Genomic DNA, 72,089 nt, shown 5'->3' on the forward strand with positions numbered 1-72,089 from the left:
GGTTCACGCCATTCTCCTGCCTCAGCCTCCCGAGTAGCTGGGACTACAGGCGCCCACAACCGCGCCCGGCTAATTTTTTGTATTTTTAGTAGAGACGGGGTTTCACTGTGGTCTCGATCTCCTGACCTTGTGATCCGCCCGCCTCGGCCTCCCAAAGTGCTGGGATTACAGGCTTGAGCCACCGCGCCCGGCCGGCAGGCTGAGGTCTTAATGGGAGTCTCTGGGAAGCACCTACCTCCAAGCTCATTCAGATTATTGGGTGAAGTTAGTTACTTATGACTGTAGAAGTGAGATTCTACTTTCCTTTCTAGCTGTGAAACGGAGCAACTTTTAGCTTCAAGAAGCCACATACCTTCTTGACTCCTAATCCCCTAATCCCCTTACTCCGTATTCAAAACCAGCAATGGCAGGTCAAGTCTCTCCCACGCTTTGAATTTTTCTCACCTTCCTTCTTCATCTTTCTCCTCCGCCTCACTACCTCTCAGACTCAAACTTATGTCTTCCTATTCTGATATTAAGAGCTCATGTGTTTATATTGACTCCACCAAGATAGTCCAGGATAATGTCTCTATTTCAAGGTCAGCTATTATTTTATATTTTTGTTGATTTATTATTTTTATTCTATTTGACTTGATTTTAAGACAAAGTCTCATTCTGTTACCTAGACTGGTGCAGTGGCATGATCACCGCTCACTGCAGCCTCAACCTTCTAGGCTCAGGTGATTTTCCCATGTCAGTCCTTGGAGTAGCTGGTAGCTTTGTGCACCACCATGCCCAGCACCTGTAGTATCACACCACACCCAGTTAATTTTTAATTTTTTTCTTGACACAAAGTTTTGCCATGTTGCCCAAGCTGGTCTCAAACTCCTGAGCTCAAGAGATCCATCTGCCTTGGCATTCCAAAATTCTAGGATTACACAAGCATGGTTACACTAGGCATGAGCCACTGTGCCTGGTCAATGTCAGCTATTTGGCAACCCCAATTTTATCTGCAAAGTTGGTTCACAGCTATACCTAGATTGGTGTTTGACTGAACAATGTAGGGTAGTTGCAAGTGGAGTCATCTGTATAATTCTGGCAACTATAACACTTTACGTCCAAAATATTAACAAAAATTAAGAAGGACTGACAGTAATGTGTTATAACACGGTGCTTCAAAGTGTTTCTGTTAGGAGTACAAATTCTTGCATCTATTTTAAAGAGCATTTAAATATCATGTGTTTTTCATGGATACACACTTCTATAATATGAAAGTTTGCATTAAAAACAAATTTGAAAGAAAGACATTACTCATATAATAATGTGTATTTATAGTGGTTGAGAAAGGAATAATATAAGATAAAATGAAATATAAGAGGAAGAACTGTGGTATGCACTTAAAAGTGTACCCAAAAGTGAGGAGTATATCAAAACAATCACGTGAAGCATAAGGAAATAAATATACCCATTGAGAAACAAAAACAAACCTTCCTAGGAATCCAAAATAAGTAGGAGAAAAATGTAGTGAAATAATAATAGTTTGGTTTTTTTTTTTCAAACTTTCACCAATTGTCCTACCTTTCTCTCTTCCTCTTAGTTCAAATATATATCTAATCCTGCATTCATAGCCCCAGGGAGGCATGAAGCAGATTAAAATAAACAGTATATAGCATGCTGTTTTGTCTTTTGTCCTTCAAAAGCCAAAGTATTTTTTTTTTTCCTCTGAAGTGGGGTGGAATGCAGAATAAGGGATGGGTTACAAAAGAGGTGAAAGTAGGAATCTGTGGGCATAGAAAATAATTTCTAAGAAAGGCATAAAGGGAGAAATATTTGACCTTCATATTCCAGGTCTTTTCATGAGTTGCAAAAGAAAGAAAGGGACCAGAGTGTAGAAATAATTGGGCAGGGATTTCCAAATTGCCTTTTATGGTATCCAAGTAAAAGTACTAAGATCCCAGGTACATCGTGCAACCGACCACATGGGAACACACATAGCACTATAACTAAGTTAGGAAAATAAGAGAGACACCAGTCTTGGGAAAGTCCTTTAGACAAGAACTAGGGCCATCACAAAGGCAAATCATAAGGATTGCTATCAATTAATAATTGGAGCACCTTATCCTCCATGTCTCAAATATGTTGTCATTGCATAAGGTCACAAAAACTACATCACAATTCAAGAGAGTTGGGAACTTTATAAGTAGTAACAGTGGTTGTTACTGTTTTCCCACTGGTATGGGGAAATGAGGTCTAGAAATACATTAAGTAAAGTTGTCATTAATAGGAAGTAAATAAAGTCATATTATTGCACAAAAAAATTTTAAGTTGATATCCATATTCACTGCAAGTGTTTCAAGAGTGATAGTGTGACCAAAATTACCAAAGTGGATAACCATTGAATTTTACAATGAATTCATTGGTGATTTTAATGAAAGCTAAAATGAATTGTAAACTAGGAAGGAGGTAAAATGGAGGTTTGTAATAACCGTTACTTTAATCAAGGTTGTGTCAGAAGCACAATGGAAATATGGGAGTAGAACAAGTGAGGACTGAAGAACTACCAGATCTTATCTACAACTAATGTATGTCAATGTGAAATCCTAAATTTCTTTCAAATCTATTATATACATTTCGCCATTACTCCCACATCAACACCAGCCGAGTCTAAGCTACAGGATTCTCTCTCCTAGAGTATAAACAATATCTCCCTTAGTCTAAAAGAAAATACTAAGAAACTCTGAGTGCAACTCGTAGAGTTGGATGAGAGTCAGTGTGGAGAAGTGAGATGTGAGATGGAAGAAAGACAAAGACTTTTACTCTCCTAAGATACTATTATCTCCCTTATTTACTAACAAATATAAATGCATTGTATCTTATTACACTTACTACACAAATTTGAAGAATATATAATATGTTTTTCTCAAAAAAATTCTAGTTTTGCAGAGTATCACTAAATGTACAATGCTGGGTGGATTAGCCATGGAAAAGAAAATTCAAAGTAAATGGGAAACATGAGGGAAAGCAAAAAGCCCAGAAAGTGAGTGAAATATTCAGAAAGCAACAAAAGATTAGAAACTAGTAGAGCATATATGACAGAGTATCATAGGATGAAGCTGGAAATGAGGTTTTATCATAAATTTTGGATAAACACGTAAGGCATGTTGAGAAATCCGAACCTAATGTAGTTAGAAATAAGGGAGTCTCAAAGGTTATGAAAGGGGTCATAAAAGAATTACACATTGGCAAAATTAAACTTTCATCACCCTGCATAATTATACTGTGGGATGATCACTGAGAAGTTACAGTCAAAACCCAGATATAACTTAATTAGGTATACATTGGGGTGGAAGGATTTAAAGTAGGAGTTGGATTCAAAAAAAAATGTTGAAAAAGACAAAGTAATAAAATCAAAAGAAAAAAATTCAAATAAGTAAAAGAATACATAGGATACAAAATTTGTGCACTTTATGATGACAAATCTGTACTTGATCTGGAAATACAGTGGATACAAGTAAGTAGATTAGATGGTTTATTTAAATACCAATTATCTTTATTAATGATGTCATTTTTTTTTTTTTTTTTTTTTTTTTTTTTTTTTTGAGACGGAGTCTCGCTCTGTCGCCCGGGCTGGAGTGCAGTGGCCGGATCTCAGCTCACTGCAAGCTCCGCCTCCCGGGTTTACGCCATTCTCCCGCCTCAGCCTCCCAAGTAGCTGGGACTACAGGCGCCCGCCACCTCGCCCGGCTAGTTTTTTGTATTTTTTAGTAGAGACGGGGTTTCACCGTGTTAGCCAGGATGGTCTCGATCTCCTGACCTCGTGATCCGCCCGTCTCGGCCTCCCAAAGTGCTGGGATTACAGGCTTGAGCCACCGCGCCCGGCCATTAATGATGTCATTTATGTCTTACATATTAGGTTTTTGTTTGTTTATTTTACCACTGTGTTAGTCATGGCTTGAGAAAGATAAATCAGTCTCTATAATACATCCTATATATTACTCCTAGTATCTCATACAATTTATATTTTATGATTGTTGTTGCTAGGATAATTTGTGTATAAATATTTACACCTCTTATAACTTCATTTTATGAATTAAACCCTTTAGCATTTTGAGGTGCCTACCTTTATTTATTCAATGCCTTGGTATTGATTTCTACTTTGGTAGAATATTATTGTATACATTTTGCTTTTGTCTTTCATATCACACTTTTAACATTTCTTTGAATTAGATTTACTCTTAAATGCAGTTACAGTTGGATTTTGTTTGTGTATTAAATTAAAATCATTTTAAATAAGATTTGAAATCCCCTTAAGTGTCATATATTTGCTTTATGTTCTGTCATTTTAAAAAATCTTTTTATACTTTTTTAAAAGTCTGGTTTCTGTGCTGTTTGTATATGTGTTGTTCAGATATTTGGAAGGGTACTTATTTTGTTGTAATGATTACTCTAATATCTGTAAGAGTTCATAGTCTCATTTAATTTTTAAATTTTCTCTCTAAATCAGTGGTAAAATTAGCACATTTACTTTTCTGTAATTCCCTTCTCTTTTCTCTAACATACCATATTAGCCAATAATATTACATCCTTGTGATAAACATTGGTCTGCTAAACAATGCTAATTATTCTACTTCTTTTGCACCAACTTAATGTTATGCTTTGGCACTCAACTATTACAATGCAATCAAGAAATTTACTCAGATTGGTTTCCTGCTACCTGTCACCTTACCTCCAATTTTGTGTCAGTTGAACTAGTAGCATGCGTACATCCTATTATCCTACTAATTCCCTTATTTTTAAAGATTTCATTCTATTAATTGTTAAATAAAAGTTGTAAGAGATCATTGTTTTGGACTAAGTTTCTATACTAGGCTTCAGTAGATTAAACTAAAAATAAAAATGGAATCACTCATGCTAAAGTTCCATGTCACCAAACTCAAGGTACCTTGTTGTCTGATCTTGAAGAAATCAGCAGAAAGAGATAATAGTCAATTTCCCATCAAGTCAGTTCAATATCTTCAAAGGGCATGACAATGACATTTCCTCTGCCTTAATCCTTATGCAAAGTAAATAGCCTGAGGTAATCTGATGTTAATCTAAGAGTTATTTTTCTATTATTCTGTCTCCCTCTCCCTGCCTTGCAAGAAAAATAACTGAAATGATTAATATATTTTGTGTTCTCTGTCTCAGCTTTTTTCAGCTCTTCTCTCTCTATAATGCCAACCCCCTCCACTCAGCTCATCTGACTACTTTCTATTTTATAGAATGAATTGTTGCCTGATTTTAGAATTGCAATAAAGTCAATCAAAATCTTTAAACTAATTTTTTTTGTAATTCTGTCCTTTCATACATTCCACAATTTATTATTCAATGTTCATGCCATTCATCTTACCTTGATTTCCTTAGGAAAATTTTTATCACCTGGCATTCATTCTTGAAAGTTCTCATTTTTTCCCTGGTTTTTAGTGTGCCCTTTCAGCATAAATGTTTTGGTTTATCAAACAAAAGTGTGGAATCTGAAGATTGTTTGCTTTCTAGAACTAAAAATACGTTTGATTTGTTTTATTTATCCTTACCGTATTTTCAGGATCTGCAGGAGGAGAGAAGAAAAAGGAAATACTGACCAATGTGTCTATGTTTTAGAATATTTTGTTCTAGATTATCTTTCATTTTGACTTTTCCTTTAAATAAACATAAAAATATAATTTGAAGAATTTGAGAAGTAGAAATATGATTATTTTGCTATTTCCAATTAAATGCAGAAAAAAGAGAAAAAGAGTTAATAATGACTGAGATTACAAAGTGAGAAATCATAAAAAGGGGTCATTTTAAACTAAGAAAAACTGTCTTATTTAACAGAATAAGACAGTAACACAGACTAATTCTCACATGTATCAATATATAACCTGAAGGACAAGAGTAGTCCAATGTAATTAGAGCAGATGTTTAATAGAACAGGTTAAGTGTTGGGTAAACAGTAGTTATTTAAACAAGTCTAGAAAGATTTTGCTTTTTTTAAAATAATATTTTACTAATATTTTCTAAGCAGAAAAATAGATATTTATAATTAGGAATGCTGAGGTGCTTGAATTATATTCTTAAGTAAACTATTATTATTGTGTCTTTTTGGATGAATGGCCACAGTTCCCATGAGTGCTGTTGAAATAAAGCATATTCTGAAAGGCTTAATCAAACAGTAACTTCCTTAAACATATGCTGCCAAAAAAGTGATTTTTAAAGTTTTGTAAGCAACTTTTAGCAATTTATTTTTAAATTTGAAAATTGCATAAAAATTAAGAGTTCTTTGTGTTCTCAAATACTAGGTAGAAGAAAAACAAAGCCAACCTATTTTAAATTGAATCTTATTGTTCATGTAGTTTGAAAACTCACACCTTTTGTGGCCTGTTTAACTTATAATTACTTCTAATTATTCATAGTTTTAGAAAATTTTTCAGCTTAACCTCAAGACTTTCTTTTTCATAGACTTTTTAAAAAGTACAAGTTTTACTGTTTTCTATCTAGTACAATAGCTCAGTTCTTTCCAAAGTACATGGATATTTTAACGAAAATATGTGATCCCTACAATACTAAAGTTAAATTACAATTTTCTGTTTTAAAAATATCATAATTATAAAATACAATTTTACTTGATGTTGTTATATCTATATAACTAACACTGAAATAGCTCCATTTTCTGGGGTATATACCCCGGCTCTTGGTTTCAGTGGAGAAAGAATTCAGGACGGGTACACACAGAGGAGTGGGTTCAGGAGCAGAAAGTTTAATGGAGAAAAAAAGACAGAAAAAGCTTCCGCATTTGAGGCGGCGATCAAAGAGGGTCTCTGAACTGCGGGAAATATAAATGGTTTGTACTGAGGCTTGAGGAGGCAATGATTGACTTACATAGGGCTCAGGGGATTGGTTTGACCAGGTGTGCCATTCGCATAGCCTGTGAAAAGACTGGCCCTCCCATCTTCGTCTTTTATTATGCAAATGCAGCCTCCACCTGGTGGTGGCCATGATTCTTGTACACGTGGTTTTATCTGGAGGCTGCCATGACACCTGACACACGTGATGACAAGGAAAAGAGGGTGGGAGATGCCATATTGGGTAGACCTGGCTTTTAGCCGCTGGTATTTGCATATCAATGCTTGCAGGTCTGATTTTTCAAGATGCTTTCTGTTAGAAAAGAAACGTTTTGGAGGTTGCTTTTCGTTAAAAAGAAAAGCCTTACTGAGGAGTCTCATACCCTTACTATCTGCCTAAGTAATTTCTTTTTAACTCCTATATCAACACTTTCCCTTTTCTCTTCTAATATTTAGTTTTCATTGTTTATCTGATGTTGCAATTTGCTCAAGTTGCAATTCTGTTATTTCATATTGATGTATTGCTTTGACCTGAGGAAGATAGGTTTTTCATGAACTGAAGATGGAGAAGTAAAAAGAATATATACATACATATGCCATATATATGATATATAACATTTATATATGATATATGTGTGTGTATGTATATAAAGATTCATAAAACACAGAAGCAAGTGCTGTGGTGGTAGTAGTTTCATGTGGTTTAGGGCCCAGCCACATAAGCTGTGTCTGGGCTGCCTCCTCATTGTATGTTAAGCCAACCCTATAGGGCACAGAGTAAAAGGTGAGAGTTCAGTGAACTGATTGCTGTTAGTGACAAGAGAGAATAAAATCAAGATACTAAGTTGAATAAAGAGGAATTGTTGACTCTTCTTTCTGTCTGTTGATTTTAATCACATTTTTCCTTTGTAGTTATATTCTGACCTTCCTTCCATGGCTTATTAAGAAAATTCTGACTCCACATTTCTAACAGTCACAAGTTAGTAAGCCTTCTTCTCTTCCGACACAGAGTGGATTTCCTGGCGATTCATACATGATATGGCTTTATCACTTCCTCCAGTGGTCTTTAAAAATGTGACCTCCCTCATTCCTAATGTATTTCTTTTGCCTTTTTACTTAATGTATGGGAGCCCATATGGTATAGAGCAGTAGCTATGTTAAGCTCCTCCTAGTTTTTTAATCATACATATGAGTCTCACTAACTATTGCTCCCTGCCCATCAAACAGTGAAGTAAAGGAAGTGAGTGTGTCTATCAGTGACATTACTGAGATTTATATTGCTAAGTAATTCTCTAGTTAATAAGATGGCACAGCAGAGCTGCCAGCTGAAATTAAATTTAAATAACACAGTATACCCATCATGTTTTCCAAATGCCGGCTAGGCCTGGCAAAGGAATTAAATATTATTAAAGGCATCTGTATCCTCTAAGATGACAACATAACTCAGACAGTCTGACTTCAGCTCTGCTTGGCATTTAGCTCATTGTTTTGTTTTTTTGGCTTTGATCCAGGTGAATAGCAACAATGACCTAAAACAAAACAACCAAAAAAAAAAAAAGTTTTGAGTGACAAAGTGACCAAGATTCATGATAAATATTTTGTTTAAATTTATTTATTTATTTATTTATTTATTTTTTAGTTATACATTTATTTTTAGAAACTGGGTTTTGCTGGGTTAACTAGACTGGTCTCACACTCTTGGCCTCAAATGATTCTCTTGCCTTAGTTTCCAGAGTAGCTAGGATTACAGGCATGAGCCACTGGGCCAACCCAGTGAAATTCATTCACTTTAAATTTGGTCATTCATAGCACTAAATTTTATTCCTATATAACTCTTATCAGTTTAAATTATACTGTACTGGCTGGGTGTAGTGGCTCACACCTGTAATCCCAGCACTTTGGGAGACCAAGGCAGGTAGATCATCTGAGGTTGGGAGTTTGAGACCAGACTGGCGAACACAGTGAAAACCCGTCTTTATTAAAAATACGAAAATTAGCCAGGCATGGTAGTGGACACCTGTAATCCCAGCAACTTGGGAGGCTGAGCAGGAGAATTGCTTGAACCTGGGCGGCAGAAGTTGCAGTGAGCTGAGATCATGCCATTGCACTCTAGCGTGAATGACAAAATGAGACCCTGTTTTGGAAAACAAAAATAAAAACAAACAAACAAACAAAAAACAAATTGTACTGTATTGGCAAGAAGGAGAAGAGGACACTACATCTTTTTGTTTCTGAAGAATAAACAAAACATTCTAGTTTCCCCTCTGGTCATATTTTCTCCTTATCAATGAATAAAGCTACATTATTTCATAGGAAAACATAAAATTTTAAAAAGGTTCAAAATTGGTTCCTAAAATACTAGCACCAGCATCTCTAATCAATCTCTTTAAGGGTGTTTAAATGCTATGAGGAGAAACAAAGTCTTGAACTATATTTATCCAACCTCAAAAATTAAATTGGCAAGTTATAAACATTTTTAATCATCTGGGAAACAAAAACCCACACATTTTTATCTTGCTGAAAAGATTATTATAGACATTTTAGAAAATGGAAAATAGTTTATTATCTGTGTATTCAGAGATAAACTGCATAGGACAAAAGCCAAGGTAGTATAGTAGTTTAAATTACCTCAAATCCCCAAAATATTTTCTCTCCTCTTCACTCCTACCTGATAAGCTTGATCCTTGTTTTATTGAAAAAATAGTAGCAAACTGAAAAAGGAGTTCTGCTTATCCCTCCCAACACATCTTTTGACTCCCATATATTTTGCTTTTCAGCTTCATATTATGTTTTTCTAATTTTATGCTTTGATGTAAGACTGACTCCTTCAATTTTACACCGGGACTCATCCACTCCTTTTGATTCTATATTATCATCCCCAGCGTCATCAGTATTTCCCTCTCTACTCATTTTCATCAATATAAACATGTCATCATATCTCACATTTTTAAAATGCCCCTTCAATCCAATAACTACCTTCACCTACTAAACTATATTTCTGCTTTATTTTGAAGCATAAATTTCCAAAATAGTTGCTTCCAATTTCTTTCCTGCCCTTTTCTTTAAAGATGCTCCAAAGAAGCTTTCATTGTGATCATTGTGCTGAAAACACCCTAAGTAACCAATAGTCTCTTTTTTATTTAACTCTATGGATAATTTCTAGTTCTCATTCACTTCTTATTTTTGGCAATAAGCAGCATTTCATACACTTGATTATTCATTTCTTCTTGGAATCCTTTCTTTATTTGGGTTCTGAGACAACACTCTCTTGGTTTGTAACTACCTAACGCATGATCCAGTCCAGCATCATTTACAGATTCCTTGTTTTCCAAATGTGTAAATATTTGAGTGAATCAGGGTTCAATCCCCTGACTTTTTGTATTCTTTTGTTTCTAATCTATACTTTCAGTGATCTCATCTTCAGAGAAGACCTCTATCTGAAACTGTAGACATGTATCACACACCAACTGAACATAGCTACTTGGATATCTAATAGGGTTCACAAAATTAACACTTGTAATTGAACTGATTCCCACCAAGAATCATGTTACTTTTACAATTTTTCTATTCCTGGAACTGACTAAAGTATTTCACAGTTCCTTAGCCAAAATTTCTTGGAGTCATCTTTTACTTTTTTCTTCCTATGACACTCAGTATCCAACAACTCAACTTTATCTACAAAATATATCTGGATTCAAACTAGTTCCTACTGCTACCACAACTAACACATGATTAAAAGCACCAACTTACTGCACCAGGATTTTTGCAATAGTTGGGCTTATTGGTTCTAATTTTGTTTCTTAAATGCTGATACTGGAACCATGGGGAAGCTTGACCACTTCTCTTTTGCAATCTCCCAAAGGCTCCACATTTCACTGAGAGTAAAAGCTGAGTTCTTAAATTGACTCATGACGGTCTACAAGTGCTATATACCCTCTCTTCACTATCATTTTCTTCACTTCCCTTCTTCCAATTGACATTAACAACTTTGCTGTTCTGCAAACTCACCAAGTAGGCATATGTACTAGCTTTACATTTAACATCTGTTTTTTTTTCCCTAGAATGCATATTTTTTTTTTAAATACAGATGTTTCTCAGGTTACATCGTGATAAACCCATTCTAAATTGAACTTTCTATTGAAAAGCTCAAAGATTATTTTTCCCTCAGTCCTGTCTACTCTGCTAATAAACCTATCAAAGACAGTCTTTATTTCTATTGTGGTGTTTTTGATTTCTAGCATTTCTTTTTTATTCTTTCTTAGCATTTCCTTCTTGGTGCTTATATTACTCATCTGTTCTTGCACATTGCATACTTTTTCTGTTAAATCCCTAACAAATTAATGTCATATATATTTATAATTACTGATTTGATAATTCCAACATTTTTGCCATATCTGGGTCTAGTTCTGATATTTGCTCAGTTTCCTCAACCTGTGCTTTTAATCTTTTAGTGAATCTTGTAATTTTTTTTTCTTATAGCTGGACATCATCTACTTGATGAAAGGACCTGGGCTAAATAGGCCTTTCGTAATGTGGTATGTTGTGGGGAGAGGAAAAGCATTCTTTAGTACCATAATTAGGTCTCAGTGTTTTAGTGAGTCTTTGTTCCTGAACTATAAACTTTCCAAGTGATTATCATTCCCCCTCCTCCCCTTGGGTGGTTCACAATAGCTAGAGTGTGACGGGGTTATGCATTTTCCTTCTTCCACGTTGAAAGCTAAAATCAGCTAGACTTAAGTGTTCTCCTTTCCCTAGGTCAGTTAGAATCTAATAAAATCCCATTAGATTAGGCCCAAGTGAAGTAGTTTTTCTTGAGGGCAGGCCTTGTTAAGAAGAGCAGAACGCTTAGATGTATTTCAAAATGGTTATTTTCCCTCCCCATGTATCTATTTTGCTTAGGTTTTCCTCCTTGGTACTGGTTTCTGCTCAGGTGTTTCTGCTCTAAGTTGTGTTTTGCAGTGTCTGCCTGTTTGCCTTTCCAATTTTACGGACAATGGTTTGCCCTGTGAGGTCACTTCTCTGATAGTTCTAAGAATTGTTGATTTTTCTGTTTGTTTAGCTTTTTACTTGTTGTTAGAACAAAGTAATTACTGCCAAGCTCCTTACATGCTGGACTAGAGAATTAATATTCTATATTTATTTTTTAAAGTATATTTTGACCTTTGAAAGTAATCATTCAGTGACATGAGGAACATGTCCATCAACTTTTAAATATCTAGTAGCATACAATGAACATGACCTAAATACTTATTATTATATTTAGAAAAAATATTTAAAGGATTATTCTTATAATAACTACATTTACATCTTCTTTCATGAGATTTTTTCACAGAATAGTTCGCAGATTTAAAAAAAAGAGGCCACCAGCTAGAGGCTAGTTAGCTGAGTATGAGATGAATGCCAAACAATAAACTAAATCTAGACATTGGAAGATAAATTACTTTCTTTTTCTGTGATATCTTTTATAGCAGTTCAGCACCTTGCTCACCATATTACAGTTGGGGCCTTTGTCACCGAGGGTTGAGTAATAATTTGTTGACAGCTGTTGTAACACACAAAGTACCACATTATTTATTTGAGATTTCTTATAATCATTTAAACCACACACATGCGTACACAAACCTGTGTGTGTGCACACATACAGCCAATCAATGCACTCAACCACTGGTCAATTTCAAAGCTTATTTTCAAGAATACAGTGGTGTGATTAACAGTTTCCTTGGCTTATATTTGCATTCTAGGCATAATCAATGTTTTTTTCTGATATTCCATATTGAGGATAATATACAGTTATAATTTCACATTTTCCTCTCAGTTCTTCATTTTTTTTCAAGGAAAATCCTTTTAGCCTATATAATTGTTGAAGGCAAAACAAATTTAAAATAAATTGTTTATTCTACTATTTATATGAATTAATCTGATCTTTGAAATTAGTATGCTCCTTTGGTAAAAATAAATAAATGTATTTTTATTATTAAGCTAAACTATCCCTAATACCTAGCTAATTTGGTTTTCTGTTCCAGAAGAGTGAACCAAAAGTGTGGCTTTTCAAAAAAGACAAAAAATCATTTTATTAATTGGAAATATCAATCTAAATCACAATGTGAAAATGTTTAGTATCATTGATATTCATTTCCAGACTGAGATAATTGTGAACATATGTGAAAGGTCACGTAAAGTAGATATCATCTATATTTGCTAGTGACAGGAGCCATACAAATGCCTAGGCAGATAGGGGCACATATCTGGTGAAACCCCTTCTTCAAGCCAAAAACAGCCTGAAGGCTGAAAGACACTACTACTGATTCTGGATGAAAACCGTGACCCAGAGTGAGAACTTCTGTTCTTGTTTGCCTGCCCTTTCCATATTGATTCTTTCTGAATAAATAATTTTTAGCCCGTCAAATGTTGCCTTTTCCTATACTACCAACGGCCTGCCCCTCCCCTATCCTGCACCTATAAAAACCCCAGGCTCAGCCACACTGTGGGGAGATGACTTGACTTCAGATGGGAGGTCACCTTTCTGTCCCTTCTCCACTGAGAGCTGTTTCATTGCTTAATAAAATTCTCCACCCTCATCACCCTTCAATTGTCAGCATGACCTCATTCTTCTTGAATGCAGGACAAAAATTCAGGACCTACCAAACGCGGGTACTCAGAAAGCTATAATACTGTTGCTCTCTGCATCTGCCAGTGGAGGGCAGCCACCCCACACTACAGGGAACAATAACAGACTTGACCCAGTCCCAGAGCTACAGGCTAGAGTGGGGCTGAACCAAGCTATTAACATGCATCTGTCTGTTGGGCTGCAGAGGCAAGAACAAAAAGCTAACTAGCATGTTGTAACACCCCTTCTGGGGCTTTGGAGTCATGAGCATCCCTGCCTGGGCACCACCATGTTCCCCTCAGTGAGGCACACCTAGTCAAGTTGCAAGCCCTGCATGGAGCCACCCTTGTACCGGCATTTGGAATAGCCGGTCAGACCCTGCACTTGCTTGCTCACACACACCCTCCTGCCAGGTGCTGAGTGAGCAGTCACAGTACCTGCAGGAGCCGCAGGCTGGAGTGCAAGCCATATGCATCCTGGCAGTGCAAGTAGACAGGGTGTCTCCTGCTGCAAGCCAGGCAAAGGGACTGAGCGAAATCCTGCATCATATTTTTGTAGAAAATAAAATTTGTTTAGTATAGTGTTTGGCAAGATTGCCAAGTAATTCTAACTATATGCCATTTATAAGCAAAGAGCATTTGAATATAATAATTTAATGCTCTTTCTTATATGTATAAATTTAGGGTGGCTTAATGTTCTAAAATCTAGTGACTGACTGTCATAAAAGCTTAATGGCTTGAGGCAAATCCAATTGAGTTGCTACATTCCTAAAGTTGATTCATTCCTTCTAACCTAGTGTTTTCATTGTCAATGATGTGTCTCTCTGCAAGACAGAATGTTCCAATTGCTTCTTGATTAGAAAAGCAATACTGATTTTGGCGCCAAACAAATTTGTTCAGAATTGACAGAAAGACCAGGAATGGCTGCCCTGTTGGATTTAGAGAAGTTACAATGTCAACATATAATCCAGCTTCCTCCTTTTTCATGTATGCCACTGCCATTAGGAGGACTTCTCAAGTGCAACTAAACACTACTGAGTGATTCAGAAAGTACTTTTTATGGCCACTTGTCATGCTGATCATCAAATATTAGTAAGATAATAGAAATATTATGAACTTTCAGAAATAATCAAAATTGTTCCCAGAATTATGAATAGTCAGATACAGGAAGAAATGTAGGAAAATACCTTAGGAAGCATGTTACCCATGACCATCATTTTGAAGATGACTGATAAAGAGTGAAGAGAGGTGAATGTGGAACCACACTACGCTGAAATCTGACACCAAGAAACAGTTTTTCTTTACTGTGTAAATTCTGTGATATTAAAAGCTACCCTGCAAAAACAGTTCCTGTAAGCAGAGATTCATGGCATACATTTCCCATTGTTGCTTTCTGAAAAGGACTGATGGATAAAATTATGGGTGAGATAGATTGTATGGTTTTCTTTTCAGTCATTTACCCAGCGTGAAATGGATAATGTGTTGTTTCACATTACTATATTTTAGCTATAAAAAATGTTACATAATCAGGGCTAAATAAATTACTTCAAAATATATTAACAATACCATTAACTAAGAAAATTACTAAAGCTGCTGGAACAGACTTATATGACAGGTTTGGACAGACACTGAGTTTTTACTGGAGAACTAATTTAAAATGCTCAGGTCTTGAACTTGGCATTTTTTTCTTTCACAATTTCTAGTAGTTTTAAAATAAGACACTTTTAAGGAGGTCTTAATTCTGTTGAAACTATATTAAGTCCCCAGATATCAAGTGAATATTTACAGATTATATACCATACACACACATGTGTAAATTTTATTTTTCAGTGCTACTTCTTATACACTTGTTAAATCAGTTTTATTTTATGATCAACTCAGGAGAGATTTAATGTTTGGATTGATGATCCCAATTGCCAGGTTGTTGACAATGGCTTATCATATATTCTTTTTCTGTACAAAAGCATAACTTTGGGCCATAAGACCCAAATAGGGACTTGATAAGCAAAGTTTCACTTAAAGTTATAGTACAGTTAGGATGTTTTGATTGTATTCAAAGAAAGCCTATTCTAAGACCCAGAAAAATAAAGACACATTAGCCTAAAGAGGTAGGATCTACCCTGTAGGATGAGTTGTTTCAGCAGTGGCTCCATCGGATCATCAAGAAGAGAGGTGCTTTACTTATCATGTATCTGCCTTTCATAGATTAGAACGCTGATTTTCCTGTGCATAAGAAGGCTGCCCACAGAATCGGTACTACATTGTTTTGGTTTATTTGGGCTTCTATAACAGAATACCATAGACTTGGTGACTTAAACAGCAAACATTTATTTCTCATTTCTGAAGGCTTTCTCTTGAAGCTCAAGATAAAGGCATCAGTCAACTCAGTGTCTAGAAAGGGTCCACCTTCTGGTTCACATAGAGTTCCTTTTTGCTATTTCTTCACATGGTGAAAAGAAGTGCGATGAGTCCCTGGAGCTTCTTATATGAGGGCACTAATCCCATTCATGAGGGCTCCACCCTCATAACCCAATCACCTCCCAAAGGCTTTGCCTCCTAATATCATCACTTTGGGGATTTGGATTTGAACATACAAATTTGAGTGGACACAGACATTCATTCTATAACACACAGGTTTCCTTTATCATGTGCAATGGAAAGACAGAATCTGACTTCATAATGCCCATTTTAAGAGTGAATAATGGCTTTCTGAGAAGCTATAACTATACCTGTTACAGTATTGGTCGTCTGTATCCCAGGGCCATTTTTAAACTGCTCAGTAGAAAGAAACTGCCTTTAGCCCAATCCAGTTTATTGCATAAACTGAGATCCCTTCTCCAGATAGCATTAGTGCTATTCAATACGTGAGAAATTGAATAGATAACAGGAAGTCACCATTGTTAACTGAAAGTTTATACCCCTCATACAATATCCAGGTCAATATCCTTCCAGCTAGAATATCATCCCAAGAAATCTACAGGGGAGAATAGAATCCTGGAAAAAAAGTTGCAGTTTGAAGGGGTACATCAGTATTCACATCCTCAAAACCACCCCAGTCAACTGTGTAATTAAATAGAAAGAGTGATTTTTACTAAGAAAAAGTAGCTTCATGACAGATTTCCTAATCCCCATAAAGGCAAAGAACTTCCCTTTTTTTTTTTTTTAATAAAAATAGTTTCCCTTTTATAATAAAAACAGTCTCTTTTTATTAGAAACTTGCAGCCACACTTGCCTAAGAAGTGTCACCTTTATTACAGTCCTCTTGTTCCATAAGTTCCCATTACAAAAGGCCCAACTTCGTGTTTTCTGCTTCAAGTATTCCTCCTTATACTCTATTTCCATATCTATTTCAGTCGATGGAATTATGTTTCTAATGTTAAGAAAAGGCATGTTTCTCCTTTCTATAAGTTCATCAAGGCTTTCCATTTACTTCAGGGCAACAGAAAGCTGCACTGTGGTATGGTATACAGTACTGTCACATCAAACTCACACTGGGTTTACTCAAATTTTCCCAATGACCTAAAAAGGGAAAGAAGATAACGCTAATTGGTAATAATGTTCTTTAATACCATAGACTGAAGTCTCACAAAGATAAGTTCAATTAGGTCTGAACAATATACATGTATTGCCACATACTGTGATTTAAAAAAAAAAAAAAAGGAAAGAAAACTTGAACCATATTTTATGTTTGAAGACATCAATGAAGAAGAAAATATCATGTTCATGGAATCAAACAAGTCTCTGACAATGACTTCCTCAAGAGTTTTAAAAGAAGAAATTGAAGAATTAACTAAAAATCTATGAGAACTTAGAATATATTTGCCTACATAAGACAAAAGTGAAGGCAAAAATAGCCAATAAATTGGAATCCTCAGTAATTTGTTTAAATAGTTTAAGGAATAAAACACTTGAAGAATTTAATTTCAACACAGCATTCCTCCATGGAATTGATATCCTCTACATGACTATATTCATTGTACAGGTAAACCTACATATAACTGTTTGTAACTCTATAAAGAAAACAATATTCTATGTATTTTATGATCACTTTGAAGATATTTTGAAGGGATAAACTATTTTCTGCTTTCTCCTTATCTGCTAGCTATCACAACAAACCACCCATTAAAGTAATAACCTCAATATCCAAATTACTTTTATAACTGGTCTTTCTCTGCCTCTTGTCTTTCAAATCTTAAATCTCTCTGTCCTTTTCGGCACAATTTAGTGAAAGAGTACAGTTCTCTAGGCGTAAAAATATCAAAATAACTTGAAAAGTTATTGGAGGTGTATAGTACTACAGTTTGGCTAAGTATTTGTTTCTTTCCAATTTCCTCTAATTAAACAATGTATCTGCTAAAAAATGGACCTAGGAAAAATGGAGGAAGAATAATAAAGCAATAATAATGCAAATTTTTAGAATAGTGATAAATTAGTATTCTTCCCTAGAAAAAAAGCTCTCTGAGTAAAGAGTTAGTATAAATATAAATGAATATAGAAGTGGTTTTCTAAAAATTGATTATGTAGCACTATCATTTTTTAGTATGTGTTCTCTGAAAAAAATAATAAATTAACTAATAAAATATCCATTAGTTATTTATAAAATAAGTATTTTTTAATTAGCACAATTAATAAAATAATTTAATACTTTAAATACTGACTGATTACCTTGTCCTTGACCCCAGATTATGTCAAGCCTACATAATCCTCGCAGACCGTAGAATTATGGAAAACAATTATGGGTAGCTAATTAAAGGACTACATTTTCATGTCCAATTTATTTCTCTGCTCTTTCTCTACACATTCTGGTGCTGCCAATTGATATAACCTCAACATGGTTCTTTAGTTCTATTCCTAAAGGGGGGACCAGTTTAGAAATAGATCTATATAATAACAGAGGAATCTCAATTCTATACTTATCTACCTAATTTAGACTTCCATTTGCAAATATAGCTAAATTACCACGTGCTATAGACTGAATGTCTGTGTCCCTGCATTCTAAATTCATATGTTGAAGCCTGACCCCCATTGTGATGGTATTTGGAAGTAAGACCTCTGGGAGGTAACCAGATGAGGAAGATGGAGCCCTCATGAATGCGATTAGTGCTCTTATGATAAGAGAAACAAAAGAGCTTGCTCTCTCTCTCTTTGCTCTACACCATGTGAAGATACAATAAAACAATGGCCAAATGTAAAAAGGTTTCTCATCAGAAACTGAATCAGTCAGCACCTTCATATAGGACTTTCCAGCCTCCAGAACTGTGAGAAATAATTTTCAGTTGTTTAAGCCACCCAGTCTATGGTAATTGCTTGGATAGCCAGAACTAAGACAGAAATTGGTACCAATAAGTGGGATGCTGCTGTTAACAAATATCTAAATATGTGGAAGCAGCTTTGGAATTGGGGAATGGGTAGAGAGTGAAAAGTTTTGAAGTACACACTAGAAAATGCCAATATTTTCATAAAAGGATTTTGAAAGATTCATGGGGAGGGTTCTAAAAGAAACAAAATCCCAGTAAGAATCAGGTTTCATAATTTCCTTCCTAAATGGTATCTTTTGTAGTAGATGTAGGTTAAAAAAAAAAAAGTCAAAAGATACTGGCACATTACTAGAGTTCCATTTGGCCATTCATAGTTTATCAACATGTCATAAAAACAAAATATCTCTCAGAGCAATGTCTCATAGATTTTCAGGCTGCCATTCAACCTGGTCAGGTTCTTTTTTTCTTTCTTTCTTTTCTTCAACTTTGATTTAAAGTTCAGGGGTACTTGTGCAGGGTGTGCAAGTTTGTTACACAGGCAAATATGCGCTGTGGTGGTTTGTTGCACAGATAAACCCATCACATAGGTATTAAGCCCATATCCATTACCTTTTATTCCTGTTGCTCTCCCTCCCCGACCCAATCACTCTCTGACATGCCTCAATGTGTGTTGTTTCCCCCCATGTGTCCGTGTGTTCTTATAATTCAGCTCCAACATATAAGTGAGAACATGCAGTGTTTGGTTTTCTGTTCCTGCTGGGGATAATGGCTTCCAACTCCACCCATGTCCTTGCAAAGGACATGATCTCATTCCTTTTTATGACCATATAGTATTCCATAGTATATATGTACCACCTTTTCTTTATTCAGTCTATCATTTATGGGCATTTAGGTTGATTCCATTTCTTTGCTGCTGTAAGTGGTGTTGCAATGAACATATGTGTGCCCTCATCTTTATAATAGAATGATTTATAATCCTTTGGGTATGTACCTAGTAATGGGATTGCTGGGTCAAATGGTATTTCTGGTTCTAAGTCTTTGAGGAATCACCACGCTCTCTTCCACAATGGCTGAACTAATTTATCCTCCCACCAACAGTGTAAAAGTGTTTCTTTTTCTTTACAACCTCACCAGTATATGTTGCTTTTTGACTTTTTTATAATCGCCATTCTGACTGGCAGAAGATGGTATCTCATTGTGGTTTTGATTTGCATTTCTTTAATGATCAGTGACATTGAGTTTTTTTTTTTTCATATGTTTTTTTGCCACATGTATGCCTTCTTTTAAGAAGTATCTGTTCATGTTCTTTGCCGACTTTTTAATGGGGTTGTGTATTAGTCTGTTCTCACGCTGCTGAGGAAGACATACCCGAGACTGGGCAACATACAAAAGAAAGAGGTTTAATGGACTCACAGTTCCACGTGGCTGGGGGGTGTTCACAATCATGGTGGAAGGTAAAAGGCACGAATCACATGGTGGCAGACAAGAGAAGAGAATGGAAGCCAACCAGAAGGGGTTTCCCCTTATAAAACCATCAGCTCTTGTGAGACTTTCTACCACAAGAACAGTATGGAGAAAACTGCTCCCATGATTCAATTATCTCCCACTGTGTCTCTTTTGAAATACAAGGGAATTATGGTAGCTACAATTCAAGATGAGATTTGGGTGGAAAGACAGCCAAACCTTATCAGGACTTTTTTTTCCTTGTAAATTTGTTAAAGTTCCTTACAGATTCTGGATATTAGACCTTTGTCAGATAGATAAACTGCAAACATTTTCTCCCATTCTGTAGGTTGTCTGTTCACTCTGATGATAGTTTATTTTGCTGGCAGAAGGTCTTTAGTCAGATCCCACTGGCCAATTGTTGCTTTTGTTGCAACTGCATCTGGTATTTTCATTATGAAATCTTTGCCCATGCCTATGTCCTGAATGGTATTGACTAGGTTTTCTTCTAGGATTTTTATACTTTTGGGTTTTACATTTAAGTCTTTAATTCATCTTGAATTGATTTTTGTGCATAATGTAAGGAAGGGGTCCAGTTTCAAAATTCTGCATATGGCTAGTCAGTTCCCCCAGCACCAATTATTAAATAGAAAATCTTTTCTCTGTTGCTTGTTTTGATCTCTCAAAGATCAGATTGTTGCAGGTGTACAGTCTTATTTCTTCGTTCTTTATTCTGTTCCATTGGTCTATGTGTCTGTTCTTGTCCCAGTACAATGCTATTTTGGTTACTGTAGCACTGTAGTAGAGTTTGAAGTCAGGTGGCATGAAGCCTTCAGCTTTGCTCTTCTTGCTTATGATTTCCAGGGCTATTCTGGCTCTTTGATTCCATATGAATTTAAAAATAGTTTTTTTTTTTTTCTAATTTTATGAAGAATGTCAATGGGAGTTTAATGGGAATAGCATTGAATCTGTAACTTGCTTTGGGTAGTATGTCCATTTTCACAATATTGATTCTTCCTATCAGTAAGCATGGAATGTTCTTCCATTTGTTTGGGTCATTTCTGATTTCTTTGAGTAGTGGTTTCTAGTACTCCTTGAAGAGTTCCTTCACTTCCCTCATTAGCTGTATTCCTAGGCATTTTATTCTTTCTGAAGCAATCATGAATGATAGTTCCCTTCTGATTTGGCTGTCAGCTTGCCTGTTGTTGGTATATAGTAATTTTGTGATTTTTGCATATTAATTTTGTATCCTGAGACATTGCTGAAGTTGCTTGTTAGCTTAAGAAGTTTTGGGGCTAAAATAATAGTGTTTTCTAAATATAGCACCATGTCATCTGCAAACAGTGATAATTTGACTTCCTCTCTTCCTATTTAAATAGGCTTTATTTCTTTCTTTTGCCTGATCGCCCTGGCCAGAACTTCCAATAACACGTTCAATAGGAGTGGTAAGATAATTCACCTTCGTTTTGCGCCTGTTTTCACAGGGAATGCTTCCAGCTTTTGCCCATTCAGTTTGATATTGGCTGTAGTTGTGGGTTTGTCATATATGGCTCTTATTATTGTGAGATATTTTTCTTCAATACCTAGTTAACTGAGAGTTTTTAACATGAAGGGATACCAAATTTTATCTAAGGCCTCTTCTGAATTTATTAAGCTAATCCTGTGATTTTTGTCTTTAGTTCTGTTTATGTGATGAATCACATGTATTGATTTGTGTATATTGAACCAACTTTGCATCCTGAGGTTGAAGTCTCTACTTGATCCTGTTGGATAAGCTTTTTGATGTGTTACAGGATTTGGTTTGCCAGTATTTTGTTGAGGATTTTTGCACTAATGTTTATCAAGGGAATTGCCTAAAGTTTTATTTTGCTGTTGTATCTCTGCCAGGTGTTCGTACCAGGATGATGCTGGCCTCATAAATTGAGTGATGGAAAAATCTCTCCTTTTTAATTTTTTGGAATAGTTTCAGTAGGAACGGACCCAGATTTTCTTTGTACCTCTGGTAGAATTCAACTGTGTTGGTAGGCTATATATTACTGCCTCAATTTCAGAACTCATTATTTGTCTATTCAGGGATTAGGTTTCTTCCTGGTTCAGTCTTGTGATGGTAAATGTGTCCAGGAATGTATCCATTTCTTCTAGATTTCCTAGTTTATGTGCATAGAGGTGTGTATACTATTCTCTGTTGGTTGTTTATATTTCTGTGGGATCAGTGATAATATTTCACTTATTTCTGATTGTATTTATTTGAATCTTCTCTCTTTTCTTCTTTATTAGTCTAGCTAGTTGTCTATTTTATTATTATTATTTTTAAAAAAGCTCCTGGATTCATTGACTTTTTTGAAGGTTTTTTGGTGTGTCAATCTCCTTCAGTTCAGCTCTGACGTTAGTCATTTTTTTGTGTTCTACTAGGCTTGAGGTTTTTTGCTCTTGTTTCTCTAGTTCTTTTAGTTGTGATCTTATGTTGTTCATTTGAGATCTTTCTAGCTTTTTGATGTGGGCATTTAGTTCCGTAAATTTTCCTCTTAGCACTGTTTTAGCTGCATCCCATGATTTTGGTATATGTTATAACTTTGACCTCATTAGTTTCAAAAAACTTCTTGATTTCTGCCTTAATTTCATTATTTACCCAAGAGTTGTTCAGGAGCAGCTTGTCCAATTTCCATGTAGCTTGTGGTTTTTAGAGAATTTATTAATCTTGACTCCTAATTTGATTGCACTGTGGTCCAAGAGACTTTGTTATGATTTCAGGTCTTTTGCAATTGCTGAGGGGTTTTTAATTTTGATACTGTCATCAATTTTGGAATATGTACCATGTGGTGATAAGAATAACGTATATTTTGTTGTTTTGGGGTGGAGAGTTCTACAGATATCTATCAGGTCTTCTTGATCCAAAGCTTACTTCAGGTCCTGAATAACTGTTAATTTTCTGTCTCAATTATCTGTCTACTATTTTCAGTGGGGTGTTAAATCTCCTACGATTATTGTTTGGGAGTCTAAGTATCTTTGAAGGTCTCTAAGAACTTGTTTTATCCATCCAGGTACTCCTGTGTTGGGTGCATATATATTTAGAATAGTTAGTTATTCTTGTGGAATTGAACCCTATACCAATATTTAATACTCTTCTTTGTCTTTTTGGATCTTTGTTGGTTAAAAGTCTACTTTGTCAGTAATTAGAATTGCAACCCTTGCTTTTTTGCTTTTTTTTTTTTCTGTTTTACATTGGCTTGGTAAAGTTTTCTTCATCCTTCATCCTTTGATTTTGAGTCTCTGTGTGTCTTTGCACATGATATGAGTCTGTTGAAGAAAGCATACTGATGGGTCTTGATTCCTTATCCAACTTGCCATCCTGTATCTTTTAATTAGGACATTTTACCCACTTACATTTAAGGTTAGTATTGTTAAGTGTGGATTTGATCTTGTCATCATGATGTTAGCTGGTTATTTTGCAGACTTGTTTATGTGGTTGCTTCATAATGTCACTTGTCTGTGTACTTCAGTGTGTTTTTATAGTGGTTGGTAATGATTTTGCTTTCCATACTTAGTGCTTTCTTAACGAGTTCTTGTAAGAAGATTTGGTGATAACAAATTCCCTCAGAATTTGCTTGTCTTAAGATGTTCTTATTTCTCCTTGACTTATGAAGCTTAATTTGGCCAGATATGAAATTCTTGGTTGTAAATTCTTTTCTTTAACATTGTTGAATGTTGTCCTCCAGTCCGTTCAGACTTGTAGGTTTTCCACTGAGAGGACCATGGTTAGTTTGATGAGTTTCCTATTGTAGGTGGCATGGCTTTTCTTTCTGACTGCTCTTAACAGTTTTTCCTTCATTTTGACCTTGGAAATTTGATGATGAGGTGTCTTGGAGATGATCTTCTCATGGAGTATCTTGCTGAGGTTCTCTGAATTTCCTGAAATTGGATATTGGCCTGTCTTGCTAGGTTGGGAAAGTTTTCCTAGATGGTAACCTGGAATATGCTTTCCAAATTGAATCCATTCTCCCCATCTCTTTCAGATACCCCAGTCAGTTGTAGATTCAGTCTCTTAGCATAATCCCATATTTCTCCGAGGTTTTTTTTCATTTCCTTTTATTCTTTTTTCTCTACCCTTTTCTGCTTGTCTTATTTCAGAAAGATAGTCTTCAAGCTCTGAGATTCTTCCACTTTGTCTATTCTGCTGTTAATACATGAAATTGCATTATGAAGTTCCTGTAGTGTGTTTTTCACCTCTATCAGGTCAGTTATGCTCCTCTGTATACTTGCTATTTTGGCTGTCAGCTTCTACATTTTTAAATTATGATTCTTAGCTTCTTTGCATTGGGTTGCAATATGTTTCTTTAGCTCAGCAAAGTCCTTTTTATGTACATTCTGAATCCCATTTTTGTTATTTCATCATTTCAGCCTCAGTGCAGTTTGGAACCCTTGCTGGAGAAGTGTTATGATCATTTGGAGGAAAGTGGGCACTTTGGCTTTTTGAGTTTTCAGTGTTTTTGAACTGATTTTTTTCTCATGTTTGTGTGCTTATCTGCTTTCTATTTTCAAGATTGATGACCTTTGAATGGGGTTTTTGTGTTATTTTTTGGTTATTGTTTTCTGTTTGTTTCTTTTTCTTTTCTTTTTTTTTTTCCTTTTTTTTTGATGGAGTCTCGCTCTGTCATCAGGCTGGAGTGCAGTGGCATGATTGTGCCTCACTGCAATCTCTGCCTCCCAGGTTCAAGTGATTCTCCTACCTCAGCCTCCTGAGTAGTTTGAACTACAGGTGTGCACCACCACGCCCAGCTAATTTTTTGTATTTTTAGTAGAGACAGAGTTTCACCATGTTGGCCAGAATGGTCTCAATCTCTTGACTTTGTGATCCACCAGCCTTGGCCTCCCAAAATGCTGGGATTACAGGCGTGAGTCACCATGCCAGACCTGTTTCTTTTTCTTTTGACATTCTGTCCACTCTTCTGTAGGAATGCTGCAGTTTCCTGGGGGTCTACTCCAGGTACTTCAGACTCTAGTTGCCTCAGGTTTTCTAGTGCTTTGAGGTATCACCAGTGAGGCCTGTGAAACAGCAAAGATGGCAGCCTGCCCCTTCCTCTGGAAGCTCCATCCAACGGTGGTACTTACCTTTGCCAGCCTGAATGTGCCCATAGGAGGTGTCTGGAGATGCCTGTTGGGAGGTCCCACCCAGTCAGAAAGAATGGGATTGAGGTCGTGCTTAAAGAAGCAGTCTGGCTGCTTTTTAGTAGAGCAGCTGTGCTTTGTTGGGGAGTTCTTCAGCCCCTGATTGGTTTGGGCTCTCACAGGTCTATAGACTGGACTGGCTGAGACTCCCAAACAGCCAAGGTGATGGCCCGCCCTACCCCCTTGCCTCTCCATCCCAGGGAAAAATGAGAAACGTTGGCTATAGAATATGTGCTGTGGTAGCAAGAAGCCCTGACTGAAAGGATCCATCCAGCGAGAGGGAAGGGATCTGAGTCCCACTTAAAGATGCAGTCAGGACATGCCTCAGCAAAACAGCCATGCCATGCTGAGGAACCACCTCTGTCCTGGTCAGCTTGAACTCTCCAAATCTACAAACTAGAACAGCTGCATCATCCAAACAAGCAAGGTGGTGACCCTCCCTTCTGCCAGGTACTCTGTCCCAGGGAGGGATCAGAGTTCTGTCTGTAGAATATGAGTAGGCAGGGATGACTTGAGGCCCTGATCTGAAGGTCCTATGCAGTCAGGAAGAATGGAATAGGGTCCCACTTAGAGAAGTAGTCTGGTCATGTTCTCGTAAAGCAGCTGTGCTGTCCTGGGGGGACCCTTCCTTGTCTGGACCATTTAGACTCCCCAAAGCCCACAGCCTGGAATGACAGAGTGGACCAAACATCAAAGATGGTGGCCTGCCCTCCGCCCCTTGGGGGCTCTGTCCTGTCTCAGGTAGGTTCCACTTGTCGCCAGTGGCTGGCTGGAATTCCAAGACTGTGGGTCTTATCTTATGAGGTGCCATGGATGTGGGGACCTCAGATCTATGTTGATTGGTTCCCTGGATTTGGCACCCATCCTAGAGGTATGTACAGATGTCCCACCTTGCCTGAGTTGCAGTCACTTTTGTCAGGGATCCCAGGAATATGTAAAGCTCCTGGATATCTGTGCATGCCTGAGCAGATGCTCTGCCAAGACTGCACACAGCTCTGTGTATCAGACTCAAGGCCCTGGTGGTGTGGGCTCACAAGTGGACCTCCTGATCTCAGGGTTGGAAAGATCCATGGAAGAAGTGTGATTTCCCAGGGTCGCTCATTTACTTACCACTTTCCTTGGCTGGGAGTGGGTGTTCCCTTGGCTCTGTGTCACTCTTGGGTGGGCTGTCATCCTACCCTGCTTTTCCTCATTCTCTGTAGGTTGAGTTGCTTCCCTGATTAGTCCCAACACAACTACCTGGATATTTTGGTTGAAGGTGCTGTATCCACTCGACCCCTTTGTTCTTTGTGCATGTGATGGACTGCAGCTGCTTCTACTTGGCCATCTTGGTCCCCTCTCTTAAACAAATTGTATAAGCATAATACTCAACGAAATATGTCATAGGCTAAACAGTACACAAATATCATTTTCTCTAGCTACAGGATCTTTATCAACCCAAGCATGCTCTTCTACTCTGCAGCATTAAAAACCAGAGACATTGTGCAATGGTTTAAATGTTTGGCTCCATCAAAACTTACATTGAAACGTAATTCCCAATGTAACAAAATTGGAAAGTGAGCCTTTAAGAGATAATTGGACACTCAGGGCTCATTTCTCATGAATAGATTAATCCATTCATTGATTAATAGATTAATAAGTGACTGAATTAATGGACTGTGATGGGAGTGGGACTAAAACAGGTGGCTGTATAAAAAAAGAGGAAAGACTTAAGCTCTCACCTTTACAGTCCTCACTCTGTGATTCCCTGTGCTGTCCTGGGGTTCCACAGAGAGTCCTCACTAGCAAGAAGGTCCTCACCAGATGCAGCTTCTAGATGCTGGATTTCTCAGCATCCAGAACTTTAAAGATTTTTAGTTTTTTAATAGATTATCCATTCACAGGTATTCAGTTACAGCAACAGAAATGGGCTTACACACATTGCCCTTAAATTAGTCTATCAAAATGTATTTTAATAAAGATTTCATTAATAAATTTTTCTTTCAAAAAAGAAGTTGATGATATTAATTTACGAAACGTTACATTTTTTTACACTCTTCTTTCTTGGTTTTGGTAGTTTCTTCATCTGCCCACCCACCACCACCTTGATTGTCTTATTGGTGACCAGAGGTCTTAGAGGTACTTTCTGTTTTCCTGGCATAATTTATTCCTTTGTGATCAACTTTGAGGCCAGTGGTTAAAGTTTAGACTGATCAAAATCTGAGCTTGTTTTAGCAGCATTCGTCTTAACTATTACACGTAACAGTTACAAAGGGATTTTGTGTTTAACATGTTTCTTATTGTTTTATATTTTCTTATTAATCCAATGAGCCAACTACGTGAAAGCCAGGTCTACCAGCACTTCTAAGTTCAATCAATAATTTTTACTTTTAGTAACTGATTGCAGTGCAGCTACAGTTTTATACCACGGGTGGCTTGGTATTCATCCAGGAACCAACTATTATCTTCTGCCTTTTTATCCTTTCTCTTCCCAAATCACATTTCCTTGATTCAAAGCCAGTCTAGCAAATCATACTTTTGAGACAAACTATTACTATGATCCATTTCTACACACAAAACTTCTTACACCAAATGTGTGGTGGTGTTTCATATTAACGTCCACTATTGGAACTCACTGGAAACCAACTAGACTCAATTCAGTTCTGATGCAAACTACTCAGAGTTCATGTAACAACCCACATGTTAAAGTCTCAGTCTCACAAGACTGCTCCTGCTTCAGATGCCCATTACAAGTCCAGGCCTTCCATACTTTTGACCAATTGGCTACACATCATTAGGGGTTTCATGACACCCTCCCTATGTTTCACAATTTATTACAACAGTTGATAAAAGGCAGAAAAATAATGTGCTTACATTGAATTGTTTAAAATCAAGGATATTATAAAGCATACAGATGAATAGTCAGATGAAGAGGTGGATAGGGAAAGGTCTGGAAAGGTCCTGAGGCAGGAGCTCTGTCCCAGAGAGTTAGGGCCATTCTCCCAGCACATAGATGCTTTCACCAATGTGAAAGCTCCCTAAATCCCTTCATTTAGGGTTTTTATGTAGGCACTATATAATTAGGCATCATTGGTTAAATTATTGGCTTTTGCAGTATTTCTCTTCTCCCTGAAGTCCCCCATGAATGGAGCTGGAATTTCCAACCACCTAATCACATGATTGCTTTTTCTGTCAACCAGCCCCCATCCTGAAGACATCTAGAAACTTCCAGACACCAACTCAGGTGTGATTAAATGGGGCTTGTTATGAATATCAAATTACATTCCTATCAATTTTAACGCTTCTGAGGTTACAAGGATTTTAGAAGCCATGTGCCAAGAACCAGAGAGGAAGAACAAATATATATTTCTTGTTATGTCACCATATCACATTGATTTTTTAAATTAAATTATAGTTAAAGCATATATTAATTGTGTAGATAAACTAATTATACACATGCATGTCAATATCTTGGCTATCATAATTGTTAAATATAATGGACACCAAGTAAAGTTTAGGGGCTGAGAAGATTGAGCAAGAAAGTAGTAAGAGTGGAAATTGTGTCCTTTTGTAGATAATCAAAATTTAGAGTAATGAGTTTACAATGGATAGATAGGAAAAAGGATATTTAAACAAATTTTAGAATTAGAAAGACAAAAAAAAAAACCCTGAAAAACGTATGTAACTAAGAAAATATTTGGAGAGGATTGAAAAAGAAATGTAGACATAAAGTTAATTAAATGAATTATCAAACTTCAAATAGTAGAGTTAATAATTTATAAATTTGGAGTTAATAATTTATAAATTTGGATTGTGGGTTAGAGGTGGGGTTGTCCGTGGTAGAATTGGCTACTGTTATATTATTTTAATTTTCTGAAACCCTTAATATTTTTAAAACTGCATGCTTTTGTTAACTTTGTAATAATTTTTAAATTGAAAATGAAGTGACTCTTAAGCCAAGAACATCGTAGAGGTGCATGAGAGAGGGAGAAAGGATAGATTTCCATTCTGTGTTGCTTCTATTGTTTTGATTTTTTTTAAAAAGGAGACATTATCAAGAAATATTTTCAGCATTTAAATAACGACAATGTCAATTTAAGGACTGACATTTCCTAAGTTACATAGGAAATTACTTAGCTTCAACCATCACTTCGAATATCAAAATATTTCAGTGTCTTCAACTACTACCATATTTGATATTTTATTTTTAAAACAAATATCTGCTCGATAACTTTAAAAAACATAGTGTTTCTGCCACCACTGCACAAGAGAAAGACAATAACATTGCAGGTGTGAAAGAATCTGAAAAAGTTCTACGAGCCATTTAAAACCTACTGTGTGTAATTTTCTAGCATGTGGTCAGTACAAATTCCAACAGTGCTACTCTGTTCTTAGCCTCTTCAATGCTTTTTCTTTCTGTAAGAATTCTACAGTATATAAAATGTGCCCTGTTGGGAAACTGTACATAAAATTTGATCAAGAGTCATTATTGGGACAACTGCCTTCCATTTCATTATTGTGTCAGTGTCACCGGTTTTCTGTCCCAATTTCAGTACAGTAGATCCACCTAATATTTGAAACAATAATACTTTCAGCCTAAAATGATTGATGTAAAAACAGAGGTAAGTCAAAGCTTATGAATTAAATTATGATGACTCTTTGATATCAAATATATTCTATAAAATACTTGATTTAAGAATAATTTTAATTATTTTTGCATGAAAATATTTGAAATAGTGACTATGACCTTTATGACATACACAGGGCCTAGTATTATGAATCATGAGACCATATTAAAGCTTAAACTATGTCATCATCATGCACTGTGATCTCATAGTCTTCACTTCTCTCACTATGCCCAGCAGTTTAGTTTTCTGAAAAAGACAAAATCAATCCAATGTAAATGCATCAGTTTAGAAAAGAATTACATAAAACAGCAAGAAATTGTTTTGTCAGCTCACAATTCTCAATTCTACTCCACCTCTCTAGAGGAAATCATGTTTTAAATTTTCAAGTTTAATTCTTCTCATAATTACTATGATAAAGATAAATAATTAATTTATGTCTCTATTTATGGATGCATCAACTACAGAAACAAGTACTGATAGTCCAGACTGAAAAAGCACAAAATATGGGGCACATACTTGCCTTCTACCTTTTTTTCTCACCTAACCAACTCCCATTTTTTTATTCTATATTTTAATCATTTTAAATTCATTTTTATTGTCATGTTTTTCTCTTCTTTACTCCCATGTCTAAATTACATAATTATGTTTTTATATTCTCATAATTTATAATACTTGCATTAACTTTCATTATTAGAGTACAAATACAGGTCTCTATTTAATTGCATAACATATTCTGTGGTTTCCCAGCCCTATGCGTATCCTTTCAGCCCATCTAGAAATTCTTCTATAGCTTCGGTGGAATTTTTATGTATATGCTGAAGGCTTCCTTACTCAAGGGCCTGCATCTCTGCTTCCCTGCCTGGGAGTCTTCTCCAGATCCATAGAGGCTCCCACAGACCACAAAGAAGAGAATATGGAAGTGCTGAGTTTTCACATCTCCATGGTCAACCCTTAATCAGTAAAGGTAGATGTTACTGGATATATTACCCCAAAATTTTATCCTCAAGGAAACAAGTCTGAAGTGTGTTCTGCACTACTCCTTCAAGGGTCCCCAGTGGAATTAAATTTATATGTGGTCACAAAAGTGACTTTTGCATTAATTCACTCATAATTATAATTTCTCCTTTCACTGACTCTCTTTTCCTACTTCCTTATTTGCTCTTCCTTGGATCAGGTCCCACATAAACAATATCCCACCAAGGGATTGTATCAGGGTCTATTTTTCAAGACACCTAACTAAGAAAAAGTGTTTAAATATTCTGTCACTAAATTAATCCTAAATATTGAACACACACACACACATACACACACACACACAGAGTACAGGACCAAATATTACTTGTTGTCTATTATTAGAATTATAGGTTAGAAAATAAAATCATTTGATTAAAATGAATTTGTTTGGAGAATAATCTTTTAAAATTTAAGTGTTTTTTAACCCCTTTAAAACATGTGTCTTACTTCCCTCAATTTCTAGAGTACATGAATTTATTCATTGCCATATGTCCTCTTTGTAAACAACATACTTAGACATCTTGCTGGTACATGACACAAACAATCCAATAATCCCTTTTATCATATTTTCAAGAAAAGGAAAAAGAGAATCAGAACTCAAAATACTTTCCTACAGTTATGGAAAAAGTAACTGATGAAATCAGGAAGTTCTAATACATATTAGAAATATGTATTACGTATTTCTTGCCCAGGGCTTTCTAATACATATTTTTTCATTTAACTTAATTTGAGTAATGAAGTTACAATAGTTTAGTTTTGTGGAAGAGTTATATGTGATCAGTTATAAAGTTCTTTAAATTCACTATTTAAGTTAAATTTGGGAATAACTTTTAAGGCCAATTCTAAACGAGTTTTATTTTGACTGTATTAGAGACATCTTCCTGACTTAAAGAGAAAGGAGAATAGAAATTAAAATGCAAAATATGACAGAAAACTATGAATATAGTCCTGCTCTTACAATATATGGAGTAGCATAGACTTACATTTTGTCATACTATTTGCTGCAAAAGTAGACAAAAGCAGCAGGTGATGCATAAGGACATTTAGATCTTCTGACCCACTATGCTATGTGTTGGTGCAAGGTGCTTTAATCTGGACAACTTTGCCAGTGGAAAAGGTACTTGGAGCCTTAACTTAACCCTTTCGTTTGTTTCTCCGAGTCAAGGTCAAGTGGCTTAGCTTTTGTGCTTACATGTTTCACAAGACTTTTTTATACAACTGTAAAATGTACTTACAGAAGATTATCGATTTTGTAAAAGAGGAAGGTAATAAATATACTTGCTGCCTTGCGTTCTTTGATAAAGGCATTGAAAAAAACCCTTTAATTTTATTTCCTTTACTTTTTGTGTAAATTATAAGGCAGCAGTAAATATCATTGCCATGTGAACATTACCAGGGCTGGGAGCCCAGTGCACAAACATAGAACATAGGTTGGCTTTGTTTTACATAAGGACAACAATAGTCATACCATGTGGTTTCCTCCTTTGAATAATAGTTTTTGGAATTAAAAATATTTGAATATATAATATATTTTAAAAATAAATAACTTGTGTGCTTGTTTCATACACTTAACAGATTAAGTATTCGAGGGCAGACTTAGGTTAGCTTTTATTTATATGACCCTTGACATAGTTCCCTTAAACATAGTTGGTATTTAGTATTTGTTGACTGGAAAGGAACTTGCTAATTGAGATGATAAACAGTGAAACATTAGAGAGAAATTAAGTCTATACCTAATATTCCATGATGTATATGTATGACATTTTATTTATTCAATCACCAATCAATGGACATGTAGGCTGATTCTATTACTCTGCTGCTGTGAAGAGTGCTGTGTAAATATGTGAGTGCAGGTGTTGTTTTGACACAATGATTTATTTTCCTTTAGGTAGATATCCAGTAGAGGGATTGCTGAATTGAATGGTAGCTCTAGTTTTAGTTCTTTGGGAAATCTCCATACTGTTTTCCATAGAGGTTGTGCTAATTGACATTATCACCAACAGTGTAAAAACATTCCCTTTTCTCTGTGCCTCACCAACATCTGTTGTTTTTTGACTTAATCATAGCCATTCAGGCCAGGATAAGATGGTGTCTTATTGTAGTTTTAATTTGCATTTCTCATGATGATGAGGGATGTGGAGAATTTCCTCATGTTTGTTGGTCACTCTTATGTCTTTTTTGAAAAATGTCTGTTTCTGTCCTTTGCCCACTTTTTAATAGGGTTATTTGTTTTTCTCCCATTCAGTTATTTGGAATTCTTGTGGATTCTAGGTATTAACCCTTTGTTGAATGCATGGTTTGAAAATATTTTCTCCCATTCTGTAGATTGTCTGTTTACCCTGTTGATTATTTCTTTTGCTGTGCAGAAGATTTTTAGTTTAATTAAATCCCATTTGTATATTTTTGTTATTATCACATTTGCTTGTGAGGCAATAGTCATAATTTTATTTGTCTATGTAAATGTCCACAAGTGTTTTTCCTAGGTATTCTCCTAGGATTTGTATAATTTCAGATCTTACATGTAAGTCTATAATCGATCTTGAGTTAATTTTATATATGTGAGTGTTATGGTTAATACTGTCAACTTGATTGGATTGAAGGATGCAAAGTATTCTTCCTGGGTGTGTCTGTGATGGTGTTGCCAAAGGAGATTAACATTTGAGTCAGCGGTCTGCGGAAGGCAGACCCACCCTTAATCTGGTGGGCACAATCTAATCAGCTGCAAGCGAATATAAAGCAGGCAGAAAAACATGAAAAGGCAAGACCGGCCTAGCCTCCCAGTCTGCATTTTTCTACCATGCTGGATGCTTCCTGCCCTCGAAAATTGGACTCCAAGTTCTTCAGCTTTAGAACTCGGACTGGCTCTCCTTGTTCCTCAGACTGCAGATGGCCTAATGTGAGACTTTGTGATTGTGTGAGTTAATACTTAATAAACTCCCCTGAATATGTATATGTATATGATGTATATATATATATAAAATGTGTGTGTATATGTGTATATATATGTATGTATGTGTATATGTGTGTGTGTGTGTGTGTATATATATAATTAGTCTGTCCCTCTGGAGAACCCTGACTAATACAGTGAGAGATAAAGGTCCAGTTTCATTCTTTTGCATATGGCATATGGCTATCCAATTCTCTCAGCACCATTTATTAAATAGGATGTCCATTTCCCATTGCTTATTTTTATTGACTTTGTCAAAAATTAGTTGGTTGTATGTAGGTGGCTTTGCTTATGGATTCTCTAATCTGTTCAGTTTATCTATGTGTCTGCTGTTATACCAGTACCATGCTGCTTTGTTTAGTAAAGACTCGTATTATAATTTGAAGTCAGAGAATGTGATTCCTCCAGGTTTGTTCTTTTTCCTTAGAATGGCTGGTTGAGCTCTTTTTTGATTCCACGTGAATTTTAGAATAATTTTTTAAGTCTGTTTAAAATAATTTTAGTAATTTGATAGAAGTTGCATTGAATCTGTGGATTGCTTTGGGCAGTGTGGTTATTTTAAAGACATTGGTTCTTCTAATCCATGAGCATGAGATGCACTTCCATTTGTTTGTGGCATCTATAATTTCTTTCATCAGTGTCTTTTACTTTTTGTAGAGTTATTTCACCTCCTTGTTTAAATGTATTTCTAGGTATTTTCTTATAGCTATTTCAAATGCGATTGAGTTTTTTATGTATTCCTCAGCCTTATGATTATTGATGTATGGAACTGCTACCGGGCCAAGAGGGCTTACTAGAGGCAGCCAGTGTGCACCATTCTCACAGAGAGAAGAAGAAATGGTGAGTAAATAATAGCTCTTCAACTGGAGCATTCAGGTAGACACATTGGGAGTCATCAAAAAAAAAAAAAAAATTGACCCTTGGATAATGGAGAGAAGAGAGACAGGACAATCACCCACCTGGTAGTGGGATAGAGATGGAACGGCCCCAACACCATGAGGAAATGATGAGTCCCTGAGTACCCACATTTCTGCCACAGACCTTTGCCATCCTGGGCTCAGCAGATATCCTGGAGCATTTAGACTAACAAGGAGGGCTATGGAGGGCACTACATAGTACACACATAGTGTACTTTCAGATGAACACAGAGTCCCAGCAGCCTTGAATTCCCAGACATCCCAGCATGAACAGTTGAATCTCTGGCAATGGGGGAGGTCAGATTCCTTCATATGCCCCCAGGAAAGGGGCTGAATCCATGCATCTTTGTAGCAATGGACTGCAGGCCTTGACTCCACTGCACCTTACAGGATAAATCCCCCTGGCATAGGACTCTAGCATGACCACACCAGCTGCACCTGGGCTCTCGTGCTGGTAGCAGCCTTGCCATTCTCTGGGATGAAGCTCCCTGAGGAAGAGGCAGGCCACCATTTTTGCTGCGTCTTAACCCTCACTGCTGTTGCCCTCAGGCTCTGAAATGTGAGTGGTGACTGGTTCTGATGCAGATCCCGAGCACAGCGCAGCTGCCCCGTGGAAAACTGGTCAGACTGTTTTCCATGCACGTCCTCATTCCCACCTGTCACTAGGTGGACCCTCTTGGCCTAAGACTCCAAGACAACTACCCTGCCTCCAGCTGAACACTTCAGTCAGAGGCAGCTCTGCATTTCTCTGAGGAGGATATCCCAGAGACATCCCACAGCCCCTTTTCCATTGCAACTGCACTGGTATTGCACTAACTACACTTGGGCTAGGGAAGGGATAAAGGGTCTGGACGCTCTACTGGCACCTCCATCTCATTGCAGCCAACATACAAAGAGAAGCCCAGTCTCTCTTCCCTGTGAGCTCCACCCCTACTCTTTGCCAGGAAGGACCCCTGGCTTGGGACTGCAGAATAGTTGCCCCACCCCTAGTGAGCATACTCACTGGTAGTGGCTCTGTGTTTCCCTGGAGAGGGGTTCCCAGAAGCAACCAACAGCCCATCTGCCACAACAACAGCAGTGGTTTTGCCCCTGTTGCCTTCAGTCTGGAGAAGAAACAGAAGAAACAAAGAGTATGAGGGTTTTACTTGTCCTACTAGCACCCCGCAGTCCCCATACGGAGAGGAGCCCAGTGTCTCCTCCTCCCTTTGAGCGCTCAATTCCTAGTTCTTCACCAAGTGGACTCCCTAGCTTGGGCTAGCTGCATAGTGCCCCACAGTTTGGTTGAACATGCTCAATAGCAGTGGCTCCACATTATTTTAAGGTGAAGCACCCAGAGATAACCAAAAGCCCCTCTGTCACTGCCACTGCAGGGTACTGCCCTTTCTGCCCTCAGACTTAGGAAGTAACAAACACCCTAAGTGCTTTAACCACACCTCCAGCAAGCTGTAGCTTCCTTAAGGAGAAGGGCCACTTTGTCTCCCCTATGACTTCCCCAACCCACCTGTTTATCACCAGGCAAGACCCCCCTTGGCTTAAGCCCACAGCACAATCACTCCACCCTGGTTGATTGTACTAATAGTGGTTCTGCATCTCTCTGGGGTGGAACCCCAAGAAACAAGCAAAAAGTCATCTATCACAATCACTGCCAAGGTCCCTTCCCCTGTTGTCTTCAAGCTGGGGTGAGAACATAAAGCCTGAGCTCACCCTAGAGCTGCAGTGTGCAGCCCATGAGTGTCAAGCTGATATATGCAGCCAGCACTCCAGTGGGAGAGGAGTCCATCTCTTCAGAGCACTGAGAGGGGAGCACAGTTGCAATTATGAGGAAATATAGTGGAGCCACATGGCTGAGCAAGAGCCTACCTACTGGTCAGTATGCTCAAGCGCCACCTACTGGATCACAGACCAAAAATATTTGACTGATACACATCCTTGTGAAACCAAAAAAAGAATTCAGCTACAAACAAATACCCTGCACAAAGCCCTGGTCCTCTGAAAACATTCAGAAAAGAAGTCTACCGACTGCACTCAGATTATGCCACAAGTAATGGAACAACAGATGAGAAAGAACTAGTGCAAGAAATCTGGCAACTAAAAAAGCCGGAGTGTCTTCTTTTTTCCATACAACCATACTAGTTCCCCAGCAAGGGTGATTAACCAGGCTAAAATGATGGAAATGACAGAAATAGAACTTGTAATATAGATAGGAACAAAGATTACTGAGATTCAGGAGAAAGTGGAAACCCAATCCAAGGAATCTAAGGATTACAATAAAATGATAATGAAGCTGATAGAGAAAATGGCCATTATAAAAAAGAACCAAACAGATGTGATAGAGCTGAATAACACACTACAAGAATTGTATAACGCAATCACAAGTAATAACAGCAAAATAGACCACACTAAGGAGAAATCTCAGATCTTGAAGACTGGCTCTCGGAACTAAATAAGTCAGATAAAAAACAAAAGAGAATAAACAAAGCTTCTGAGAAATACGGGATTATGCAGAAACCACGCCTGTGATTCATTGGCAATGCTGAAAAAGATGGGAAGAAAACAAGCAACTTGGAAAACATATTTCAGGATGTTGTCTATTAGTACTTTGCTAGAGAGGTCAGCATTCAAGTTCTGGAAATGCAGAGAACCCTTGCAAGATACTGCACAAGAAGGCTATCTCTAAGGCACATAATCCTCAGATTCTCCGAGGTTGAAGTGAAACAAACAAACAAAATACTTTAAAGGCAGCTAGAGAGAAGGGGTAGGTCATCTACAAAGGGAACACCATCAGGTTAACAGTGGACATTTTAGCAGAAACAAGCCGGAAGGGAACGAGGGCCTATTATCAGAGTTCTCAACTCTTAGAAAATAATTTCCAACTAAGAATTTTATATTCAGACAAATTAAGACTCATGAGTGCAGGAGAAATAAGATCCTTTTCAGACAAACTGAGGGAATTTATTAACATTAGACCCGCCTTATAAGAGGTACTGAGAGGAGCATTAACTAGGGAAGGGCAAGACCATTACCAGCCATTCCAAAAACACATTTACGTACACAGACCACTGACACTATAAAGCAACCACAAAAAAAGTCTGCATATTAACCAGCTAACAACATGATGATAGGATCAAATTTGAACACATCACTATTAACCTTGAATATAAACAGGCTAAATGCCCCAATTAAAAGACACAGAGTGACAAGCTGGATAAAACAGCAAGACCCGATGGTATCCTGTCTTCAAGAGATGGATCGCACATGCAGTGATGCCCACAGCTTCAAAATAAAGGGATACAGACAAATCTACCAAGCAAATGGAAAACAGTAAAAAGCAGGGGTTGATATCCTAATTTTTGACAAAACAAACTTTAAACCAACAAAGATTTTTAAAAAGTCAAAGAAGGGCATTATATAATGGTAATGGATTCACTTCAAAAAGAACACCTAACTACCCCAAATATATAAGCACCCAACACGGGAGCACCTAGATTCATAAAGCAAATTCTTAAAGAGCTATGCAGAGACTTAAATTTCCACACAATAACAGTGGGAGATTTCAATGTCCCATGGACAGTATTAGATAGAAAATTAACAAAGATATTGAGGACCTGGACTCAACACTTTACCAAATGAACCTGATAGATAACTATAGGACTCTCTACCCCCAAATGTCAGAATATACATTATTCTCATTTCTATTCAATAAACGGTGCTCGGAAAACTGGCTAGCCATATGCCGAAGATTGAAGCTGGACCCCTTTTTACACCACATACAAAAATCAACTCAAGATGGATTAAATACTGAAATAATGTAAAACCTAAAACTATAAAAACCCTGGAAGATAGCCTAGGAAATACCATTCTGGACATAGGACCCGGCAAATATTTTATGACAAAAACATCAAAAACAATTACAACAAAAACAAAAATTGACAAACTGGGACCTAATTAAACTGAAGAGCTTCTGCACAGCAAAGGAAACTATCAACAGTAAAAAGAACCTAAAGAATGGCAGAAAATGTTTTCAAACTACGCATTTGATGAAGGTCTAAAATACAGAATCTATAAGAAACTTAAACAAATTTACAAGCAAAAAACAACCCATTAAAAAGTGGGTAAAGGGACTGGGCATGGTGGTTCATGCTTGTAATCCCAGCACTTTTGGAGGCCAAGGCAGGTGGATCATGAGGCCAGGAGTTTGAGACCAGTCTGGCCAATACAGTGAACCCTGTATCTACTAAACATACAAAAATTAGCTGGGCGTGGTGGCGGGTACCTGTAATCCCAGTTACTTGGGAGGCTGAGGCAGGAGAATCACTTGAACCTAGGAGAAGGAGGTTGCAGTGACCTGAGATCTTGCCACTGCACTCCAGCCTGGGTGACAGAGCTAGACTCGGTCTCAAAAAAAAAAAAAGAAAAGAAAAAGTGAGCAAAGGACATGGACAGACATAAAAAGAAGACATACACATAGCCAACAAGAATATGAAAAAATTCTCAGTTCACTAATCATTAGAGAAATGCAAATGAAAATCACAATGAGATACCATATCATACCAGTCAGAAGGGCTATTACTAAAAAGTCAAAAATAACATATGCAAATGAGATTTTACAAAAAAGGGAATATTTATACACTAGTGTGTGAATGTAAATGAGTTAAGCCACTGCAGAAAGCAGTGTGGCAATTTCTCAAAGAAGTTAAAACAGAATTACCATTGAGCCTAGCAATCCAATTATTGTGTTTATACCCAAAGAAATATAATTCGTTCACTCATGCATATGTATGTTTATCGCAGCACTATTCTCAATTGCAAAGACATAGAATCAACCTAAATACCCATCAATAGTAGATTAAATAAAGAAAATGTGGTACATATAACCAATGGAATTCTACACAGCCATAAGAAGATGAGGTTACGTCCTTTGCAGCAACATGGATGGATGTAGGTGCCATTTTCCTGAGGAAACTAACACAGGAACAGAAAACCAAATACTGCATGTTCTCTCTTATAAATGGGAGCTAAACAACAAGAACCACATGGACCAAAAGAGGGGAGAAACAGACACTGGGGCCTACTCGAGGGTGAAGGATAGGATAAGGGAGAAAATCAGAAATACTACATATTAGGTGTTATGCTTATTATCTTGGTAACAAAATATTTTGTACACAAAAAACTTATGACGCAATTACCTTTGGAACAAACCAAAGCACTTATCCCTGAACGGAAAGTAAAAGTTTTAAAAAAAGAAATGCTGCTAATTTTTGTACATTAATATTGTATCCTGAAACTTTTCTCAAGTCATTTATTAAATCTAGACTTTTGGTGGAATCTTGAGAGTTTTCTAGGTAGAAGATTATATTATTAGCAAACAGATATTTTGACTTCCTGTTTTCCAATTGGGATGCCTTTTATTTCTTTATCTTGCTTAATCGCTCTAGCTAGGACTTCCAGTACTATGTTGAATAGAAATGAGGGTGGGCTTCTCGGTCTTATTCCAGTTCCTAGGGGAAATGCTTCTAGCCTTTGCCCATTCAGTATGATGCTGGCTGTGGGTTTGTCATAAATGGCTCTTATTTATGAAAGAAATAAGGTATGATCCTTTGATGCCTAGTTTGTTGAAGGTTTTTATCAAAAGTAAATTTTACATTTTATCAAATACTTTTATTTATAAAAATAAACGTGGGTTTTGTTTTAAATTCAGTTTATGTGGTAAGTTACATTGATCCAACATTGCATCCCAGGAAGAAAACCTGTTTGATTATGATGGATTAATTTTTGATATACTGCTGAATACTAGTATTTTGTTGAAGCTTTTTGCATCTATGTTCATCAAAGATATTGGCCTGAAGATTTCTCCTTTTGTTGTTATGCCCTTGCCTGGCTTTGGTTATCAACATGATACTTGTTTTGTAAGTGAGTTAGAGAAGATTCTCTCCTGCTTGATTTTTGGTAACTGTTTCAGTAGGATCGGTCCCAGGTTTTCTTTATACGTACGGTAGAATTCAACTGTGAATCTGTTTGGTACAGGGCTGGTTTGTTTGGCAGAATTTTTATTATTGATTCAGTATCATAACTTATTACTGGTCTGTTCAGGATTTCAAATTTGGGAGGTTGTATAATTCCAAAAATTTATCCACTTCCTTTTAGATTTTCTAGTTTCTATGCATAAAGAAGATCATAACAGTCTCTGATAATCTTGTATTACTATGTTATCAATTGTAATATATCCTTTTTCATTTCTGATTGTTCTTATATTAATCTTTTTTCTTGGTTTATCTGCACAGCAGTCTATTTCTTTTCAGAAGATCAAGTTTTTTTTTTATGGTTCTTTGTATGTTTTTAACTTTCTTTGTCTCAAAAGTATTTACTTTTTCTCTGATCTTTATTGTTTCTTTTGTGTGTGTGTGTTATTTTATTTATTAAATACTGATTGCAAAGAGCAGCAAAAGGAATTAGATTTAAGTGAGGGTTCTCTGCAGGTTGAGAACACTGATTCTTGTGTATTAGCAATTACATTAAATATTATGAAAGAAAAATTTCCAGGCTTAAGAGTAGGCAGTTTCAGAAACAGAGTAGGTGTTTCTTATGCCAGATTTTAAATACATATTTTATAATCCACGGGCATTTCAATTAGCTTTCTTTCTTTACTTTTTCTGTTTTTGAAATAATATGATTGTCCCATGCTGCTATAAAGGTATTATTTCTTTTCTTCTGCTAATATTGTTTTTTGTGCATTGTGTTTTAAAAGTTCCTTGAGGTAGAATGTTATGTTATTAAATGTTATTAATTTGACATCTTTCTTTTTGATGTAAGCCTTTAACACTGTAAAATTCTCTCTTAGCACATACATTAGTTCATTCTTATGCTACCATAAGGACATTCCTGAGATTCAGTAATTTATACGGGGAAATGTCCCGTATAAAACTATCAGATCTCATGAGACTTATTCACTACCATGAGAACAGCACAGGAAAGAGGTGTCCCCATTATTCAATTACCTCCCACCTGGTCCCTCCCATGATACATGGGAATTATGGGAGCTACAATTCAAGATAAGATTTGGGTGGGGACACAGACAAACCATATCAGCACTGCTTTTGCTGTATTATAGAGGTTTTGGTATGCTGTGTCTCTATTTTCATTCATTTCAAGAAAGTCTTAATTTCTGCCCAAGTTTGTCATTTACTCAAAGATCATCAGGGAGCAGGTTGTTTAATTTTCTTGTATTTTCATACTTCTTGGTATTTATTTTTATTGATTTATTCTTGGTATTCATTTCTGGTTTTATTCCACTGTGGTCCAAGAAGATGCTTGTTGTAATTTCTATTTTTTTAAATGTATTGAGACTTGCTTTGTGGCAATGCATATGACCTATTTTGGAGAATCGTCCATGTACAGATACAGAAAAGGCATATTCTTCAGTTGTTGGGTAGAATGTTCTGCAAAGGTCTATTAGGTCCATCTGACCCATCTTACCTACAGAGTTTATATTTGTCTAGTTCTGATGATGATATGTCTAGTTCTGTCAGTGGGGTGTTGAAGTCTCCCAGTACTATTGTACTGTTGTCTATTTATTTTCTTAGGTCTAATAATATATGTTTTATGAATCTAGGTGCCCCAGTGCAGCATGCAAATATATTTAGAATTATTATATTAATATCTTCTTGGTGAATTGCTACCTATATCATTTTATAGTGACTTTCTTTGTCTTTTTAATTGTTGTTAAGTCTGTTTTATCTCATGTAAGTGTAGCTATTCTTCTTATTTTTGGTTTCCACTTGTGAGGAATATCTTTTTCTACTCCCTTACTTTAAGTTTATAAATGTCATTAGCCCCTAAGGGGGTTTCTTATAAGCAACATATCATTAGATCTTTCCTTCTTTCCTCTTCTCTCTTTCTTCTCTTCTTTCTTTCTTTCTTTCTTTCTTTCTTTCTTTCTTTCTTTCTTTCTTTCTTTCTTTCTTTCTTTTTTCTTTCTCTCTTTCCTTCCATCCCTCCTTCCTTCCTTCCTTCCTTCCTTCCTTCCTTCCTTCCTTCCTTCCTTCTTTCCTTCCTTCTCTCTCTCTCTCCCTCTCTTTCTTTCTGTCTATCTGTCTTTCTGGCCTTCCTTCCACTTCTTCCCTCCTTCCCTTCTTCCTTCCCTCCTTTCTTCCTTTCTTTCTTCCTTCCTTCCTTCCTTCCCCCTCCCTCCCTTCCTTCCCTCTCTTCCTTCTCTTTTTCTTTTTCTTTCTTTCTTCTTTCTTTTTTCTTTCTTTCTTTCTCTTTTTTCTTTTTTTCTTTCTTCTTCCTCTCTCTTTCTCTTTCTTTCATTCTCTCTCCCTTCCCCTCCCTTCCCTTCCCTCTTCTTTTTCTTTCTTTCTTTCTGTGTCTTTCTTTCTGTGTCCTTCCTTCCACTTCCTCCCTCCTTCCCTTCTTCCTTCCATCTTTCCTTCCTTCCCCTTCCCTCCCTTCCTTCCCTCTCTCCCTTCTCTTTTTCTTTCTTTCTTTTTCTTCTTGTTTTCTCTCTTTCTTTCATTCTCTCTCCCTTCCCCTCCCTTCCCTTCCCTCTTTTCCTTCCTTCCTTCCTTCCTTCCTTCCTTCCTTCCTTCCTTCCTTCCTTCCTTCCTTTCTTTCTTTCTTCCTTTCTTCTTTCTGTCTTTCTTTCTTTTTCCCTTCCCCTCCTTTCCCTTCCCTCCCTCCCTCCCTTCCTCCCTCCCTCCCTTCTTTCCCTACTTCCTTCCTTCCTTCCCCCTCACTACCTCCCTCCTTTCTTTCTTTCTTCCTTCCTTCCTTTCTTTCTTTCTTTCTTTCTTTCTTTCTTTCTTTCTTTCTTTCTTTCTTGCTTGCTTGCTTGCTTGCTTTCTTGCTTTCTTTCTTGCTTTCCTTCTTGCTTTCTTTCTTGCTTTCTTTCTTGCTTTCTTTCTTGCTTTTCTTTCTTGCTTGCTTTTCTTTCTTGCTTGCTTGCTTTCTTGCTTGCTTTCTCTTTCTTTCTTTCTTTCTTTCTTTCTTTCTTTCTTTCTTTCTTTCTTTCTTTCTTTCTTTCTTTCTTTCTTTCTTTCTTTCTTTCTTTCTTTCTTTCTTTCTTTCTTTCTTTCTTTCTCTTTCTGGCAGATTCTCACTCTGTTGCATAGGCTGGAGCTGCCTCCCAGGATAAACCAATTCTTGTGTTTCAGCCTCCTGAGTAACTGGGACTACAGGCATGTGCCACTCTGCTAAATTTTTCTTTCTTTCTTTCTTTCTTTCTTTCTTTTTTTTTTTTTTTTTTTTGTAGAGATGGGGTTTTGCTATGTTGGTCAGGCTGGTCTGTAATTCCTAGCCTCAAGCAATGCACCTACCTCAGCTTCCAAAATTGCTGGGATTATAGGCATGAGCCACTGAGCCTGGCCGGATCTTTTTAAAAAATTGTAACCCATTCTGCTGGTCCATATCTTTTTAGTATATATTTTATTTATTTATATTCAAGGGTAAAATGGATATTTGAGGTTTTGTTTCTGGTATCATGTTAACTGTTATCTAGTTACTCTGTAGTCTCATTTGTGTAATTGTCTCATAAGATCTTTGAGTTTCATACTTTTGTGTTCTTTTATGATGGCACACATTGCCTTTTGATTAGATGTTTATAACTACTTTGAGAATATCTTGTACAATTGGTCTAGTGGTGACCAATTTTATAGCATTTTCTTATCCAGCAAAGATTTTATTTGATTTTCATTTATGAAGCTTAGTTTAGGAGGAAATAAAATTTGGGGCTTGCAATTTTTTGAATGAACTGAAAATAAAACTCCAATATTTCTGACTTTTAAGGTTTCTGTTGAGGAGTCTGCTATTACTCTGATGGGATTTCATTTATAGGTTATTAGATGCTTCTCTTGTTGCTTTTAGAATTTTTTCTTCAATATTGACTTTGAATAGTCTGATGACAATATGCCTTGATGATGTTCTCCTTGCACATCAATTCATATAGTCATCGGACTCTGCAGACTGTCCATCAGACTGTCTGCAATTGTTCTCTGTGCTTCTTGTATCCAAGTATCTGATTTTCTGCAAAGACCAGGGAGGATTTTTCTAAATTACCTACTTAAGTAGGTTTCCATAGCTTTTACTTTTTTTCTCTCTCAGAAATGCCTATAACTAATAGGTTTGGTCACTTTGCATAATCCCTTAGTTTTTGATGCCTTTGTTTATCTTTTAAAATTCTTTTATCATTTTGTGTGGCTGGATTAACTCAAAAAAACCACCCTTAAAGCTCTCTAATCTTTTTACCTGCTTGTTCTAATCTATCTTAAAACTTTTAGCTATATTTTGTAATTCCTTCAGTAACTTTTTGACTTCCAGTTGTTTCTTCTTTAAAAAATTTCTATTTCTTTAGTAAATTTTTCATTCACATCCTGAATTATTTTTCTGATGTTTTTGTGTTGATGTTCAACTTTCTTTTGAATCTCACTGAGTTTCCTGACAAGTTATTTTTTAAATTTTTTATCTGTCATTTCAGAATTTTCATTTTGGTTGGAATCCATTTCTTGAGAGCTAGTGTGACCTTTTTTTGGGTGGGGAGGGGTCTTAAAAACTCTGTTATTTAATACCACCAGATTTATTACACTGGTGCTTTCTCTTCTTTAGAAAGTGCCATTTCTTATTTTTGAATATGCCTTTGTTTGGATGGGACTTTCTTTAAAATAGTTTTTGCTTCCTTGAGTGTGTGACTGTAATACATGCTCTGTATAGTTATTTGGCTTTGATTCTGGGCACTTTCAGGGGGCCAAGACTCTGTATGAGTTTCTTGTTTATAGATAGCCTTTGTGTGATGGCTCTCTCAAATACCAGTTGTAGTGGCAATGTGCAGAGCATATTATGATAATTATTATTTCCTGCAGAACCAGTGTTAGATCTCAGGTATTTTATCTTGTTCCACAGAACTGTGCACTTCTGTTAGCCTCTTATGTACTGCATTGTGCAGTTCAGCTTCCAGGCCAGTAGAGCATTTGGCTGTGGCAGAAGCTGATGGGCATGTGTTTGATCTTTGTCAACTGGGAGGGGTTTTCTGTGGTCTTGGATGGTAGACTGACCAGTGGAAAGCCTGGTGCTCTGAGTTTGCTCCTAAGTCCCAGTGTTGGGTACACCACTGAGTGGCACTGGACTGCCAAACTTGCCCTTGGGAACCCTGATGACAAGCATAAGCACTACCCCTGATGGAAGTGGCAGGGGGAGCTTGTGGTGAAATGTGCTGAGGTTTCTGTGGGTGGGGTCAGAGGGAAGGAGCTGCACTAGCTTCTTGTCTTAGGCAGGCAAGAATGCAGTCTGTCTCCCTATCACACTCCTGTTCCAAAGCTCATGACTCCTAACTCAGATAGGCACTGTCACTTATCTCTAGGCTGTAATGTAGCTGAGGGACACAGAAAACAACTTTTCCATGACTCTTCCTCCAAATGACCTTGGAGTATAACTGCTTACCTCAGCCCAAAACAGATGGCTTTACCAGTCACCTAATCTCTGCTGCAGGAATGCTGCCATTCTGTGTAGACAGAGGGAAGTGCTGTGCCTACGATGCAAGCCTGGGCCTGGCGGGCACACTGGCAGCTGGGTTGCAACCACCCTAATATTCTGGAATGACCATCCACTGGCACACCTTTGAAAGCACCCCGTGAGAATAGCCACAGTGGCATCCAAAGCAGTGGGGGACAGGGAAGAAATCACCCTTTTCACATCTGTTCCATGCACTGGTGTCACCTCATCTCTGGGGTGGCACCCTATTCCTCACCTATAGAGCCCAGCACCTACCTGCATTTCCGCTTGACAGGGCACAGTCACCAACTTGCAAGCCTGAGAGCTCCATGAAACCAGAGTGTATAACCTAGTTTCCTTTGTAGCAAGGGGTTTGTTGACGTGCTTCACTCTCCTTACTCCTAACAGCAGCCCACCCTGAGGGCTAGATCTCTGGAAATCCCACAGCTCCCCTGTGTACCACCAGCCTTCTTTAGCTGCCGCCATCTGAGTGGGGCTCAGTTACATTGGCAGGGGATCCAGTGATGTAGAAACACAAGGGTTAAGACTTCCTGGACAGAACAGTGGCCCATAATGGGCACACAACAAATATGGTACCTGCTAGCTCAGCTGGAGTCTGTGGGGAGGGTGACAGACAATGCATGAACTGGCTGCCCAGTGTTCTGCCCACAAAAATTTCCCAAATTGCCACCCACACCAGTGCTTGGGCTCGTAAGGGCTGAGGTGCTCTCTGAGAGTTCGGAAACCAGCAGTCTGATGCAGGGATGAGGGAAACCAAAAACATGCCCACTGATACTTTCCATGGGACTCTAAATTCCTCAGGAGTTGAGCTCTGCCAAACTCCTGCTTTCTTCTTGTTCTGTGCCCCAGCTTCTTTCTTCTCTATGTGAATTCTGAACCAATAGGCTCTATCACTCTCCCTTCAGTACTCCACGTGAGCCATGATTATTCACTCTTAATTTTGGCTCTTGTTTCTAAGAAGTACTTCCATTTGATATCTTTAGTCAGCCATCTAAAAAATAAAATCTTCATAGTTTATTGTAATGAACAACCAGAGTTGGAATCATTGATATACATGATTACATAAGATCCACAAAACCCTACTCTATGTCTTATACAATTACAAATTTCATAAAGGATCTAGTTATAAAAGGATTTTTTTAAAAAAATTATTAAATTGACTTTTATTCTCAACTTTTATTGTATACTATTTGCTTCTGAATTTTTTCTCCTCTTTATTACACATAAAATAACTGCTTTTGTTAGGGATTTTGAATGGGAATTTATTGCCCTAAGTAATGGACACTTATTATTCAATTTTAGAGATATGACTTTTCATAATTTATAAGTGTAGTGTTTTATGGCAAATTATTCAAGGCAAATTTGCTAGTAATTTTGTAATCTTTTATTTGGATTTTATTAAGTTTGCCTTCTTCCCTTTGACTGTATATTAGGCATCAATTCCAGAAACATTCCCTAAGCCATTCTGTCACTAATAGTGGAAATTCTTCAGATTGCATTATTCAATTGTGCACTTAATAAGAAAATTGAAATATTTGGTGACCCTCTCCTCTTTAATTTTAGCTACAATATTTATATATTGACAGTTAAATCTGGGACACCTCATTTTGCTCTGAATTATCTCAAGGTTTATTAGAACATAGAAATAAGAAGAAAGTGAAGTACAGAGAGAATAAATGACTTGCCCAAAGTCGTAGAGTTTGTAATTGGCAAAGACAGGATTGAAATTAAGCATGTGTGAGCCTTAAGTCATCTTAATTTTTTATTAAATACTTTAAACATATATACAATATAGATAAATACAATAGTCATATTCTCACTATGCCTTTTAACAAAATCTAGTATTTTTGGCCATGTTTCATTACATTTTCATAAAGAAATGGAATATTATATATCATTAAAGCCATACAGGAAGATTTCCCAGACATCATTCTCATCCCTTTCTTTCTCAGTACCTGATTTTCTAATTGTTGTGTTTGTGTCTTTGGTACATGATTACAATTAAATTTAACTGATAGATGTAAAAGTAAAGATATTTTAATTATATTGTTATTTCTAATCAATTTTCTTCTTTTATCTCACAATAGAATATGATTAGACTCAATGGTTAATCTAGCTGATTTTACTGGAAGTGGTATGTTTTATTTAACTTTTATAGCATTTACAATGTGATATATACTACTTTAAGTGCTTAACAGATATGATGTTAATGATAAACTACACGCTAATCTTCATGACAAAGTTGTGAAAGACTATCATTACACTCGTTCTACAAGTGAGGAGAATAACACAGAAAAAAGTTGGGTAACTTGACTACTATCACTAACGAGTTGCATGTGAGGCCGGGCACCGTGGTGACTCATGCCTGTAATCCCAGCACTTTGGGAGCCCAAGGAGGGCAGATAATGAGGTCAAGAGATGAAGACCATCCTGGCCAACATCGTGAAACTCTGTCTGTTCTAAAATACAAAAATTAGCCTGGCGTGGTGGCATGCACCTGTAGTCCCAGTTACTCAGGAAGCTGAGGCAGGAGAATCAGTTGAATTCTGGAGGCAGAGGTTGCAGTGAGCCAAGATATTGTGCCTCTGCACTCCAGCCTGTTGACAGAGTGAGACTCTGTCTCAAAAAAAAAAAAAAAAAAAAAAAAAAAAAAAGAAAGAAAGAAAAAAATGTTGCATCTGAGATTAGAATGTAGGAATTCTGTTACTTCTCTCAGGTGCTTAATTATTTTACTCTCTTGTTATGTGGGTTTTATTTTAGAAGTTTTCAAAACTCCGTAAGTGGAAGCAAAGACAAAACTTTATGATTATGTTTACTTCTATCACTAATCATTTCTATTTCATTGACTGAGTTTCTGTTTAATTAAATTAGAAACATTACTCAAAAAATTCTTATTTTAAAACATTTTAAAATTACACTCATCCATTCTGAATGAAATGACAAGATAGAATACAAAAGAAAACAAGTTCCGGCCGGGCGCGGTGGCTCAAGCCTGTAATCCCAGCACTTTGGGAGGCCGAGACGGGCGGATCACGAGGTCAGGAGATAGAGACCATCCTGGCGAACACGGTGAAACCCCCGTCTCTAGTAAAAAAATACAAAAAACTAGCCGGGCGAGGTGGCGGGCGCCTGTAGCCCCAGCTACACAGGAGGCTGAGGCAGGAGAATGGCGTAAACCCGGGAGGCGGAGCTTGCAGTGAGCTGAGATCCGGCCACTGCGCTCCAGCCCCGGCGAGACTCCGTCTCAAAAAAAAAAAAAAAAAAAAGAAAACAAGTTCCAGAGTTTATGGTTTATGTGTTGCTTTTATAAGGTTTTTTTGTTTGTTTTGTTTTGTTTTGAGATGGATTCTCACTCTGTCGCCCAGGCTGGAGTGCAGTGGAGTGATCTCAGCTCACTGCAGCCTCTGCCTCCCGAGTTCAAGCGATTCTCCTGCCTTAGCCTCCTGAGTAGCTGGGATTACAGGCACACGCCACCACGCCAGGCTAATTTTTGTATTTTTTTTTAGTACAGATGGGTTTTCACCACATTGGTCAGGCTGGACTAAAACTCCTGACCTTGTGATCCACCCACCTCAGCCTCCCAAAGTGCTGGGATTACAGGCGTGAGCCACCGCACCCAGACTTTTATAAGGTTTAATAAGGTTTCCTGCAAATTCCCTATTCATATTTCCATGCTCTGCAAGGATATGTAACATCAACAAATAAATGTTAAGATACAAAAAGGATAAAAGCAGCACATCATCAACAACAAAATAAAAACAAAAAATCAAAAATTAAACCAGTGTATTGTTAAATAATTGACTAACAACTTTTGTGTCCTTTGGCCGTATCTTTGGTGTACATTATTTATATGTGTGTTCATAAATAAGTGGGAAAGTAATCGTTTCTTTTCTCCTAGTTCTGAGACTTTTCTGTTAATGATGGCACATACTTTGCAGATATCAATATTATTTTTAAAAATCAAAGCTGAAATTTTACCAGAAGAAACTCTTCATCCGATCTTGGTGGTAAGATAATATGTTGGAGTTAGGTGGAGAAGGAATATAAATGCTTGCGAGATGATCTTGCTGTAGGATAAAAATCTCTATGCTGTGCTGCTGATTCTAGTAAGTAATGACATCTCAGAGTATTAGTCTCAGTTGCTAAGGAAAAATTACTTTATTTAAAGATACTTGTATGTATTTATTAAGACATAGGATTTCAAGTTTTAAGAAACAATGATAATAATAACACCATGGCGGTCTCCAGCACTGAGCTAGGTCACGTTATTTTTCTGTTCTTATGTCAGGTTAGCCCAGGAGGCTACCTCCAGCAGCATCAGGAGGCAAATGATCTCGTACACACCTCTAAAAGAAGACACTGGAGACAAGGAAGGCCCAGAGTGTTTTGGCCATGAAGCTAGCATGTAATTGGATGTGGAGGTTGACAATGCTAACGCACTCAATGACAGGTGGTGATGGAGACCCAGCTGTCCTGGCCTGCTGAGAAGATCAAATCAAGGGAACTGCTGGTCCATTTTCTGAGAGTGATTCAGAGCCAAAATTACATTGCTGAAAATTCTGTCCATCTTATCGGAAGATAGAAATAAATCTGTTAGTGTATGAAGAACAATAAATATGTTAAGTATATTATAAAACTGTTTTAATTTGCATATAATTTCAAAATTCATGATTGTTTTGTCAAATAAATACATTCCCTTCCTAAAATATTTGAAATGTACTCATTTATTCACTATAGGCTAATATTTTTCTTATTCAGATTTTCTTTTTTTGTCTTTTTAATAAGACAGTATAAAAACTTACAGTATAAGGCCATAACTATACTGCCTGGACTTATTTTGCTTATATTGGACCTATAGCCTTATAAAATATATTTGCCTTCTTTGTGCCATAGTATCTTTGTCTATAAAATGGGGCTTATAGATATTTTGTATTAAATATTATGTTATTTATATCTTATTAATTGCTTGACAGCCATTCAGATGTATAGTACAAGCTCCACAGATGGATACATACATTGCTATTAGCTTTGTAGTGTTAGGACTAAATATGTAAGACTTGATTTTGTTCTATGTTGCTTTGTGTTGTTTGTTTGAAGCTGGATAAAGAAATAGGTAAGTGGACTCATTATCTTCACACAAATAAGTGGGTCCACTTTCTGGTATCCTGAGTTACTGGGCTTGTCAGGAATGGCTGTCACTGGCTAAGAAACAATGTCAATTCTTCATAGACTCTTCTCTGTGAAATTTCTATTTGTCCGATTGGAGTTATTGCCTTACACACCTCTACGTTATTGAAACGCCCTCATGAATCTTTCCCACTCATTTTTCATTGATACCTACTCTCAGAACATTAAGTCATCCTAAATTAGATATGATTGGTGATCGTTTAAATGTGTCACAGAGTTACTAGACCTTTAAAAAAGTGTATGAAGTATCAAATTGAAAGGATAAAATTGAGAGGATCAAGTCAAGTGCTTGTTATAAAAAGTCACAAATTCTGCAAGGGATAGTACTGCTTTCCCTCCATTGCCTGCTCATGACTGACCTACTGCTATAACTGTACCAACTAATTAGACAGTTTTGTATGAGCAGATTAGAAGCTGCTTCTTTGCTACAGGATATGGGTCTATAGTTAGCTAGCTCTCAAGCAGAATAAAATACACAGTGTAAGAAGAGGTGTTTCTTTTTTCCGTTAACAACAATGTGCTTTGCTAACTCCCTCAGCAATCTGATGAAATATTTGTAATTATAAATGATCTTTTCCTTTTAATCCATTTTCATCATCGTCTTGTGTAATAGTTACTTTGAGAGTTGAAGTTTGCCATTTTCTATATTCTGTTTTCACTCTCATTCTTCAGCACAACTTGAAAACTCCTGCGATTCAGAATATGTCTTTCTACCAAGAATAAGAATTATTCAATAAATAAGAAAGGGTATTTTTGAATCACCTTCCATTTGTTCAGCTGACCCTTGAATACCTTTTATTCTAAGCTTATGCTAGTGTGAGATATCCTCTGGCTCAGGCTGGATGGAAATGATGCCCCATTGATTACTTTTAGTTTCCCAGATCACTCTGCTCTCCTCTTAGAAGACATTAAAAATCCTGGAGTTGTTGTACCCCCAAAATCAGCTATATGAATAAGTGTGGATTTTGTTAACCAATTAGAAACTAAAAAATCAAGGAGAATGTCTTGCACCTAGTTACATTTCAAATAAATGACCTATGGGGCAAAAAAAAAAAAAAAAGACAAAAGAAAGGATTTATCAATTAGCTCACATTTTCAAGTGAGCAAATTGAAGCTCAGACCTTTAACAATAAAATTAAGGGCTCTTTTTAACTTACAGAAAGAACTATTTTGAGAAAAAATGTAAATGAGTAGAATAATGAATAAATACCATTATATTACCTTATCATGTTGCTTCAGGACGCTTGACACAGATCATATCCCTCTTTTTGATTATTGTATCAAAATCAGTGCATTTCTCTTCTCCAAATGAGTTTCATTAGAAATAAATTATCCATGGGACTCATGTGTATATAGTGGCTAAATCTCTTTTTGGTAATTCAGATGACTTCTCAGAGGTCTGATGGTAAAATAATTGGGCCTAATTAGCTTTGCCACAAACTGTTAATTCCTTTACCTGGAGCCAAGAAGAAGACTAGTGATAGTTTGAATGCCTGTGTGAATGGATGGTTTCAACATGAGAATCAGTAGTGGTCCTTGCCACTGAAACATATGAAAATACAAAATTTGGTTTTCTTTATGGCTAAAGAAATCAACCGACTTAGTTACTGAGACAACCAGCCTGGGCTTGATTCCCTGGTACTAATAACAAAGGCATATATAGCAGGGGTTTTTGTGTCATATTCTCCTTTTAAGTGATATTATATAAAGAATAATATGTAGAGTATTTTACCTTCAAGAATAAATTTTGCTGTTTACAATGGTCATTTATAATCTAAAAAGCAATATGGCTTAGCAGTGATATAAATGAGACTATAGTCAATCTGGACACATTCAGTGTAAGGAACTAATCTGTAAAACATGAATTCTAGTTCCATTTGTCAGGAAAAATAACCTTCCCACAAAAGCTGTTGTATTACTTTGCAAGTATTAGCAACTTTACCCAACTAGATTAAATAAAAATAGAAAAGGGCTGTGGATGTGGAATTATTAGAAAGATGATGAGAATCTCAATTGATTGAAATAAAAGAAAGGCTTACTAATCAACCACATGTTATTCATCTTCAGCCATTTCATTTCTCAATAATTTTTTCCACGTTTTGGCTGAGTTAAATCAAATATATATATTGGAAGAATCAACCACAAAAAGTGCAAAGTTGTGATATCTGGGATCCCAGCTATAAAGACTCCCAGACAACATTGGCGGTTTTCATGTAGAGAGCTAACCCCAAGAGAGGTCCATCTCAGCTGCCCTGGTTATTTTTAACAGAGGTAAGAAAGACAACATCCTGAAATAAAATGTAGGCTGGGACAATTATAAATTATTCTAAAGCTCGTTGGTCTCACCATGTTTCCCTCAACTCAAATCTGAACTGAATCTGGATGGCCCGTCACTCTGAAACTTTAATAATGTGCTCCAACACTTTTAAGGAAAATATGACATAAATATTATCACTTTTAGTGTCCATACTATTAAAACTATTGAGGGAACTCACCCCCAATATTTCAACATAGGTTCTTTCTATTTTTCCTAAGTGTCAGCCATCTGAGAAATAAAGAGAGACAGTTCAAAGAGAGGAATTTTACAGCTGGGCTGCCAGGGGTGACATCACATACGGTAGGACCATGATACCTACCTAAGTCTCAGATCAGCAAGTTTTTATTGAGGGTTTCAAAAGGGGAGGGAGTGTAAAAACAGGGAGTAGGTACAAAGATTACATGCTTCCAAGAGCAAAAAGCAGGACACTAACAAGAGTCTAACAAAGATCACATGCTTCTGAGGGAATAGGACAAAGGTCAAAAGCAGAACCACTGATAAAGGTCCAACAAAGATCACAGGGCAAAGGGCAAAAGCGGAACCACTGATAGGGGTCTATGTTCAACGGTGCATGTATTGTCTTGATAAACATCTTAAATAACAGAAAACAGGGTTCAAAAGCAGAGAACCTGTCTGACCACAAATTTACCAGGGCAGAGTTTTCCCAACCCTAGTAAGCCTAAGGGTTTTCAGGAGACCAGGGTTTATCTCAGTCCTTATCTCAACTGCACAAGACAGACATTCCCAGAGTGGCCGTGTATAGACCTCCCCCTAGGAATGAATTCCTTTCCCAGGGTATAAATATTAATATTCCTTGCTAGGAAAAGAATTTAATGATATCTTTCCTACCAGCACGTCCATTTATAGGCTCTCTGCAAAAAGAAAAATATGGCTCCTTTTGCCCAACCCTGCAGGCAGTCAGACCTTACAGTTGTCTTCCCTTGTTCCCTAAAAATCATTGTCATTCTGTTCTTTTTCAAGGTGCACTGATTTCATATTGTTCAAACATACACGTTTTATCATCAATTTTTACAGTTAACACAATTATCACGGTGGCCCAGAGGTGATGTACATCCTCAGCTTACAAAGATAAGGGGATTAAGAGATTAAAGACAGGCATAAAAAATTATAAAAGTATTCTTTGGGTACTGATAAATGTCTATATTAAGACGAAATACTCACAATTTATGTTCCTCTGTCGTGGCTCCAGCCAGTCCCTCCATTCAGGATCCCTGACTTCCCGTAACATAAAGCAAACTAAATATGGCCTGAGATGGACTCCATACTTATATTTTTGAGTCCTTGTGGATGAACTGCAACCTAGTTTAATAGGTAGACAAGATTGGAAGTCTAACTTAGGAGTATTTGCCTGTGACAATAGCTAAGTCTTGGCCAATCCCAGCAGCCATACTTCAACCATTCATACATTGCTGAGTGTTCAAACTGCATTCAAAAAAGGCAAACGCTGAACTGTGACCAATCTGGTCATTCTCTACCTCACCTCTGATTTCTGCATGTCACTTCCCCTTTTTCTATCTATAAATCTTCCAACACGTGACTGTGCTGGAGTCTCCGTGAATCTGCTGTGATGCTGGGGGTGGCCTGATTTGTGAATAGTTCATGACTCAAACTCCTTTAAATTTAATTTGGCTGAAGTTTTTCTTTTATCAATATTTAAATATAATATTATATATTTAGTAACTTTTATAGGTATTGCCACGATGACACAGAAGAATAAATAATCCCTATATTTCAGTAGCTTACAACTATACATAGTTCACTAACAGGTTTGAGAATTTGGTGAGGCTTGAGATCAGATCAGTTCTACATGTTTCTTATTTCAGAACCTAGGCTAAAGGAGGATCCTGGGACATGTTCTTCTCAGGGTGTGTGGTGGAACAAAAGAGGGCAAGACCAATAATTCAAGCCTCTGGTTAGAGGTTCATTGTCTCTGATCACGTTGTATTGGACATAATGAGTATTAGGTACAAACTCGTATTCAGTTGGGTAGTATTATAATTTAAATGTTTATCCCTTCCAAAACTCATGCTAAAATGTAATTGCCATTTTAACAGATTAAGAGGTGGGATTTTTAAAAAGTGATTAGCCAATGAGGGCTCTACTTTCATGGGTGTGTTTGGCACCATTATTAAAGAACAACTTCTGTTCTCTCTCTCTTACTCTCTCACCTTCTGCTATGTGATGATGCAATAAGAAGGCCCTCTGCAGATCCTGCATCCTTGTTATTGGACTTTCAAGCCTCCAGAAATGTGAGCCAATACATTTCTGTCTATTCTAAATTACCCAGTTTCAGGTACTCTATTATAGATGTACAAAACAGCCTAAGATAGACGGGGAAGATTCTATGCCCAAAGTAACTCATGGTAAAAGTGTGAAAGGAAGAAAAATGGTCACAAAATAATAATGTATCGCAATAAAAAAGTAGACTAATTGCAAAACAGATTCACTGCATAATCTAGGCAATACAAATTTGAATGAAATCCTACTCAAAATATATAAAAATTTCAGCTAAAGACATGATTAATAATGAAGAACTGGCTGAAACTTATGAAGTTTATCTATATAAAAGAACACTAAAGAGTATCAAATAATTCATCAGATAATGCCAGCAAAATGTTAGGCAGTTAGTTTTCTTATCAGTCTTCATATAAATGTTTACTCACTTGTGCTTTGGTATCATAGCGTTGGATTGTACTGAGACATCGTTGCCTACTATAAGAACATGTTTATGAATTACTGCAAAGTCCTCATCATTAGAGTGTTTGGAGAAATATAGATATGTTATAATTTCAGCAATAATTGTTTTTCCATGAGTAATTTGTGTTATTTTATTATTAAACATTCCAAAATTCTATTACTTACTGATTTTAACTTCCTATTCAGTTTGCTGCTAAAAATTTAGAGATAAATTAATATTCCACCTCTAGAATGTGAATATGACTTCACTGAAGTTATCTCTTTTTATATAACTATTTATCTCTTGTCTATTGTTGTTCATCTCGTTTACCTGTTCTCTTTTCACTCCTGCTGTGTGTCAGGCATTGTTTTAAACTGCCATAAATCTTTTTTAGATCAACACAGGATATGCATAAACAAATATGATACATTACACAACTTTGAGCAACTTGATTGATCTCTCTAGACTACCTCTTTTATTTTCACCACAAGGAAGGTCAGACAACATTGATTTCTCTAGCTTATTTGAGACTTAATAACTTATTAGGGATAGATTCCAAGGACAATTATTGGGGCCCACAATAAGCTACTGAGATAAGGAGCTATTTTATTAGCAAGCATTTTAGTCAACACATTGGAAGTAGTCAGAATAAAATGAGTCAGCACATAGTGCCTGCTCAGGATGAAGTTAGATTATGATTAGGGAAAAGAAAACACCCAACTAGGAAACTTACAAACAAAAGCAGATTTGGGCAGATAGGTATAATAAAATGAACAACTAGATGACTATTATACTGCCATCTTTTCATGTTGGAAACTGTGACCAGTCACTAGCTGCACTTCAATTAGTTAGGATCCAACCACTCTCCTGGGTTCTTTGTATCATAAAGATCAGCCCTGGTGCAGGATACAGAACAATTCAAAACCCTTTCCTGAGAAACCTCATAAGTATCAAGAGTTCTGCATCAGGGAGTAGGTTAGATGGCTCATCTCTCAAGGGGGATTAGGAGCCAAGGCCCTTCTATTTCTTAACAGTTAGCTCTGCTCTCTGACTATTAGATGTCTTTTTCAATCTATTATAGAAGCAGTCTGTTTAACAGACACACTTCAGAGACCTCAGTCTTAGGAAAGTTGTCATCTTCCTCAGTTCGTGTCAATTTCTGTCAGGAAAAGCTGACAGGGTGCTGCTCATCATATAACTGGGTACAGCAATTCACTGCTGTGAACTTGCCTTTTAAATACACGTCTTTGAGCATCCATCACCCAAACTGTTCTGGGATTCCAGCAAAGAAAAATGTTTCCCCTACATTTCAATACACAGCAGATTAGCTTTTGTCAAATAAATATTGAATGGAGGCTGAAGATCCAAGAAGATCCAACCCTTTTAGCATGCCTAATAATTCATATCTTTTTTTTTTTTTTTTTTTTTTGAGACCAAGTTTCGCTTTCTCACTCAGGCTGGAGTGCAATGGTGCGACCTCAGCTCACTGCAACCTCTGTCTCCTGGGTTCAAGCCATTCCCCTGCCTCAGCCTCCTTAGTAGCTGAGATTACAGGTGCCCATTACCACACAGGGCTAACTTTTGTATTTTTAGTAGAGATGGGTTTCACCGTGATGGCCAGGCTGGTCTCGAACTCCTGACCCCAGGTGATCCGCCCGCCTTGGCCTCCCAAAGTGCTGGGATTAGAGGTGTGAGCTACCGCACGCAGCCCATGTAATTATTTCTTTATACAAATTCTTTTTTTAAAAAATCTTTTTACCTTCTATATATTTTGAAACAAAGTAGTAAGAGTTAAACGTTATAAAACAGTCAAAAGTTGCTTCAAATTTATATACACCTAGCAAAAATGTTTAAGTTGAGCTCCTGGCTGATAGGTACCATCGCCTTTCAAAAGCTTGCTGCTCTAGTCATTCTATGAGAGGTGCCTTGGAAATGACAAAATAGAAAGTGTGAGCATGCCTTATATTTAAGGTCAGCCTTCACTAGAGCATGTGAACACTTGAGTTGCCTTTTTAACCTTTCTTAACTAGCGAAATAGATTTAAAAAAGCCTTAACTTCCACATGGTGGTGATAAAGCAAAACTAGTATTTTCTTTCTTCTGTTTTTGTGAACTTTACTTAAAGAGAACATTATAATATGTCCTGTTAATTTCTGGATGCACACTTAGTACCAAGAATTTTAACCCTTTCAGTATCCATTAACACTTATACTACTTTGTATTAAAAAATACACAAAGAACTTAGGTGAACATCAGTTTTCTCAACTGTTCACATAACTACCCTGTAGTGTAATACAAAAGTTTGGGCTACAAATCTGGGATTCACACTGCTCTGGTTCATATCTGTTTTGTTATATATTGGCTGCATAATTTTAGGGAAATTACATAACCTCTTCTGTTACTCAATTTTTTTATTGGTAAATATGGTGCTGACAATACTAATGGTAGTATTGACTGGTTGGTATCGAGATTAAATAAGTTAATATACAGTTTAACAAGGTAAAAAAACAGTCTAAATATTAACATTAATTTTAAAATTTGCAGTTAAAATTTTAGCCCAAGCGTAAAATTTGAGAGTTTCCTAAAATATGTGTCAAATATTATTTTAATATAGATGAGGATCAATACTTGGTTATACATTTAATTATCTAAAAAGATAACTTGGTAAATTTACTTGAGTGTAGTCATCATTTCACTGTGTATCTGTATATCAAAACATCATGTTTTATTTCTCAAATTTATATAATTGTAAAAAAGAAAAAGAAAGAAATAATCTTTATCCTACACGTTTGCCCCCTTCACTATCTCTGTGTCATCTCGTGAACTCTCCATTATTTAAATCCCAAACTTCAGGGAGCATATACATTTCAGTAGTTATAAAGAAAAAAAACAGTTACAGATTTTTAAAATATGAAATAATATTTTCTCCTGGATTTTATGTGCACAAACTTCTCCTTAATTAGTAAAAATATATAATCTTTGCATTTTGGAGGATTAAAAATATCGAATTTTATGAAATTCAACTCAGCCACACTTCAAAAAATATCTTGATTCTTAGATTTATTTTAGTCGCTGCTGTTCTCATAGGTGAATGAGATATCATACTATTAGATAGTATTGGCTGCCCTCTGCAATAGCTCCTTTTTCTAAAATATCACTACTTCTGGCCTAAAATCTCTAATGTCATGCACATAAGCATAAGATATCTAACAAATAGCTAAGAAATTTTTAATCAAAATTGAAAGCAGAGTATAATAAAGTACCTAAAACAACATTTGGAGATACAGTCATTGGTTTTTCTTTTTATCTTTTTCTTTTTTTTTCCAAAATAAATAGAAGAGAACCACATTGCTGCTTTGCAGTCACAGCTGGATGCTTAAGGTTTGTGTAGGATTTCTTTTGAGAATTTATTGCATAGTTCTCATTGGCAACTTTGGCAAAAAGCGTGAAGCTTATATTTTCTCCTCTTTATTGTTTCTCTGAGGTTAAGAAGCTCTAGTGCCACTCTTTTTCTCCCATGATCTTACTCTTTGTATAAAATACCCTTGTATGACTCATGTATAGATCTTAAACAATTGCTCTCACACATTCTGAAAATAGCAACAATGCTCACCCAGTTTATGGGTCATTTGTCTAGAATACAAATTATCAGACTTTTGAGAAAATAAAGCAAAAGTCAATGACGGAATCACACAACATACGGCGTCTTCATGTTAAAGAAGACTTCGGGGATCTCCTTTTCTTCCATTTAAATGTTCCAACATGCTACGTATGTTAAAATAATTAGGTCGAGAGTTTTAAGTGGATAAAATAAAGGGAGCTGGATCACAGACTAGATTGTAAATTTTAAATGAGCTGCTGCGTAAAAACCTCTAGGAAAAATACTTACAATGAACAATTGTTTAGTAAATATAAGTTGTAAAAACACTGTCAATGAGATTTGGAACAGACAGTTAAGTCATGCCATTTAAATCCAGAGAAAATTACATAAAATTCAGGAACACACTCACTTTGGCTTTATGAAAGAAAAATTAAAACAGATATGACTAGTGTCAAGAGCAATCCTTCCTCTACAAGAACACTGATTATATTGAGAAGAGAAAAAAAGAGCATCACAGGGACTAGCTACTCTATCTCTGAATGTTTCTGAGACTTCTTTTGTTCCTCCTTATCAGTTTATTTGCACAGAGATCTCCTGTTCTAGAGCAACCCCATATTATACAAGAGAAGCACACCAAAGTTAATTCTGAGAGATCAGAACTTCAACATAGCTTGAGAACAATGAAAATATGTGCTAGGCATGTATCTTTCTTCAACAATTTAGAAAGTTTGCTTCCTAGTATTGTCTTTTCTGCCCCAGCAAATCATTTGAAACTTCTTTTTTAGTTATTTACAGGATACTTATTTGGTTAGCGCATAGAGTGTTTGTACATATTTGGTTGGTTTTTTGTTGACTTTTGGTAGAAACAGTTATTTGTTGATTTGCTACTTGTCAAAAATATTTGCAGTGATCAGAGGACAAAGAGAAAGAAAGTAGAAATAATGTTAAATTCAAAAATGCATTTTTTTTTAAAGAAAGGAAATTCCTAAAGTGCATATTGAATTCCACTTAAGTTTTTCAAGAAAATGTAGTACTGGCAATCTAAATTTACTTTAACTCCTTAAACTTTTTACAGTAAGGAAGATAGATAGATAAAAATGTTTGCTTTTTCTTTTTGATTTCTAAGTGAAGGAATATACTCAAAGAAATATGTATAGAGGATAGAAGCAAGGAAATAACACTGAAAAGAAAATATTGCTTTTGAAAGTTGATAATACCTAAGTATGTTTTAAAATGCCCAAATGAATTGACAAGGAAATAAAAGCCTTTTTTGTCTGATACTTTTGCCATTTACAGAGAATATGTGCATGTGTTTATTGTGATAATTCAAGAACACAAAGAAGATTTAGCCTTTTTAAAATTCAGTTAATCAAATTGCAAACACTTATCATGAGGTAGGCAAAAAAGTTTCTGTAAGTATATTAATAAGTGTAGACACAGGTTTTAACCTCTTTACCTGTGTGGCTTGGGGTAAGTTAACTCTCTGATAATCTTATTCCCCATATGGAGAATGATAACATCACAGACCTCACTCAGTTGCTAAATGTCTAATTAGACACCATATGAAGCCTACATGTATTGGAAACAGCAGAAACTGGTCAATTAACGACAGTCACACACATATATACATACTCCACGTTCAAGAAGCTGGAGTATAAGAAATGATTAAACAAAAATGTATTGATAATAATCCAAATGCCATTAAATCTAAAGAAAAAAAAAACTTTACTGGTAACACTTCTCTAACTATATTGACAAAGACTAAACTCATCCTTGATTGTTTTACTTACATGAGCTAACACAATTTACATCTCTCATTTTCTAGTTAGTTTGAAATAAGTTTCTATCATGTCATGTACCAAGTTTAAAACACACAAACACACACACACACACACACACACACACAATAGCAACACACGCATGCAAAATGTGAATAAGGTTTTATTGTGAGTTTTTGTTTGGTTTGGTTTTGTTTTTTGAGACAAGGTCTTGCTCTGTTGCCCAGGCTGGAATTCAGTGGCATGATCATGGCTTACTGAAACTTCTGCCTCCTGGATTCAAGTGCCTCAATCTCCCAAGTAACTGGGATTACAAGCGTGCACCACCATGCCCACTAATTTTTGTATTTTTAGTAGAGGCGGAGTTTCATCATGTTGGCCAGGATGGTCTCAAACTCCTGACCTCCAGTAATCCGCCTGCCTTGACCTATCAAAGTGCTGGGATTAAAGTTGTGAGCCACAACACCCAGGCTATTATGAGGTTTTAATTACACCACTTTATCAGAGAGTAAAAAACAGAATTGGAAAAACACTAATACTAGGTCAAATCCTGATTACTTTAATGCTTCTCTTTTACATTATTTATTGTGTCTATGCTTGAATATTTTCTGTTGGAGATAATTTGATGTCCCACAAAGCAGCATCTTCTATTCATAATAGCTCTGATAATTTTATTTTCATTCCTCATTTATTTCCTGATCGACTTCACAAACATTTTATTTGGTAAATATTTATCAGGCACATCCAGTAAGTCAGGTACTATGCTAGGCTCTAAAATATGTTTTGAACATCACTAATTCAGTCTCTACCTCACCACATCAATAATCTACCAAAGCAAACACACAATTGCATTCCTATTAAATATGCCCTGAGTACTAAAGGACAAGCACTTGTACTTTTCTACAGAGAGTTCATTGAATATTTGAATATATTCATCAGTGTTCCTTGCAAATTTATGGATTCAAGTACTAAATACAGTAAATCTTTTTGTTTACCTAATTTACTTAAGATTGAGATTCATAAGTTTTAGAATTCAGAACAATAGGGAACAGATTAATTTAAATATGCCATTAAAATATATCATTTAAAATTATTTACAGTATCAAAGGCATTGGTGTAGAAGGCATTTTGAAAGTGAGATTTTTCTATTTAAAACTCCTAAAAATCCTTGTATCTCAGAGTTTTTTCCATTAAAGCCACAGCAGGTGTGGTTGTTGTGAACCATAACTTCTTAACATTAGTATAATGATATTTATAACTGATGGTGTTTATAAAGCATCATGTAGTCATAAGTTATGTAGAGTGTGATTTCACAGATAATTTTTATGTAAATCTCCACTGAGTTGCATACAGTTTGTTCAAGACACAGCAATGTGGTTATAAAACATTCATATTCATATTCTTTAGGACGCATATAAAGCCTACAAAATGCAAAATTCTCATTTTGCAAAGACAAATTCTTCTTCCTAAATTATCCAATGACTCTTTTTCCCCTCTTACTTCCTACCAAGAAAACTATAGCTAAGAACCTTTTACCATAAGGATAAATGGAGGGTCACTGGTTTCATTTTTTGTGATCAAATACAGTTACATTGATTTATAACTGATGTAGCTATTTTAATTTTTGTCTTTAGTGGCCAAATATACTAAAAAAGAAGTTTGCTTGATTCTTACCTCATCTGCTTCCCCTTAAAATAAAATAACCTTAAAAAACACAGCTTGAACAAATATTTCACAATTTATTTCCATTATTCTTAAAATGTTATTTAGAATTTTAAGTCACTTTGACTTTAGTTACCACCCTGTTATCTTTCTGTCTATTCAAATTCTTCTAACACTTTAGGTCCACTGTTATTTTGCATGAATACTTTTCAAATTAGGTCATTACACGGTTTTGTTACCATCTTCCACATTTCTAAAATTACTTCTAAATATGCAATTAGTTTAACAATGAATCAATGGCACTAGCTACTTTTTTATTTTTTTGAAATATAGTTTAATCATATAATGTAACCTCACTATACCGTCATTTACACCTCATTTCCCCTACTAGATATAGTGCCTAAGAATAAAGACAAGTCTTTCCCTTTTATGTTTCTCAAACTTACTAGAACAGTGCCAAATGTGTAGCTAGACTTCAAAATTATTGATTAAGACTTCTTTGATTAATAATACTTCTATAAAAATAAATTACTATAGGCAAGGTATCAGGATCACAACAGAAACTACTTGGACTTAGTTTTCTCTTTCATATAATGTAGATTTTTAAATATATTTCATTTAAAGTATCTTTAGCCAGTGGTATTGTATTTTTTATGCATTTTTTTATTAACTCAGGTAGTCAGATAGTTTTTAGGCAAAAGGAAGAGAAAAATCTCCTTCCAGAGCCTGCACAGTTACACAATTAGTCTCAACGAAGTGTGTTTTTAGAAGTGCAATGAAGTTTTAATCAACTCAATATTTGAGTGCCATTATAACGGATATAAATTGTAAAAAACAAAAACAATTAAAACTTAACATTATCTACACTTAAATAGAATTTGTTGATAGAAGGTAAACAAGTTTCTAACCAGTTGTAAAATGTCATTTTGCTTACTATTTGTCAATAATGGTAATAGTGTAGTTTAGATAATTTACATTGTTTTTAAAGCTGTTTTATTTAAAAAGTCTTTATTTCAATGCTATAGACATACCTACACTGGATAATATGGGACATGATGTTATTATACTTCCCCATTCATACTTACCACATTATTGTTTCATACCAGCTAAGAGAAAAAAAAAATTCAAAAATATCACCAGTCATCTTTATTCCCTAGCAGTGTGTTCAATGCTTTGATTTTGCCAATAGAAAGATAAAGTAGCTTAGTCATCGATTTGTAACTTATGTGCTTGTTTAATATTTTTGTACATTATCTCCATATGCCACCATATGGGCTTGCAGACAATACAAATCCATCAAAAGAAAACCTCTAGATATGAAATAGGGCTATGAATCCAGGCAAGCTCTGTCCACTTGTGTACTTGAGTCTGATTACAAATATGAGTAGTAGAGCCTGTGTAGAAACAGCGGGGCAATGTTTTACAAAATGGCATTCTCTGAACCTTCTTAATTTAACAAAGAGGCAATCTGTCATCTTCTCTTGAGAACATATTTATACATGGGGATTTAACTTACGTAACTGGCAGGCAATAATGGTAATTGCCGCCTCTTACTCAGATGGGTTGTTTTTTAAATAGCTATATACTGTTTTAAGCCTCAGTGTGTAGTCAATACAGCACTCAGGTGGCATACTCTAATATAAATAATATGTCAAGTATAGGGATATAAAGACATAAATAAACGCTCAGTCTGAACTGCCTACACACAGAATACTTCAAGGTAAGTTTTTATGCACGTATTTTCTTGCGCAGATTTAAGGTTACAATGCACAGCTGAGTGAACCAATGCAGAAGGCATTCTATATTCAATTCAATAGGGCTCCATTAAAGGTTAGCATCATCTGCGCATTGGATCAATTACGTAGCTATAGCCAATTTCTCTTCGGTTTGTAATAAGGAGTTCTTTTTTTGTAGCTCCTCAGGGTTTACTCCAGGAAATTCAGATGACTCTCAAAAGATAATCACAAAGAGACAGACACAATTAGACATGAAAATAAATCTTACATTGAAGAGTACATTGGACACAACATGCTGCTCAACCCGAAGAACTACCATGTGCATTTTCTTAAAAACAAGAACAAAGACATTCTTTTATAAAACCACAGTACCAATTATCAAAGTAAAAAAAATTAGTATTTATCAAATGTTATCTAGAGTTCTTAACAAAATCTTTTCAATTGTCTCAGTAATGTCCTTTACAGGTTTTATTCTTTCTTTAGTCCAGTATCCAATAGAGAATCACTCATTGCATTTAGTTGCTATATCTCCTTAGTACTTTCAATTTGCAAGCTTTTTGGCCTTCTTTTGTTTTAAATCGTACTTTACCTGGATATTTTAAAGAATAGGATGTTATCCATTTTATGTTTCTTGAATACTTTCTCAAGATGTGATTCCAAGTTACGCACTTTAGGGAGGAATACTACAAATGTACTATTGTGTTATTCTCAGATTTTGATGTTAACTGTGATCACTTGGTAAAGTAGTGTCCTTTAAGTCTCTTCACTATACATCCATCATATTTCCTTTCACAACTATGACACATTTTGGGGCAAACTTCTTTAAGCTTATGTGGATATCTTTTCTAAAATAAAATTGTTATTAAGTATCAATAGTTTCCTAACTCCATCATGTAATCTATATTTTTCAGTTGTCATTTGAATGTAAGAACGGGCTTTTCCCTCTATTGCATGTGTGTATTTATTTATCATTTATTAATACCAGCATGAAATCATAATGTCTTAAGTTATTTAGTACATTATAACTCATTATTATCTTTATTTTCATGTTCAAATTTCTCCAGGTTTCACCTGTGACAGCCCTTTTGAGACAACAACTATGTTCTTTTGATTTGTCTCTATTGTTCTGTGACCATGTGTAGGCACAATCATCTTCTCCTTTCCCTATATCAATGTTGAATTCTGGTTCTCTCATAAGAGCATTGATTACTTTGAATAGAATAGGAGATTTTCATCATCAGATCTGAATACTACAGTTGTTTGCTGTTTGACTACTATTGCCTTAGAGTCTTTACATTAGACAGAGCTAAGAAATATGGATATTAAAGGTATACTTATTCCTTGTATTTAGACATTTAGTCTCCCTTTGCTTCATTCTCTCCCTATTCTGTTTTCCTCTCCTCTCTTCTGCCTCCCTTTCCCCAGTTTAATCAAATACCACAAGGTGTACTTTAATCTTCTTCCTTTCATTTGTTTTCAGCTTTTTTTTTTTTAAATGAGGCCTGACTCCCTGATTGTAAATACATTTATTCATTAGTTCAATCTCAAATATAATAATAGGAGACTCAAAATTACTACCTCATAGCACTGAAAAAAGTAGAGTTGGATAATAATCCTAAAACACAATCCTGAGCATTATAATCTTAAATGTTGAGATCCCAAAGGATCAAAATCACTAGTAATCAATTCGCCAAAATCTAAATCCCAAAAGTCACAATCACAAAGATTAAAATCCAGAATATTGAAATCCTGAAAGCCAAATTCTGGGAAAGACATTAATATGTTTTCTAGTATATGTAGGATAGTTATACCATGTTAGTTGCATCATGTTAAGTGGAACTGTTACCTTGTTTTCATCTATATTTTGAAATTAAGTGTGATTTAAGATGTATATGGATGCCAAGTTGACAAGGAGTGGACTTGTGAACTTAATTTTAGGTGTCAATGTCACTGGATTAATGAATACCTGGAAATCTGGCAAAGCAACATTTGGGGTATGTCTATAAGGATGTTTTTCAGAGGAGAATGGTGTGTGGGTCTGAGTGGGCTATTTGGAGAAGATCTGCCCTCAGCGTTGGCAGACCCCATTCAATCAGTCAAGGTCTCCAAAAGAACAAATACAGGAGGCAAATTGCTCTCCTCTCCTCTCCTCCCCTCCCCTCCACTCCTCTCCACTCTTTCAGAGCTGTGATAGACTTTTCTTCTCCTGCCTTTGACATCAGAAATTTGACTCCATGAGATTGCATTATCAAAACATTGATTTTGTATGTAAGCACTCTGCATGTATGTAAAAAGGTTGAAATGTCACCAATAAATGAAGAGATACCCTTTCGTTAGCAGTGGCAAATTTGTATGGGTCTTCGGCAACATCATTTTTTTCTCTTTTTGAGACGGAGTCTCACTCTGTCGCCCAGGCTGGAGTGCAGTGGTGTGATCTCAGCTCACCGAAACCTCAGCGCCCCCCGTCAACCCCCGGGTTCAAGTGATTTTCCTGCCTCAGTCTCCCGAGTAGTTGGGATAAAAGCACCTACCACCGCACCCAGATAATTTTTGTATTTTTAGTAGAGACTTGGTTTCACCATCTTGGCCAGGCTGGCCTTGAACTCCTGACCTCGTGATGCACCCATCTTGGCCTCCCAAAGTGCTGGGATTACAGGCATGAGCCACCATGCCTGGCCAACCTTAATTCTTATCTCTTCAGAAGAAAGATTGGACCAAGGGGCATTAAGCAAAGGAAGAGATGGAGGCAAGTTTTAGAGTAGGAGTGAAAGTTTATTAAAAAGTTTAGAGCAGGAACAAAAGGAAGTGTAGTCCACTCAGAAGAGGGCCAAGTGAGCGACTTGAGAGATTCGACTGTGTGGTTTGACTTTTGACTTGGAGTTTTATATGTTGGCATTGTTCTGGGTCTTGCATCTCTTCTCCCTCAATTCTTCCCTTGGGTTGGGCTGTCCACCTGTGCAGTGGCTTGTCAACACTTGGGAGGGACCGCATGCACAGTGTGTTTTCTGAAGTTGTATGCATGCTCACTTGAGGTGTTTTCCTCTTACCAGTTGAGTGTTCCTAGAGAAGGTCATATACCAGTTAAACTCCTCTGCCATTTTACCTCTTATTGTGCATGCTTGAGGTACTTGCCCAACTCCTGAAATCTTATTGGGAAGCGACTGATCAGCAGATTCAGGTGTTTTCTATCTACTGGGAGACGGCAGTTCCCTGGTACCAGCTGCAACAAATGATTATTTTAGAGAGACAGTTTAACAGCACCCTGACCATCACCTGATGGTTTTCTGACCCTCCTGATTGGGATGAGGAGCCCTCTCCTGCCCTGCTCATGACTTCGTAACTGTCTACTCTAACATTTCCTGCTTCAAGAGTCCAAGACCCTAATTCTTTGGGAAAATGGATGAAGGTCAGTCTTCTATAACTGCTTCCTGCTGACAGAGGGATGGTGGTGTTTGTTCTGTGAGTCTTGTCCTCTTGCTAGCTGTCAGGGCAGGGTGGCTCCATGGGTTAGGAAAAGTGGTATTCAGCCAGGTTCAAGGGACCTGGATAGTTTCTGTTCATCTACGTTTGTGAAAGATACAATTTTCTGATATATATCTTGGCTTTTTGGATGACTGCATGTACATTGGTGACCCTTTGTGGGTTTTTTAATCTAACTCCTCAAAAGACTTACATTGTCTATCACAGTATTTCTGAGGACTGCAGTTATAAAGCTGGGTGCACACAATTATCAACCATAGTGATATTCATTTATATATTTTTTGACCTATTTTTATGAATTCGGCTTCTCTGCTCATAACTTACATCTATCTGACTGTGGTTAGTATACCTAAATGTTTATGCTTTTAAAAAGATGTATGTTACTATTGCCAATTTTATTGTTTAAAATAGCCTATGAAGTGTTCTATCATGTTTTTATATGTTTCTCAAATTAATCCTCTTCTAAAACTATAAAAAAGTTTTGAATAATTTTCAAAATTATGTTTCTTAGAATTATATTCTTTGAGTTTAATCTTTTGGGTTGTAAAAATTCATATTTATGTCATTTGTGTCTATGGATTATGATCGGCTCCTGAAAATAGCAGACCTACCAACTGGAGTTCAATTTTTTGTTTATAGTCCTTTTTAATGTAACATTTACAAATATACAATAAAAACTCTGAAGTAGATAATTTGATGAATTTATAATAATCATACTCATGTAACTCTTATTTCCAGTAAGATAAAGATTTTCATCACCCCATAGCTAGTTCTCATGTCCTCACTTTATAAATACTGTGATTTTTAATGTTTAAACAGTAATTTAAATTTAGTTAACTTTCAGTAATATAAAATACCATTAATTGTTGGATTCTTGTTTTTCACATTCTAAATTATGCTTTTTGTTATACTTTATTAAATAAACAAAAACTTCTTTTCAAAATATTCATATTATAAAAGTATAAAATAACTTAAAAATAATTTCCAGTTCTAATTATATTTTTCATGTATTTAAGAAGATAAATATATGTGAGTACACAAATTACAAGTATATATCCTTTTCACAAATAGAACCCAATTAGTGTAATCAGTACACAAAAAAGACATATTACCCTAATTTCAGAAGCCTTCCTTCTTCTTCCTACTCACTGTTATTCTCAAAAGGTAATAATATCCTCACTTTAAATAACTTATGCCCTAGAACCATGTAACAACTAAATTATACAATATGCATTATTTTGTGGCTGGAATTTTGCTAAAAATTACTTTTTTGGTATTCATTGCGGTGCATATAGCAAGTTCATTTGTGTTCATAGTAGTATAGTATTACATTTTATGAATTTATCATAGTACAAACCCATTCTAAATTTGATAAACTCTTTTCTTTTTAATAGGATTTTTATGTAAACTGCTGCTAAAAGAATCCTTATATATGCCTTTGGTGAATAGTGTACACATTTCTTTTAGGTAAATACCTGGGGTGGAATTACTTAGTCACTGAAAATGTATGTTTATTACTTGTACACAGCACAAAGCTATGGATACCAGTCTTTAGACCATTAAGAACTGGGTTGCACAGCAGGAGGTGAGCCTTGAGCCAGCGAGCATTACCATCTGAGCTCTGCCTCCTATTAGATCAGTGGCAGCATTAGATTCCCATAGGAGTGCAAACCCTATTGTCAGCTGTGTATATGACGGATCTAGGTTGCATACTCCTTTTGAGAATCTAATGCCTGATGATCTGACGTGGAATAGTTTCATCCTGGAACCATACTTCCTCCCCACATCTGTGGAAAATTGTCTTCCATGAAACTGGTCTCTCGTGCAAAAAGGCTGGGAACCACTGGTGATAGCATTCTTCTTCTAGTACTGATCTCATTGGAAAATATTTTAGCACTAAGTTTGATGCTTGCTGTAGTATTTTTTTTTTTCCTACAGAAATTCTGTTCTATTTCTGCTTTCCTTAGAATAACGATACAGTTATTCCTCAGTATCAATGGGGATTGGCTTGAGAACCTCCTGTGGTTCTTGAGCATCCAAGGATCTCAATTCCCTTATATAAAATGGCACAGTATTTACATATAATCTGTATATTTCCTCCCATGTACCTTAAATCATCTCTAGATAACGTATAATACTAATACAATGAAAATACTATATAAATAGTTATTGTAAATAGCTGTTACATTCTATTCATTTTTTATTTTATTGTTGTATTGTTACTTTAAAAATATTTTTTATTCACAGTTGATTGAATTCATGAATGTGGAACCCACAAATACAGAGAGCTGATTGTATGCATTTTGCATGATGTATTAGCTTTTAATTGCTGCATAACACATGATCACAAACTTAGTAGATTCAAACAATACCCATTATTAGATTAAAACTGGGTAGGTCGTATTATAACCTTATAGAAGCAGTCATTAAGTATTTCACACTTAACATCTTGAAAGAAATTGTTAGTGAAACCAAATACATTCAAAAATTTTCCTCAGCAGATAGTTTTAAATATAGAATCTAATTTCTAAAGTAGATATAGGACAATTGCAAACTTCTTTTTTAGTTTTTGTTTCCATTTAATAAAGTTTTTTATATGGAACATTCCATTTTATTTGCATCTTCTAAAATGCTATTTTAGGAATAACTTTTGATTTTTGTATTAATTCACATTCTCTAGAAAAAAATGCAACCAGTAGGATATATAAGCATTAATGTAAATAAACATATCTATATGCCAAGAGATTTGTTTTCAGTAATTGATTCACCCAATTGTGAGTGTTAGTAAATGTGAAATATGTGGGGCAGGTTGACATATGGGAGATTCAGGAAAGAGTTGATGTTGCATTATAGAGTCTGAAAACTACAGCAAAGAACAGCAAGCTGGAAACTCAAGTAGGGTTTCTATGTTGCAGTACTCAAGCAGAATTGCTTTGCCTTCAAGAAACCTCAGTCTTTTCTCTTAAGACTCTCAACTAATTTGATGAGGCCCATCCATATGATAAAGAATAATCTGCTTTACGTAAAGTTCCAAATCAATTGACACTATGATTGGGAGGACACGTGGGTGAGGCTGACCTAATGATATGAACTCTTTAAATCTACATTTCTAATATTTTTAGATGTGTTTTACCATTTTTCTCTGGGCTTTCTAGTTAGAATATTATATATTTATAAACAACACACACACACACACACACACACACACGTGTAATTTCTTTTTTGAGATAGGGTCTAACTCTGTCACCCAGTCTAGAGTGTAGTGGAATGAACACAGCTCACTGCTGCCTTGACCTTCTGTCCTAAAGCGATCAATCTTCCCAAGTAGCTGG

The 72,089-nt window shown here is 36.2% G+C and overlaps 1 long non-coding RNA gene across 3 annotated transcripts; it reads left to right on the forward strand.

Moving 5' to 3' along the window:
* The first annotated feature begins 18,507 nt into the window (after positions 1 to 18,507).
* LOC105477517 (uncharacterized) lies at positions 18,508 to 51,106 on the forward strand. Of its 3 annotated transcripts, XR_984743.2 has the most exons (5): positions 18,508 to 18,706; positions 28,495 to 28,538; positions 30,690 to 30,886; positions 34,629 to 34,723; positions 50,588 to 51,106. It is a non-coding gene; the product is annotated as an uncharacterized lncRNA (long non-coding RNA). The 3 variants fall into 3 exon arrangements; XR_011619446.1 differs by lacking the exon at positions 28,495 to 28,538 and having other exon boundaries at positions 30,670 to 30,886; positions 50,588 to 51,105; XR_011619447.1 differs by lacking the exon at positions 28,495 to 28,538 and having other exon boundaries at positions 50,588 to 51,105.
* The last annotated feature ends 20,983 nt before the right edge of the window (positions 51,107 to 72,089 follow it).

The sequence above is a fragment of the Macaca nemestrina genome, chromosome 2, assembly GCF_043159975.1.
Source record: "Macaca nemestrina isolate mMacNem1 chromosome 2, mMacNem.hap1, whole genome shotgun sequence".
In the NCBI taxonomy this organism is placed as follows: domain Eukaryota; kingdom Metazoa; phylum Chordata; class Mammalia; order Primates; family Cercopithecidae; genus Macaca; species Macaca nemestrina.